Source organism: Leuresthes tenuis, unplaced genomic scaffold (genome assembly GCF_036924035.1).
Source record: "Leuresthes tenuis unplaced genomic scaffold, fLeuTen1.0.hap1 SCAF_18, whole genome shotgun sequence".
Classification (NCBI taxonomy): Eukaryota; Metazoa; Chordata; class Actinopteri; order Atheriniformes; family Atherinopsidae; genus Leuresthes; species Leuresthes tenuis.
In genome coordinates this window covers 24,924,855-24,996,943 of record NW_027325372.1, presented here as the reverse complement: position 1 = coordinate 24,996,943, position 72,089 = coordinate 24,924,855, and the positions used below count along the sequence as shown (strand labels likewise).

The 72,089-nt window shown below is 38.9% G+C and overlaps 1 protein-coding gene across 1 annotated transcript; it reads left to right on the top strand.

The window, feature by feature from the left end:
* Positions 1-34,265: 34,265 nt before the first annotated feature.
* Positions 34,266-54,819, top strand: LOC140275487 (delta-type opioid receptor-like). Its single transcript, XM_072370964.1, has 3 exons — positions 34,266-34,680; positions 46,117-46,472; positions 48,253-54,819. The coding sequence occupies exons 1-3, from the start codon at positions 34,430-34,432 to the stop codon at positions 48,780-48,782; spliced, it is 1,137 nt and encodes a 378-aa protein (XP_072227065.1). The 5' UTR covers positions 34,266-34,429; the 3' UTR covers positions 48,783-54,819.
* Positions 54,820-72,089: the final 17,270 nt, after the last annotated feature.

Below are 72,089 nucleotides of genomic sequence, written 5' to 3'. Positions count from 1 at the left end.
ATAGTCACTAGGAGGGACTGAGTTCTGGATGGGTGGGCCCTGAACAGTAGGGACAGGTGTTTTCTGTGGGTAAAAAGGATGGTGGTGGTGTTTCCTCCTGGGTTCGAAGATTAAACAACAGGTTTTGTGTGTAAATGTATTCTGTCATTAGACAGATTTTTTTGAGTCTTCGTACTGTGTGGTACACAAGAGATGCCGCCGTCCAGCATGTTACTTTCTAGGTCATCGATGTCCTCTGCCTACACATCAGACGTGGCCATGAGTGTGCCTGGGGACTCCTGGAAAATCCACCACATTGCCATCATACGATGAATACAGCAGTGTGATTTTCCACTTTCCTGCCATTTTCAACATTTTCAAACTAACAGCTTCAGATGCAGTATCTATGACCTGGGCACTTTTTTTTTTTTTTTTACTAGAAATGTGTCTTTAAGTTGTAAATATGTGGTAGAGAGAAACTACTAGAGCTTTTTTCCCCCCTTTTGCGTCACCTTGCATTAGTGCCTCATAATGATTAAATGTTATCATGCTTTCTAAAAAGAGGTGCACTAAAGTTAGTTTCAGCAATGAGTAAGGCTAAAAGAGATACAGGAATATCAAATTAGTTAGTGCTGTCAATAAGGAAGGTTCAATCAATTTGTGCCACCATCTAAGACATACAGCCTATGATACATTTAGAAGGTAGCGATATTACTTTGAGTCTTTGATATCTGCCACAACTTTAAAAACTTAAAAAACTTAAAAAACGTTAATCTCTGTTAGGTTTATGATGTGTAAACAATCTAAAAAAAAACAATCTCATATGTCTCACATACTGATTTGCCTTAAACCTTGCTACATGCTTCTGGTGAATAATCAGTCACCAAGACTGTTCATTGTTAACCAAATAACAAGCTATAGGTGACAAAAGACATAGCCCTCCTGAACGATAAGAAGAGGGCTTTCAGAGCTGTCAACGAGGGCGAGGTGAGAACAATCCAGGTGGTCCTCAAGATGAAGATCAGATGCCAAGGAGAGCTACAGGAGGAAGCTGAAGAAAAGACTCCAGCAGAACAACACGAGAGATCTGTAGCGGCATGAGGACCATGACCAGCTTCAGCTCTACTGGCAACAGCACTGGCACTGAATGTGCTGGCAACTGAATGTGCTTTTTAACAGATTTGACAATACAGCCCCGACTCCCCCCCGACAAGCAACACTAATGACTATTCTGTTGCCTGCCCACTCCCCCATCCACCTCACAAACCATCAGCCTCAGTTGTTAAATCCGACTGCACCTCCACCCCCACAAACACCAACACTCATCTGCCCAACAACAACACCACCACTACAATATGCCTCTTTGCTGATCAGGTAAAAAGACAGCTGACAAGACTACAGAGAGGCAAAGCTCCGGATTTTTATGGTGTCAGCCCCAGGGTGCTCAAAGCCTGTGCCCCCCCAGCTCATATATGCACAATTAAAACATTCAGACCTAATTTTTCTTTCTCAGCATTTGTATGATATTTTAATTTAATCCCACTCATTATCTAGTCAAAGCTGAGTACACACACACTGACTTCCTATAAAAGAGCTGCTGTTGAGACACGTGGCAAGATTTCTGGCACCCCCTGTGGCACCCTCCGGTACTTTCTAGCACCCTTCGTGGCACCCTCTGGCAGCCCCTGGAACCCTGTGGCAGGGTGGCCGAGTGCCAGCGTCTTTTTAATTAATTTATTTTTATTTTGGTGGTTACGGCCAACAGTAACCATTCATGGTCTATAATAAAACAGAATGTTTGTTGAATAGCTCTTCATCATTCTTTCAGCACGTCCTGCCGGACGCTACAACATATATTGTACATACATAATGCTATGAAAGCTAGATTTATACTCTTCCAGAACGTCAATGATGTTGACGGGACGTCTTCATTGAGCATTAGAAGTTCTGCGTCGAGGGAACACGGTGCTCTGCAATTCACCATGCCGGTAGAGGGGTGTGGCTGTACGTTTGTGTGTTTTCAGGGGTTATAGCTGAATCCTTGCTTTTTCTTCCGGTCACAGTTAACAACAGTAAACAATGGCAACTGAGGTGCAGCACCTGTATTTGCCTTTGGAGCTCAAACATATCTGCATTCAACTATGACACAGAGAAGGCTTAATGACTTGACGTACAGCCACATACACCGGGATGTTCTGGCATAAATTGACATGACTGCTGTTGCCAAGGAATTTATCCAGCAAAATGAGCAATGCAGACTGGTTTTCAGGAAGTTCAAGGACCAGTAACGAAAGTCAGTATTTATTACATAACCTAAATGTCATTTTCTGTGGTGTGGCTGCAGTAGGCATAGGCCTGTTGTGTTGCTTACTTTTCATATAACTGCGCTGTTGGGTGTGTATGTGCGTGCGACTGTGCACATCAGTCTGATGAGTGTTGACTTGTGATGATAATCACTATGATATTGATTTCGATTCAAGGCAGCAAAATTAGTTTTGGTTGTGGACCGGACTGGATGTACTTTGTTTGCTATAGTTTCATCTGTGTGTTTATTAGGGGTGCAACAGTACAGGTAACCCATGGTACAGTCCGTATCTCGGTTTTTAGGCCACGGTTTTGGTTCAGTTTCGGTAAACATTTTGTGCATAAAGAGAACTTTTTTTGTTTCTCCCAAGATTCTCTTTATTTTTCTTGTCAGCAATAACTGTAAACACATCAGTATCACTGGTGTACTGAATAATATAACAATTTTCTTTCAAGTTAACAGTTGCTAAACAACTTTCAAATGGTAAAAACTAAGTTCTGACTCATGTACAACTTGAGCGCACCATTATCGCAGCACACAAACACTGCCCTCTCAATGCGCAACGCAGTTTTCACAGTCCCAGACTAAAAACTGACAGTCTTTAGGAGTCTAACTGGAGTCTCGGCATGCTCCCGTCATCTTGATCGTTAGGTTTAAGGTTGTAATCTGCAGTCTGCGACCGCGTTTCATACCAGTCTTTCCCTAGTCTTGGACTTGGGTTCATATCAAACGTGTTTAATATTATCGCAGGTCGCAGTGACGTAACACAATCAACAACCAATAGACGAGCACTGACAAAATCGGAAACAGGAAAGCAGACAGTCAATAAAAAACATATCAGCGGACGAAGAAGAACGAGCGACAAGCAGGCGAAAATGGACTGTCCAAAAGGAAGAGCAACTGGTGGAGCTGTGGGCAGAGCAGCCATGCCTCTTCGATATCAACTGCTCATCATACCATGACCAAAAATCTCAGTGTCACTGAGAGTCGATCTCTTGCACTGATGGCCATTCGAAATCTTGTGTTGTGTTTGGTTATCAGCCACTTCACTTTCACTAATAGGAAGTTGAAGTCCTCAGATGTCATCCGTAGTAATTCTTTGAATCCAGTTCTGTCATTTGCCTGGTTAAAAATGCCATAAGTAGAGAAAAAAGGGGTTTCATGCTTTCTGACAACCTTTGCCAGGACAGTATAATTCAGATATTATGTGTGTTATAATATGCATAGTTAAATTGCTATTTTAAGGACAGTCAAACTAAATGACAATAGTGTTGTTAGCAGTATTGTCATAACTCACCTCCAGTTCCCTTTGACGGACAGAGAGACCTTGCTGTCCCTGTCCATATAGCCAAGGCCATGCCCATATTCTGTGGCGTTTTCTCTTCTTTTTGTTGGGTTTTTCACTACAAACCACTGCACAGACAAGAGCAGCTGTAGCTAAAAGCTGCTTCTCCTCCATTTTTGTAAAACTTCTGCTGAGCATGATGGGGAAAAAATTGCATGATGGGAAAAAAATAAAAATAATCTTGTAGTCTTGTAAATAGTGACCCTACAAGATTCACAGTCTTTGTAAAATCTTTAGTCTGAGGCTAGTCTGTGACCAAAAACTCTAAACACTAGTCTTTAGATGTGAACTGATAAGTCTTTCAGAGTCTTTTCAAAGTCTTCTGGTGTGAAGGTAGCATAACAGAACATTACTCCGCTGTTAGACTCTGTTAGGCAAGCCCTCCAGACCAGAGACGAAGACCCCACTAGACAGCCCACTAGACTAGCATTTGGCGGCTAGGCCACCGGGAAATGTCCTGGTGCTCCCAATAGTTAGTCCACCACTGCTCTCAACTCCTTGTTTTTTCTTTTACGCTTCCGTGTGTGAGCTGCACCTTGAACTCGCCTGCAGTTACAACAGTGTGACTGACGTGGGGTGCGTGGGTGGAGGCACAACAGTGATTGGACATTAACTCGCGTCTCACGGGGAGGGCTTTTCACCTGCCTGGACAAGCACACATAGTGACCTGTAAAGCATCATTGCAAAACTGAAAACCCACGGTCCATAAGGGTGTATTATTCCGTGCATAGCGGACCAAACGGTTCAATATTTTACAGAGTACCGTTGCATCCCTAGCGTTTATGTGTAATAGGCTTGGCCTGTTGTGTATGAATGTTAGAGCGGGATCAGAGGGGTTAATCTGAGCAAGCATGTGTGCGTGTTCATCATGTGTGTACTGTTGATGTGACTGTGTGGTGTCGGAATAAAGTACTCTGCAACATTATACATCAGTAATATTGCCTGTTTCAATGCAAAATAACTGTTTGCTCCTGAACACTACCAAGACCAAAGAGCTGATGACGGACTTCAGGAGTTCTAAAACTCCATAACAGTCAGTCTGCATTGATGGAGGAGACTGTTCAGACCTGCAAATACCTGCTGGATAATAAACTGAGGTGGTCTGCCAAAATAGAAGCAGTCTACAGGTGGGGTCAGAGCCATCTCTTCTTCCTGAGACGACTCAAGTCCTTAAATGTGCAGTGACACGATGTGCATGTTTTATCACACTGTCATTGAGATTGCACTATTCTATGCTGTTGTCTGCTGGGGGAGTTGCACTACAGACAAAGACTGTAGGCACCTGGACAAGCGAGTGAAAAAGGCTGATTCTGTAGTAGGCAGAAGACTAGACCCTCTTAGTGTTGTGGTGGAGCAATGGATGAGGAGGAAATTATCTTCTGTTTCGGAGAACAATAAACATCCTCTCCACAGCATCCTGGCAGGACGGAGGCTCATCTCACTGCGCTGCAGGAATGAGAGGTTCAGGAGGTCCTTTGTCCCCACAGCCATAAGGCTTTTTAACAGTGATTGTTGACTTTGATGTTTTTCTCAAATGCATGTATTTATATATACATTTAGAATTCTTATTATTGTTGTTATTGTTCTAATAAACAATTGTGTTTTTTTAATTGTGTTTATTTATTTTATTTTTTTTAATTTTGAGTTTACCCCAATTGGAGATGAATGAGGTATTTTTCTGTTCTATTCTATTCTGTTTGAGAAACGTGAACAATTAACACTGATGAACAATTAACACACCCATGTCTCTGCAATTACACGAGTGGGTATAAAATTGTGCACGAAGTGGTGGAATGCATACCATTAAAAACAATGGCTGCTTTAGAGGTATTAGGAGACACTGAAAATGGTGCAATGAGCTTTTGTTCAGAGACAGAGAGGATTTGCTTGCACATGACGACAACTGGCTCATCAGCCGCTTTAAGTTCCCAAGGGCAGTCCTCCTGGACTGTGTGTAGGGCTGCAGCCGGTGTTGGAGCGCAACACAGCGAGGAGCCATGCTCGGCCTATGCCCATACAGGTGATGACCACACTGGGGTTCCTAGCAACCAGGGCATTCCAGAGGGAGCTGGTCGACCGATTGGGACTTTGCCAGTTGACCCTGAGCAGAGCCATGCCAGCCGTGTGGGACAGAATTATCCGCATCTCAGCCAGGTATATCAAATTCCGCCAACAGGCCAACATTAAAGCGCAATTTGCAGTGAGAGAATGTAATCGGAGCTATCAACTGCACACACATATGTTGCCCCTATCAAAAATCTCCTTTCCTCCATACTCCACAGCTCTTTCCAACTAAGCTTTTTCTTCTCTACACCTTCTCAATTCAGCCACTGTCCCTGCTTAGCCTGAGCCACTGCCTTTGTACCCCTTAACATTTCCTTCTGTCTACGAACCTGCTGAACAACCAGCTTTCTCTTCTCCTTGGGACCTGCTCTACTCCACACTTTTTTGCCTGGGCCAAGTCCCAAGCTTCCCCAGCCTATTTAAACATTAACCACAATCCCTGTATGTTTAAGAGTTGCTTCTGTCTCCTGAGCTGCCACTCTTGGATTCCATTTCCTCCCCTTGGTTGGGTTTGGAACCACCTTACTACCACATCTTCACTCCCAGCTAAAAGGAGCTCTATCCTAACTTCAGTACATTTAAACTCCTCTACTAGACTAGATACTGGGAGCTGGAGTATGCCTTTCCCATACAGTGCCATAGTAAGCATCTAGGAACACCTATCCACTTCCTAATGTAAAAGCTAACCAATCTTTCCATTTTTTCTTTATTTTTTACTTTATTTGGGTAATTGTCCTAATATTATTCCCCATGATGTGCATTAGGCATGTGCACCACAAATTTCTTCACAGCATATTACTAGTCTGTGGTTCAAGTTAGTGGCTTGCTGTTTTTTGCTGGTTAAGCTACAGCTTAAGATCTTTCTAACAAGCCCCCGATTGTCTCTGTGTGCAAAGTACTCATGTTAATAACCCTGTGCGTAAAGTGTGAAATGTCTTAATCAGCCTCACCTTTTCCCCGGCGCACTTCTGCACTAATTTGCAACAACAGTATGTGATCCATGTATAAAATTAACAAATTGAAACTGTAAATCCAGTTAACTTTTTCTAATTGCAATTGACCCCAGGTGACCATGGCTACCCACCTAAGAGCTGGCTGATGACCCCTCTCAACAACCCTCAGACTGACCAAGAGCAGAGACAAATTGACCTCCATTCCTGCACTCGGTCAGTCTTTGAGAGGACAATCGATCTGCTGAAGGGACACCCCTGGCGCTGCCTGGACAGGACTGGGGGTATGCTGCTGTACAGTCCCGAGAAGGTGTGCTGCATTGAGGCAACAAGCAACTCAAGCAGCAAGGATACAGAATTCACTTCTTCATCAATGCATTTATTGATTCACCGATATTTTTGAAGATGCCTATCAGTTGATCTAGGTGATCATTTATGCCGCCTATTGCTCTCATGATTTCTTGTAACTCCAGCACAGCACGGGTGATCACCAGCTGGTGACTGCAGCATACTGGCTCCGGAGACGCAGGAGATGCCGGCGCAATCACTCGAGCCTGTGGCACGTGGCTGCAACGTAGTGTCCTCTCATTTGTTAAAGAAATAAATTGAGTAATCAAACATGAGTAAAAGTCTTTGATATCCTCTTTCATATGCTAGGATATTCAAATTTAAATTGAACAGATTTCAAACCACATACTATACATACAGCCTTTATGCATGAACCTCTATCTCATAGGACTGTCAGCAGATTGCTGTGTGAACACATTGGTTGTGAGTTACACAAAGACATAGGTATTTACTTTGGGGGTAATCAGAGCCACCCACAGGTGCTCCCACCACCCCTGAGAGAGCAGTGTCACCCATAATTGAGCTGACTCTCTGTTCAAACAAACAGGGTGGGCCCTCTTCTGGGCCCCGCCTGTCTTGGCCACACTTGGCCACACGGCCACCTTAGTATTGGACCACTTTTTCACTTCTGCTTTTGTGCGTTTCTCTGATCCCACAGCATTAACAGGCTCACACACACTCACCCATGCACTCCTCAGCGTGCCAAAGAGCACATTTTTGCATGCCTCCACTTCAGAGTAGCACCAATTCGCTTTCCACTGAATAATTTTTTTCCCCCATCTTACTTTTTTTTCTTTTTTTAAATTTTCTGATCGTGCAGAGAGGGGAATCTCAGGTGCAGGGTTCTTCCATGTTGATTGGGATGTGCAAAGGAAATGTGCTTGTATTCATGCGTGTGCACAGACTCATACATCTGGATATTATTGGGGCAGTCATTCTGACATCCCACCATTTCGACACGCAAACGTCCCACCATTCCGACAAGGCTTTCCATATAAGGAAATGTGCGTTACTCAACAGCTGAGTCCCTTCTTTTTGTTCGTGCATTTTACATGTTTTAAGACATCTGTACAGATGTGATACATAAATTTCATATAACTGATGTATTATGCACATATAACGAACTCCAAGGGCAAATTAATGATATTAAAGTAGTTTATTACACAAAAAGGAGCGACAAACAGATGAACACTGTTAATCTGTTCATTATTGATTCAAAACTAATAAAAAAAATAATAATACGTTTTGGGTAGCTTGATATATGAAATTAGTTTTATGTGCAGCACCAGGATGTCCGACACAGGTGAGCTGTCATTAATGTTGCATATGATGCCAGCTTGAAAAAGATGCATGGGCTCTGTGGAGAGCTCCGCTCCAGCTGGCTGCTGTGACAGGTCACTGACACTGTATTTCTGCATAATCTAACATGTTTCAGACATGCCCAATTTACATTAATATCTGTATTTTGATATTTGGATAATAGATTGTTAAAGTTGGTTTCCGAGGTTGTTGAGTTCCTCTAAAAACAAAAAATAGGCTATTAATGGAATTGTTGGAAAGGCATGATGTTTAAAAAAAAAAAACATACCATCATTCTGACCATAGGAGGAAAAAAAGTCCTCTCTCGCCACATGGCAGGCGGCATGTATAGTGTTGTTGTGTATATAATGTGTGAAGTGTGTAAAGAGATAAATGTTAATGTAATAATGTGAATAAATATTTTTGAAAATTATAACATGTTGATTTTGTGTTATACTCTACCATAAAATAATAGAATATAATCATGATAATAATAATAATAATTATAATAAAGACAGTAATGATGATGATAATAATAATAATAATAGGACACAATAAATACACCATGTAACATTTTAAGGAACTTATTGTTACTTTTTTTCTGACTTATTTATGTTACTAATTGTCAAAATCAATGTGAGTTTTACATTCACTTGTCCTCTACCAGCTGTCACGTGACAGGACTTTAACGGAGTTAAAGCTACCGAGTCACTGTCGTGCTTTAAACAACAATGGCAGGGAGGATACAGACACAAGTCACCTTATTGTGTATTTGCTTTCCCAGGTTTTCACATGGTTTGAATTGTTTGTGGCATTTTGTCTGTTGTATTTTGTCAGCTCAGCTGAAACAAACTATGTTGCCTTCAGTGTTAAGTGTTTAGAACCGTGGCCATTTTGTGCAACGCCCACAGTAGGGCTACACCGCCACCTGCTTGAAAAATTAACGAAATGAATCGTTCAATTTACTGTTCGAGAGTAAAAGATCCGATTCCGTCAAAAGAGTTGAACTTCCCAACACTAGTCGCCATTCCAACAATTTGAGGCCCATATCGGATTGGTGGAATGTCGGAATGGCAGCGTATTTTTGTGCGTACAATGTTTTCTGGATTTGAGCGTATGACATGTTTCAGTAAGAGAGTCTTTGTACACGAGGCCCCAGGTTCTCCCTCATACTGCCAGCCTGGGGATCAATAATTGTTTCTTTAATGTTTTTGTTCTCTTCGGAAATTCGGGTCATTCCCTCGGTGAAGGATTTCATCGACTCTCTGAGGGTCATGTTTTCTGCAGCCAGCGTCTGCTGGCTGAACTCTTGCTGGCTGAACTGCAACGACTCCCAAAATGCCTTAAACTCCCAGGACTCAACCAGGGACAAACAAGTTTCAAAACTGGACAATTTCTTATCGATTCATATCAGAATGTCCGTTGAATCATTCCCAGTTGGAGATGTCACCCTGGGCGAAACGCGTCATGTTTGATTCTGCTGATAATCTCACAGAATCACGCGACACTACAACATCTTTGTCGTTCAACTACAGCCAAACTACTGTTTGTCTTCTGACTCTAGCTCTGTTAGCCAGCCTCAAGAACACTTCTGAAAATGACCAATAAAGAACACCCTTTGTCGTTACATCCACAAATGCAAATTAAAAAACACTTATAAAAGAAGCAAAACCGTACTTTCAGCGTTTACTTAAGAAAGGAAGGACCAGCTTGTTATCAGCACATTTAAAAATGGTGACAATTCAAAGACAAAAACAAATCTCTGCTTGTTAAAATTACATTTGGTATGTATGAATCTTTAAATATTGTCAAGGACCGGTGGAGGCGGTAGGACCCAGATGCAGTTCTTTAAAAAAATTATGAGATTTATTCACAAAAACAAAACAGGGAGCAAGGCAAAAACAGAGGGCGCAGCAGAGCCGGATTAAAAAATACTTAACTGGCAAAACAAGACTGTGGATAAACAAGGCTATGAATAAATACTTGGAACAAAGACTGTGAGGCAAAACCAGACTTTACTTCTGTGACTGTGGCATGAAGGGTAGGTGAGGATTCTGCAATGAATGAGAGGAAACCAGGAGACTAAATACTGTGGCGGGAGTGATTACTGAGTGAGTGCAGCTAATGACGATGAAACAGGTGATGGCAGGGGAGAAACATGACAAGAACATAAAGAACCTGAACATAACAATAATCAAAACATAAACTGTGACAAATATTCAATCTTCCTCTTGCATTTTCAGGGTGTTCCTTACACTTGCCAACTGCCCTTTTAAGTCTAGCATGTCAAATGTTTTATTGTGATCATCAAGAGGTGAGTAGGACCGACTAAAAAAACAAACTGTGCCTGTAAGTTTCTTGTGCTGCTGCAGAACAGAACCGCATGAGCCCAGCTGCTCTGTTTTAAGGTGTAGTAATACAAAAGTGTTCATGGAGAGACATGAGGTTGCTTAAAGATTAAACAGTTATCCTCAGGGTGGTGTTAACCAATGAAAAGACATGCAAGTGCAAATTGAAAACGTTTTCCACGTTGTGCAGTAAAATAATTCATTCATATCCCGAAGAATTAATATACTTCAGAGGCATAGAGAGATGAGAGAAAGAAGGAGAGACTGGAGGAAATGAGAAGGAACTAGAGCAGTTTTGTACAAGACCATGAAGAGCTAAAAGATTATTAGTATATCTCTGTGTAGTTAGTCGCTTTTCTCCATGTTAGCCAATTAAATAAAGATGGGTGTGTTCACATATAGTTACTTTTTCTAGTTAAATTTTTTCATGCCTGGAGGGCATCTTGTCACTTAAGGACACGAATACACTTCTAAAAGTTGTGGTCCAAAACCCCTGAGGACAGAAAGCTTCTCTGTGGTTCCAGAGCATATTTTTAGCAAGTTGAGTTTCCAAAATCAGCTTTTCCTTGGTTTGTTTCGGGGGCGGCCATGGATCAGTGGTTAGAGTGGGTCATCAAACGGTTTGGGGTGGTTGTCCACCTCCTTGCCACGGCTGAGGAGCAAGGCACTGTACCCCCATGCTCCCCGGGCGCTGTGAATGGCTGCCCACCGCTCCTGTCATCAATGAGTAGCATCTGTCTCAATTGGTGTGTGCATGTGTGTGTTCAACAGGTGCCAATTTGGATCGGTTAAATGCGGAGGAGAAATTTTGTGTATTTCCCTGTATTTACATGACAATAAATCTGATCTTTTTATAGTTCAGTGGGTTGGTTTTTTTGTAAACCAATACAAAATGTCTGGAAAAACAAATATTGGCTGTAGAAATAAATGAGCTTGATTATAAACACATGGACAAATTTTCCATGAGTACCCCTGACTCTTAATTCCAATTTCAAGAATCAGTTCCCAACCTTACATGATGTTATTCATGAAACATCTGTAGGGGCCTCCCTCACGCTGCAGAATCCAGCTTTAATAAGGTTTGTTACAGCATGCCATGGGAGATTTGCAGCAGTGTAGCCTCTTGTTTTGATAGGGAGCTACTACTTTTACCTAATTGGTCTCTGAGTTGAGGGTGGCAAATGTCATGTGGTGTGCTATCTTTGTACTGAATATTTTTTTTCTGTATATTGCCAGCCCTGCCAAGCTCAGTCTAGTCATCTTAAACATAGGGCAGCGAGAGTTGATTTAACTGAGTCGGTTAGAAGTACATTGGCATGAAAAATTGTGGTTCCTCTGAACTGCTAAACAAGTAATGACTCATTCGTAAAACTGCTTGGCATGCAAACCAGAGATAGCACACAAGAGCTGAAAATTGAATTTACTATTTAGAAAACCATGTGCAAGCAGATTTTAGTGGTAATGTTCCATTATAATAAAATAGAAAACAATTCAATTGAAAAGATGATCATCCCAAAGGGAGATTTTTTTTTCCATTTGAAGCTTTCATTATAAACAGTTATTGCTGCTGGTAGGAATAACCTCCTGTATCTTTCTCTAAAGATAGAAATATAAATTGGTCAACCTGGAAATTTGCACACATGGAACAAATAAAAGAAAGAAAATTCGCAATATTTTTATACAAAGAAAAAAGTCTGAGTCTTTGCACTGAGTTATGTCAACCAGTGAGAGAAAGTCTCAGAAAAAGATTTTACAAGATTTTTATGAACCATTAAAGCAATGTGGTGCCTGAACACTTGTACCCTCCTAATTCTCCCTATTCTTGTTGTTTTCTTGAACTGACAATTAATCCATCATACATGATTAAAGCAGTAATAGGTTTATAGAAATCACACTGATTGCTTCAGACCTTGAAGTTTATTTAGTCAAGAATTTGGAGGTTGATGAATAAAGATTATTATTATAAAGATTTATTTTGTTAGTCTGGCAGGCATTATGATTGGAACTCAAGTATATGAAGTGCAATGGCACTGCAGGATCTGTCTTTGGACTGATTTCCATTTTTTTTTAATTACACAAAAACAACTTTGTGTAACACAAAAACAAAGATGACAAATATGTGCCTGGAGAAGACAGACTGTGTGGCAGCCACCAGTATGTCTTCAGTCTGCTCTCAGTGTGTCTTTTTTCACAGACTGTGCTGTCAATTTTTTACAGCAGTGACAGAGAAGAACTTTTAATCAAATAAATCTGTAGAAACTAATAAGTTACAGGCATGTAAGTTAGAGCTTCTGTAATTTTCTATGTTTAAGCTCAACATTTGAAATTTTTAGGTAATGTCCATTAGCTTTGATACTACAGGTCTGCATTTTTTTCCAACATGCCCAGTCAGGAAGTTTTGACACAAAGTACATTTTTTCCTTTAATTAGGCTTGCAATCCTAGAAAAAGTCAAATAAAGTTGTGCAAATATTTTAACAAGGATTTGTTTTTGGTACTGTCAGTAGGTTTACCCAAAAGCCAGCCTACAGATCAGACCAAGTTGGTGTAGATTTCATTGATAGATGGTCAGCGATGGAAGCAGTTAATAACTGATAGAAACCTTATTTTGTTTCTTTTTTTTTTAAGAAATAAAAAAAAAAACATCTGTGAAGACCCAAAGATATGATTTAAAATATCACATATGTAGGCGTTAAAACACTACAGGGATGTAAGGATTAATGGATCCTGCTGTTGTGTGATCGCTAAAACAAAATTACAGTAAATCAGTAGTCTCCTTTGTTTGATCAGTATCTCTTTTGTATGTCTTTTGAGCAAAACGTTTTAGTTTTTCTGCTACGTAGCAGTGTGCTTGCCACTGTGCTTTTCTAGAAACTCTGACTTATTTTACTGTGCAGCTTCTCGTTGCCATTCAACTTTTCTTTTCCTTCCTGGAGATGCGACTCCTTCTTGCTGATGGGTACATCACTGCTTTAAATACTGGCAGATAGTCATTGTTAAAGTTTAAAAGTGCACTGCTGCACTGGCCTCATTCTTGCTCAATAGGTTTGGAATAACGAGCGAAAAGACTTTGTGCTGTTTCATCAGAATGATTTTACCAACTGGGTATCAGTGAGTGGCCTTAGCTTGTGCTTCCTGTTTCAATAATTGTGCTGCTGATGCTGAGTATGCTAACTAATCTAAAAATGCATGGTATTAGTTGTCATTATTACTGTGATGTTTTCAACAGATCAACCCCTGGGAAAAGAACAAAATCTAGGTAATTGTGCAGCTCCCAAGACTGTTAAGATTAAAATTACTTGAAAAAAACTATTCAAAAGTTCCATGCATGAGTTATGAAAAACATACTTAAGTGTTTTTGTACAGTATGACTTTATCTATTTAGAGGCGAATGTTAATATGAAACCTCCACTCTTGTATTCCTGGCTAAGCAGGGGGGACCCCTCTGGTGGCTGGGGGCTGGGGAGAGAGTGCCGTGGAAAGGCATGCAGCAAAAGTGCACCCCGCAGGGAGTCGCATAATTTTTTATGTGCCCTCATCACTGCTTTACAGGTTGCCTCTCACAAGTGTGATCTCAAAGCATAGAAATAATCCTGTGAATCTATCTTAACTTAGTTTAATTTACACTGTAATGTCATTCAGCAACATCTCGTGGTCACAATCAGTCGTTTATCATAATATTTCCAATGATGACATGTCATGACATGACACAAGTGACTATAGCTGTATATGTCATCTGGTTTCAAAAAACATTCTTAAAAAAATGTTAGATCGCTATTTGATGGGACTCAGATTTTAGTTTGCAGCGGTTCACGGAATAGTGAACATTTAAGCTGTTGTCAGTTTGATAACGTTTGATAACTCTAATTATTGATGAATTTGGTTAGGCGTGTTTGTTTAAAGCCAAGTATACACACTCTGATTGGTGTTTTGTCAAATGTAGCCTCCCGTATGCACTTGAGCCTCTCGTCCATGTGCAAATTTAGTGTTTTACTCATTGAACTTTATGTCACGGTTCATAGAGTGAGAATGAATAAAAGGACCCAAATGCTGGACTACCAGACGAGCCGGCAATACAGGTGGTAGATGAACAATGGTTTTAATGAAATGAAAGAAAGGCAGGATGAGCAAAACTATTTACAGAAAGTGCAAGAACAAATTAAAGAAGAAGCAATGACAGGACTGGCGAAAAGACTAACTCAGGAAACTTCAAGGAAAAGACAATAAAGATTGTGAAGAGAATTTTCTATGTTGTCTTTGGGCAAGTTGCTTCTTCCAAACATTGAATGGAAGACACATTTAGGTTCACCTGTTCGTAATATCAGAAAAAAATTGCACACTGGACTATGTTGCAGACGAAAGGAGATCACGCATCATTGCAAACACATTTGGAATGTCAGTTAAAGTATTGACTACTTGTACCCTGTGTACAGTTAGCTGTCACTATGGAACTTGTGTTGTTGTGGTTGTTGGCCATCTTGTGTGTGAGTACCGTTGATAATTTAGGAATCCTGACTATTATCTGCATTATCTATAAGCTCAGAAATCATTAGAATATCTCATGGCATTCTGCATGCCTCGGCAAGGTGCCTAAAGTGGTAACTTTCTGTTTTCACCCCAAAGTAGCAGTAGGTATTTTAACTTTTTATGTAGGGCTCCACATGGAACTCACTGTTAACACATTTAGAGTGTCCTTTAAAAAAAAAAGAGAAATCGATGTGAAACAGAATGGAAAATGTTCTCTGCACATTCAGTTGTTCTTGCAGCAAAAGTCAGATGAATCACTTGATTACAAAGTAAAATACAAGTTTATACCAACAGTCTATACCAACTGAACACGCACTCTTCACTGTGAACCACTTAAAAAGAAATGGACAACATTCACTTGCTGGTCATTGGTCATTTACTTTCTCTATATCACTCAATAATTTATTCTGACATTATTACATTTATTACATTTACATTTACATTTATTATTACATTTACATTTATTACATTACATTATTGCTTGTAATTGTTTTTAATTATTTAGCAAAACTTAGCGTGTTCAAATGAAAAATAAAAAAAATCAGCAAAAGCAAACCCAACTTTATAGCTGTTGATTCGGTTTTTGGAAGTGTTGCAGCTGTTCGGAGGTTTTCTGCTTTGGTGAGGGAATTTGACACTCTGCAAAAGCCACTTTTGGCTGCAAACCTCTCTGTGCTTTAATTTTGCACCCTTCAAAGTGGTTCTGGATTAATGGGTAAGCCAGCCAATAGGGAAATAATGTTTTCATTGAACCAGCAGAAAGGTTTGCCATGGGTTATCTCTACCACCTGCAGGGCTTTAAGACTCTTCCAAGAAGGTCTCACAATCTTCTGCTGTTCCATCAGCTGGGGATGAAACAGACTGCATTCAGGCATGCCAAGTTGGTGGCCACAGGGCTGGACATGCTGCCAAGTTTTGAGCAACCCTAAATAATTGGAACTGCATTTCCATTTTGTAAAATTTGTAAAAATGGAGGTGCTGCTTAGATTAAAAAAGAAAATTACAGGCAAGCAAATATTTAGGAAGATTCCTTGCCCTGTTCAAAATAAGGTGTTGAGGGACCTGATATATTTTTTTAGGCACAGCAGCATGGCAGATTTGTGACAGAGGTAGTGAGAAGATAGCATTTCATTTGGAATAATTCCCCTGACAATGAATCTGGTGGGCTTCACAGTGGTGTGGTGGTTCGTACAGTTGCCTCACAGCAAGTGGGTTCCTGGTTTGAATGCTGGGGCCTTTGGGTGTTGAGTGTGCATGTTCTCCCTATGCATGCTCCGGCTTCCTCCCACCAAAAGTTTGGTTAAATTTACACAAAGAAGGTTTTTTGTTTGTCTCTGTAATGGACTGGTGACCTGTCCAGGGTGTACCTGGTGTACCTCCCAACCAATGGCAGCGGGGATAGGTTCTATCCCCTCTCCGACCCTACATTGGATTAAGTGGGTATAGAAAATGGATGGACGAATCTGTTTGACTCTCATGTTACCCTTACTGATTTGACTATCAGGAAGTGATGAAAAGAGCTTCACTGAAGTATTGATCCAAAATACTGCAACCTAAAGACTCTCCTTTTTTGTTACTTTATACTTCTAATCCACAAGAGACTGGATTGGTCCATTTCAGAGGGTAATAAAACACTTTTTACTGTCTTACCGACAGATGTATGTGTGTATGCCACAACATTATGTATACTACTGCCAACCCAGCTCTGCTCACTCAGGCCTGGACACTGAAACTCTCTGAAGTCCTGAGGTTTCTGGCAGCAGCAGAAAGTAGCAGATCCCTTGAGTCAATGAAGCTGTTAGTTGGACCCAATACAGATCAAACTTGTTCCAGCACATCCAGATTGTTTTGCCCAAATGCAGGCTTGCAGACCTGCTGTTGGATTATAGCACGGTCGTTTTGACATCAGGGTGTGCCCTTTAAAATCTAGCCACATACAGATTGTAGCAAAGTTGTAGGCTTAGCTCAGTCTCCATGTTGTTGGTTAGAACGGTGTGTTTGGCTTGCCATTTGACACATGTCAGTTCAGCTCTAATTACCCCCTTCCCTGCACAGAGGCATATTGGCAGCACGAGATGCGTGAAAAGGGGTACTGACTCATTAAAAGGCTGTTTTTTATTCTTTCATTCAGTTTTCCTTTAATGGAAATAAAAATAGAAATTCTTGCAGTCCTTGAATGACCCAACTGCCGTACTGTTGGGTAACAAACAAATTTGTACATATTTGTGCAGGAAGCTTTGAAAAATTGGCCAAGGTTAAGAGGTTAAACATAGTACGAAGATACTACACTTAAGTTAAAAATACATAAAGTACTCCGTCTTTGAATTAGAAGGTTCTATCACAACATAATGGAAAAAATTCATTATCAGGTCTAAAATTAGGTATATACAAATCTGATATGAGCAATAACACATGAAATATTATATAATGTAATTATTAATCTACTTACAACTAAGCCAAAATTCAGAAGCAGAGTGTGGGGAAAAAGTGCATTATTTCTGCTTTCCAAGGAATTAACAGGGTAAGTAGCAGTCAGGTGGTGCCAATCAAATACACTTAATTAACACGATTAATTGATCACAAGTGCCTGTAAGCTTGGTCTGTTTGCTGATCTGGAACATTTATTTGTGTGTTAACACAATGACAAGGAGGAAAGACATCAACAGTGGTCTTAGGGAAGCAAGTGTTGTTGCCCATCACACTGGGAAGGGTTAGAAGGCCTTTTCTGAATCATTTGGAGTCCATCATTCTAGAGAGAAAGATTATGTGGAATTAAGTGGAAACCTACAAGATTTCTGGAAAAATATGCTTAGACAGATGAGACCAAAAGTGGTGTTGATCGTGTTTGGTCATAATGCCAAGCAGCAGGTTTGGTGATAACCAAACACAGCATATCAACACAAACACATACCAACTATTGCAGTGGTGGAGGGCTGGTGATTTGGGTTCGTTTACAGCCACAGGACCTGGGCATCTTAAAGTAATTTAGTCAGTCTTGAATTCCTTTGTATACCAAAGTATTCTTGAGTCAAATGTTCGGCAATCTATCTGACAAAGTTTGCGGGAAACTGAGTCATGCAACAGGACAACGATCCCAAATACAGCAGCAAATCTACAACAGAATGTCTGTAAAAGAAAAGATAATAATATTAACAAGGTTAATGTCTTCTTGTTCATCCTAATTCTGTGACCTGGTTTTTCACATCACTGTAGAAAGGGATGCTGCTAAACTTGAATATATTGTAAGTCTGGTGAAGAGTTATGAGTGCTTGTCTCTCTCATCAGTACTCTTACTTTACAATAATTTAAAGTAAATTCAGACTGCAGTCCACTTACAACACACTGGTGTTTGTGAACACAAGTGGGTTTACTTGTTACAATGTGGAGTAGGAAGTGTTGTGGAGAAAAGAGTAGTCAGACTCACCGTGGTCAGCCTCTTATGGGGAATTTATTGAACAGACCGTCACAGAGACATGTATATTTCAGTATGCACGGAAGTTCCCAATGACCTCAGTTTGGGACATCCTCTTATACCTTTCTATATCATTCAGTGTGTAGTGGCCCAAACCCAATCTCTATTTGGCATCTGCTGTCTGAGGATGCTACTGCATCTTCATCATTATCTAGACAGGGTTCATTCTGACCTCAACAACATGTTTTTCGAGCAGTGTCAAGGCTCTGCTCTCCCACAGAAGTCTTTGTTAGCACAGGTAACAGCTGTCCTCCAGAGGAGGTTGCTTTTAATTGGACAATAATCTAAGAGGATAAATTTAGGATTTTTAAGGGATTTTCCAGTTGGTGTTTGTTCAAGAACTATGCTTGAGTGCTGTCTCCATTCTTTTTTCTCAAGTCATTACTCAATAAGAAAAAACTAAACTAAGAAAGGACTTTTTTTCTTTTTTTAAGAAAAGCTATTATGATTGATAATGTTCTTTCTCGCAAACCAAAGCACCATACCTAATTAGTTCCACTGCTAATTAGAGAGCAAGCTACTCATCCCTCAGTTCTCATTCTACGCAGACTTTCTCTCTGGGCTTTTAGTCTTCCTCCATTTTTTTTCTACCAATTGAGTAATTTATTTTAACAGAAATAAATCCGAGCTTTACGCTGCCTTCAGGTGAATCAACAACTGAAATATATTCTTGTATTTGATTTGGAGAGCACACCTCAAAGGAGTTCACGTTACCTACAATTATATCAATCTCATGAAGACAAACATTTTAGTTCATTCTCTGACTGATTCTTTTATTAAAGCTGTAAGGCATAAAGCCGAATCAAATATATTTTCTATGCTCTCAACTCAGAAATTTGTCAATAAGACCAGAGTAAAGTGAGAGGTTTGGTTTTAAAGACTATTTTGCTCTAAACCTTCTGATACAGGAAAAATTCTTCTGTTTTCAAGAATGTTTTCATGGTAATAAGACTAGCCATGAACTATTGACCATAACACCTGTCTGAAAGTGCAAATAAAGTAAGCAATGGTTGAGGCATGTCAGAGCAGCAGAGTTGCCCCTACAAACCATTATAGACTCTGTGGACCAACCACACCATCAATCACACCCACCTTGTAGCGTGAGCGCATGTTTATGGAAGTGAAAATATTAGTTGTGTACTTTTAGATTCCATTTTCACCACCTGCTTACCTCTTCCACAGACAGTTAAGTAGCTGCATAAGACTGAAAAATAACTATAGTGTTGTTTAACTTTTCTTTTGTTGTCAACCAGTGCCAGCTATTCACTTGTTCATTTTACTCACAGCTTTTACCACACAGAAAAGGGTGGTACAAAAGACTACAACAACTGGTAAAACCTGTATAAAGGTTATTATTGTTACATTAATTTCAACTGCATAATGCACTAGTACATACACTATATATACAGTATAGAACAAAGGCGGATATGAGCTGGTCTACAGATAATATTGGAAACAGACTTTTATACTACATAAAGAATCTTATAGTCATTGAGTCAGCCATGAATTCCTTTGTATACCAAAATATTATTGAGTCAAATGTTTGGCCATCTATGCTGTCATATGTCATTTAGTTATAATGACATGTGAAAGAAGAAGTTTTTTTTCAGTTAATGTAAACCTTTTATTAAAATCCTTTTCATCAGAACTAAGTAGTCAATACATTGTTATCTTCAACTACTTAACAAATAGTAAGCAGGATCACTGTCTTGCTTATGATCTTTCATTAAATTACCTGCTGCCCAGTTATCAACAGCTCCACTTGCCGCTGTTGACAACCAACAATATTAAATCATCCGCAGAAGAGGGTTGTCCCAGTGGTGCTAAACCAGGCCCATATTACCAGTGAAGCACCTATCAACAAATCCAGCATATTTGAGTTTTACCAGTTATACAAGCTTGGATTGGCTTGGAAGCATATGCTGGTTAAAATGCTATATTTAGGCTGCATATGCATCAGAATTTTATCCATTTTCCTTTTTTAAATAACAGAACCAAAATTATATGTGAATGGAATGATTATAGTAAATGGGAGCACAATAAAAAGCACAAAAGGAAATAAATGAATGAAATGAGAGAGAATGAAAATGTGAAGTTTCTAATGTCACAAATACACTTTTTTTTTTCTAAGACCTATCCCTTAGTCACTATGCTTTCAATCTAATGTTTATTGATGTTCGACCAGTGTTAAGAAGGTCAGTCACAGCCTTTTTGATTAAAAATACAAAGAGTGAACTAGTGTACTCCATTGTCAGAGGATACCAAGAACAATTTGCTTGAAGGTGTTATACTATAAAGCTCTTTGTTTATATAAAAAACACTGATTATCTAATCTTTAAATGGTCTATATTATTTTTAGGCATTCCTGAGCTACAGCTCTTTGAGTTCATTGCCTTTAACTTGTCAAACTGCCAAGGGTCTAAAATTGTGTTATGAGGTAGAAAGAACATCATTGGTTATACAGTATTGTAAAGACTTGCATTATGCATACTACCTCGATCACTAAAAATTCCTGACACTTGCTGAGTATTACTTTAAAGATAAGAATTCATATTCTTTTCCCATTCATTTCTGATAGTCATGTAAAAGATATGTACTTTATTTTATGTAAAGCACTTTGAATTGTTTTGTGCATGAAATGTGCTATACAAATAAATTTGACTTGACTTGACTTTACCACTGTGACTATTAAATGTTTATAGCCTGTTGAGCTGGATTGGAAAACTAATGATGGGCCAAATTTAATGGTTGTTGGTTTTAAGGCATAATTTTAAATGCCAAAATCATTTTGAGAGCAGATGTGTGTTTGGCACAGCACTCATCAGTTAGAGAGCACTGCCAAAAGACAGCTAGTTCATCTAACTGAGAGAACATAAATAGAGTGAGGCTTGACATAAAAACTGGGAACACTTGGGTGAAATCTCAAGGATCTTAGAAAGAGGTGACTATGATTTGTATGCACCTCATAACACCACCACTTTTACCCTAATGGCCACCAATCTCCTAAACTGTCTACAACACAAAGTAAGACATATAATGTCTAACAGAAATACCATTGTGTAACAATATGTGAAGGCAAAAGAAGGGATGAAGTGCTGCAAAAAGGCCTCAGAGTTTGCTCAGATTGCTGTCACAGTTCATGGTATTCGTTGCCTGTTTTTCTCTCCTTTTGCTTTCTATGGGGTGTCCTGCTTCCCTGTGCGCATGGCAGCTGGCGGTGTTCCTGATTACTCATTCTACTCATCTGTGGCAGATCCTGGTGTGGCTGTTAAAAGTTCCACTCTCCTCTCATCTTGTCACCAATGTGGTACAGATGTTTTGTCAAGAAAAATTCATGTTGGTAAAGTTTGGAAACTTACCTCCTGTCTGCCTTTCAGAGAAAAAGCTGCCCAGAGCTCACAGTACAGCCATCCACTCCTGCCAAAGAAATTGTCACTCTGCACCACCATAGTTACAACCATCTGGATCTCGTCTCATAATTGTCTACTCTTGCAAAGTAATTTGCATCACCACAGTCACTGCTAAAGGGAAGTCCTATCAAAGCTCTGTTGAATTACTTACCAGTCAGTACTCGCCTCCTAAGAAATGGTCTCTTCTGGAATACCGACTATCACATTAATTGTGATCTCTACTCCCAGAGACCCACGCTACCACCCTGGAAAATACCTCTCGCTCACTTCTTGTAACCGTTCGGTAAAATAAACTTGTTTTACGTTTCTCTTCTGCTCCTCTCTTTTTTTCCTGGGTCCACCCTGTAAATTAACCTGAACAATTGCTGAGTAATAATGATGTTTAAACTCCATTATTGCTTTTTCCTTAAATCATAACTGCTTCAATGGAAAGTCTTGGCATTAAATGGAGGACCAGCAGCACTGACCATATGCTATGGCAAAAACCCAGCTGCATAACGGATTCATCTCCACTAACCTCTATTTTCAGAGAGTGTGAAGGGAAACAAGGCTGCAGCTAATGTGTCTCGACATTTCCCTCCTGACCCTTCCATCTGCTGCATCGCTGTGAGGAGGCTTTCAGAAAAGCTTTCAGTCAGCTTTCAGCTTTCAGTCAGTCAGACGGCACTGGTGCAAAGAAACATATCAACGTTTTAACGTGGGCATGAGTCCAGCTGGAGTAATTGGATCAAAGCTCATGATTCATAACAAAGAATGCTCTGTGGACTTCAAGCAGACACAAGAAAACAGGCAGGACAAATCCATCCAAAGGAGATATACTTCCAAACATTTACAGAAAATTCCCATCCAATAAACACCTCTTGGTATAGTCTGATCAGCTAGTATTTTGACAGTTTAATGTTATTTTGATCAATGCTCTTTGCTTCCAAAAAATGGATACTATATTTGTATGCCGAGTCTCGACTTTCATTTAAGAAGTAGCCTTATATTAGAAAAAATAGCTTTAAAAGTCAGAGGACTGTTCCCAGCTCAAGACCATGACAACAATTCCATTATAACATACTGAAACCTTTTCATGAAACAACTCCAACAGGTCACATATCTTTATGTATAAATCTTGCGTCTATAAAGCTCTGACAGAGGGCCTGCTGTAGCTGACTGTGCTGAAGAGCAGGCAGATAGATGTAGCATACTCATGATTTAATTAAAGAAATATCAATAACAAGGGCACCATCCTACAGTAGAAGGATACTGATTTATCTTAATTAGTCTCACAGTCCTACTCTAGAGTTCTCATTTGAATTGACCGAAGTTACACAAAGAAACATTCAACAACAACTTGATAACTATATATTAACGATTTCTTGAAAGATTTAATCAAAACATGAACCTTAAAGTAAAGGAGAAGTGTGCAATGGGTGTCTGTGGGCTTTCAGTGTGCCTGGCAAGTTACATGGTTAATGGAATATACTTGTATAGCGATTTTCTAGTTTAACTGACCACTCAAAGCGCTTCTAACACTATATGCCACAATCACCCAATCACACACACTCATACACATCTTAGTTTATACATAACTACGTGCTTCCTACTCATTCACACACATTCATACACCGATGGATGCATCGGTAGGCAATGCATCGTGGGGTTCAGGGTCTTGCCCAAAAGGTGCTTCGACATGTAGCCCGGGGAAGCCGGAGTCAAACCACCTTCTATTACTCTAACAGCCGCCCCTAAAGTTGACAAGTTGTGGGTCCATGTTTCACTAGACATCTTGTCCCAGGCTGGTGTCGCAAGACTTCACATCAAAATGAAAAAAATGTAGGTATGTTCACCTGAGTGTTGGACTTGGAGTCAAATAAACCAACTCTAGTGAGGCTAACTTTAATTCACAAAAATGATTTAAAGTTAACACAAAGTTGACCAGATTACGCTGGCTCTCTACAGGCAGGAATATCATTCTATGTAGTAACTTATTCAGCAGCAGAGGTTAGAATGTGTGACAAAAACAAAGGACATGGAAGACCAATAATTAAACGATGGATGGACAAATGAAAAACAAAAAACATATTTTTTTATTATTTCATTCTTCTTCCTGCAACTTCTCTTTTTTACTTTCTCCTCTTTTCGTGGAGGTTTTTTTTTTATTTGATTCACGGAGGTGGGGCATGACGTGGGCTCAGGCTCAGGTTCAACTTTCAGCCAATAATATGCCAGAAAACTTTATGGCTTTTGCCTGGGAAAGTAGAAGTTTTAATTCGAATGTTGAGAGTTTGATAAAACAAAGAAAACTCCATTCTTTCTCCATTCTTTTGTTTTAACACATATTTGTTCACATTGGTTCTGAAAACACCACACCTTATTAATACAATATGAAATAAAGACATAGAACAAACATATGAAATGGTTTTATACAATGCCTCTGCTGTCTGACTTGGGTGGCAAGCTAGCAGGTGAGTCTGTACATTAGTTGTTCTACAGTAAGTCGGCATATTTGTTTGATGTTCACAGATGGCCTTATCTTTGTTTGTTATTGAACCATTTATGGTGTTAAATTGCTATACTCCTAAACACTGCTTTTATTAATTAGTATTGTGATTGTGCTCTTAAAACAGCTTTGGTCACTAATTTATCCATTCCATAGCAACTTAGCAGAAAAACATATAATCTTATTTAACTCAGAGGTTATCAGAGCATGCGTTGGGTCAAACTGATACTAGAGTGCTTACCGCTGGATTACAACGCAAACTACTTCTAACATCTAACCCATCTGTTTGCACAGTTATAGTCTGAAGTGCTTACAGACGATGATCTTTTAATTCGGAGTACTAATGTTCGATGCTTTAAACAGCAGATGTTCAAACTTCAAAGAAAAATTGACAGTCATACTCATCAGGTGGACTGCAGCACAGGTCAACTCAAGCATATTCCACCTCATCTTCTTTGGTTGCCTTGACAACAGGATCACCGTCAGCCAAATGACAAAAAATAAGTAAGTTAGATTTGATACATTTATTAGAATGTGAGTGCTATTCGTGCCCCCTGTATAGTTCTGCTTACATCACTGCTGCTTCCCTCAGCTGACAAATCATCGTAAATGCCAATTCCACTGGCAGCCCCGAGCAGAGACATAGCAATGTTTAACAGATGAGGTGGTGCTTTTGCTCATGAGCTTTTCCTTTTTTTCACTGTCATGCGGAAGTTTGCTTATTTGACTTTGGATGTTTTTATGAACTGTAGCCATGTCTTTCTGTTTCTGAAGTGTAGTAGGGTTTCATACCTTGTACTGCATATTTGGAGTTTTTTGTTGAAGTCTTTTCCTGATCATTGATAAGGAAACTTATTTTTTTTACTTTTTTTACTTCCCGAAGAGCATTCCTCTAAATTAGTTTCTCTTTACTGTGTTGGATGTTCTGCTCATCCACAAGAATTTTAGTTCCTTTCTTTACCAGATCAAATATTGAGCACCTGCTGCAAATGAGCTAACTTTGATACTTTTAATATCTTTTTGCGGTTTATAGCTATGTTAGTATCTTATTCACCTTGATGATCATGTTTTTACACGCTATACTGACAAATTCTACTGTTTAAAGGTGAATTGCTCCCATTCAAAGGCTTTCATGCCATGCTGCCTTCTTTGTATCTGTCAAACACTAGATCAGTGAGATCCCTCGTCACCAGTGACACAACCACACCTTAGCCTTATATTGGCAAACATCCAGGAGCACGGCCTGATTAGGTAAAACAACTGCATTAAAACATCAACAATAAAGTCACCTTGTCATTGAAAGTAATACTTGTTTTAAAATGTTTATTTTCATTAATGCAAGTAGACAAAATTTCAAAGGATATGACTCATGTAACATCGTAGGTCTCCAAACATATACACTGAATAGAAATAATCCTCCTTATTCACATTTGTATTCTCTGTGATAGCCTGGCACCATTATTACCCAAAGTGATACTGTTCAGATTTGGGGTGTTTTCTGCTACTTTTAGCTGCTCACATATAATCACATGCTAACAAAACTTATAATGCATAATAAATAAAAGGATTTAAGAAATAAGGTATTAGCACATTTATAAGCCATAGCCACAGATTTTGGGGACTTGATATGAGTTGTCTTTTTATGACATCACTTTAGTCAATTTAAAAGACATCAGAAAGCTCCCCTACAGCACCTAAACTATTTAGAGAAGATTTTCATATGGAGTAACAGTCTCCTCACAGCCAGTGGATCCCCCTCAACTACAGAGGGTGTTTGAAACCTTTAGTTTTTTTCTTTCCTTTTGGACTTCCTCATGAAGCGGCCATGGTTCACAATTTCTGAAAGAAATACCGAGTTCTGAGACCCAGGAGATATTTGTTTATTTCTGGTGGCTTTTTTTTTTTGTTGACACATTGCCTTTCAAGAGTAAATTGCAATATCTTGCAATGCTATGTTTGCAGTTCAGTATTACCACTACAGATTTGACAAAATAAATCATTTAACAAAATTTGTTGCTGCAAAACATGTTGTCACAGATGATGAAAAAGGTGTCGGTCTGCATTTCATGGCACAAAGCACAACTTTCAAAGTGATGTACACCATGAGGAGGGTTGGTTTCTGCCTCTAAGGGGGGACGAGGATTTGTCATCTGTTAAGCCATGAATGACGATGTCAAAAAATAAGTTAAACCTTAAGCTTTTAAGGTATCATTTAAGATACCATGTATCATTGACTTTTGTTTTTATGTTTATCAATAATTTTAGAATGAAACCATTGTTCATATGTTTAAAAAAATATGTCACATATGCTTTAAAAGTTAGAGGAAGTGAGTGTCACTTCAGGTCTTAGATTGTTAAAGGAAAGGCCACAAGATGAAATCAAACAAATGTGTAGACCATCTCATTAAATGTTATGACAGTCTGCCAACAAATCCTCAGATCTAACCAGCAAAATTGCATTTTTAACAGTAACTTGCAGTATAGTTGGAAATGACTGCAAGGTGCCCAGAGCCTCTGCCTACAAAACAAGCCCAAATCATCAACCCTTACACTATGCCTGGCCTAAACCTAAGCTATGGGGCCATGCTCTTTTTAGAAAGAAGAGGCTTTCTCCTGCAACCCTTCCAAACAAGACATACTTGTTCAGTCTTTTTCTAATTGTACTGTCATGAACTTTAAGCAAAAATGGCTTCTCTAAGATCACTGCTAATGTCCTTCCTCCTTGGCATCGTGTTAATACATACATGAATGCACCACAGCAGCAAACTGACAAAACCTCTGCTTTTATAGAGGATTTTATGTATGATTATTTGCTGTTAATTACCCTCTTAATTCATACGCAAGTCTTAAATGTATACTTGGCTTTTCATAAATGTCCTGGCATGTCCTGATACACAAAACCAAAATAATTACACTGGGGGACTTGGGGTTCTTTCTCACATGGCAGTAAATTACAGTTTCCTTTCAGCCACAGTAATCTTCTTTCTGCACCCTTAACTGTTCCTGGCGGTGGAAGGGCACTGCGGGGAACTGACTCTCATATAGCCTGCTCATTTTTTCATTTGTTCACACACATTAAGTGACATTCACTTCCTTCCGTGCTGTGACTGACTGACTGAGTGTGAGCAATTCTCATAATGTATGGTTGTGATCTAAATTAATGTCTTGCTAAGTTAAAACTTTAAAAAAATGGTCAAAGTCCACATTCAGAAGATGGAAAGATGAGACTGTTATCCAGAACCCTTCACTTTGTGACTCATCTGGAACCACAAATACTACACTTTCCTTTTCTTTTTACCTTTTAATTTTAATTTGTTGTTTGGCTAGGTTTTCTAATTAAAATTATCAGACATCCTGGTTTATTCATTAATCCTGACAAAATATTGGAGGTGTGTCTCAAAGAATTTGACATCAAATCTTAATTTCTCAAAACAACAAATCTGGTGAAGATAAACACACAACCCTCTTTGTCTCAGGAATACACTCTCATAATATATATATATATATATATATATATATATATATATATATATATATTAGACTGAACAGTGGTGTGGTGGTTAGCACTGTCCCCTCACAGCAAGAGGGTTCCAGGTTAAATTCCAGGCTGGGGTCTTTCTATAGAGAGTTTGCATGTTCTCCCCCATGCATGCATGGGTTCTCTCTGGATACTCCAGTTTCCTCCCACCATCCAAAAACATGCATGTTAGGTTGAGTGGTGACTCTGAATTGTCCCTGGTAGTGTGTCTCGTTGGTCCCTTTGTGGTTTGGTGACCCTAAATTGGATTAAGCAGGTATAGAAAATGGATGGAAAATCATACTGTGCATAAAAAAATTAAATAGAACCTAAATAATCAAATGAATAAACAAAATAACCTTTTCAATCAAAATCAGATAATGCACATCCAGTTGACTGTCAATCAGGGGGTAGAGAGGTCATCCATGCATTGGAAGATTAGGACTTTGATCCCCAGTTTTAGTCCCTGCCTGTCCTAGCCCACATGTTGATGAAGTAGTTAGGTGATACATCCAACATTGCCCCTAATTGTGTAGCAAATATTTGTATGGTAGTGTCGAGAATTTCTAAAAAGTATGAATGTGTGTATAAATGGGCAACTATGGCTTTGAGTGATTGTCAACACTAAAATATTCCTTAAAAATGTGCAAGATTTTTGAATCCACACAACACTCACAATATTTCAACCTCACCCACCGAGCACACCACAAATCTGTGGTCATACTATTTGTTCAGGGGATCTTTGGACAAACTTAAAGTGATAGCTCTTTGAAAATGAAACCAACAAATCTCAATTGCCTGATGATGGCTGTTTGCTTTGATGGATCATGTTAGCAGATGGAACGTCAGCAAAACTAAACGATGTCTATCGTGTTCATGAACTTCTTATCACTTCAATGTTTGCTGAAGAGTTTGTGTCTTTTACCATTGAGTTATTTAGTCAATTGATGCCTGAATAAAAACGCCTATCATCTTGACTGACAGCTGCTCTGAATAACATATCTGAGGAGACCCTTCAGACCTCTTTTCAGAAATTGTTCCTGAGAACATTGAAGAGCTGTTTTTTTTCTTTATCAAGCGATTTTCCTCTCTTTTAAAGCACACAAGTTGTTCAGACATAAAAGGCACTAATTGATATTCTGAGAGATCTGTATGATTTGTATCTCCAATACAGTGAAGCTTATTGAAGTTGGTCTATGCAAGTGTTTTTTCTGGTCATATTCATTCGGGGCAGGCTGTGGATCTCTTCCCGTGGTCAAATACAATTTTATTTGTAATTCGGCTTGCAATGGTTTAAAAAGCTCTTCAGACCTACACTTTCATGTGTTTCTGACTGAACAAGAAAGACCAGTCATAAAACCAGACGAATGAGAAACCCTAACACCCATTACACAGTGTAACCCCTTACACTGTGTAATTGTAAATTTTGTCTCCAGCACAAGATGGCAACGTCACTTATTTGCACCAGTTTGGTTTCACTGTGAACAGGGAGAAAAGGCAGAAGTGGCAAAGTGCTGTCACTGATATATATTAGCTGCAACATTCAAATGATCAGTGGGGATCTTAAATGTTTTGCTAATGGAGTTGACATCTCCCTCCACTTTCCAGTCTTTACCAACCACTTCTTAAACATCCAGTATGGATTTTGGCACAAGTGGTGGTTACTATTCATAGATTGCATGTCATTAATGAGTAGGACTGGAAATGAGAATTTTTAATTATTTTTCATTCAGTGTCTAAATATGTCCACACTGAAGAAACTGTACAGAAACTGAAATCCACAACAACATAATCAGTCAGTATTTGAAAGAAGCTTTCTCATAAATATAATCAAGAATTGAGGCGCACTCTGGGAAAGATATCGAGCATAAACCTAATGGTAAGTGTACAGATATTGTTTGAGCTCAGCACTGCTTTAATGACAGCAAAGTAACTAGACTGACAGCTAGCTCAATTACAGAGTGATGACCGTAATAAATTCTGGAGTGCAAGAATAAGTGACGCAGCTCAGACAAAGTCACATCACACATATCTAATAAGACATTGAGAAACATCAGTCGGGAAAAAGGATGTATGGGACAATGATGAAAGGGTATTGGCAGCCACAGGATTGTGCCTCGGGCACCTATAATTCAATCTGTATTTCAGCACAAGTAATAGAGATTACAGAGTAGAGATTAGCATCTTATTTCTCAGACAGAGCTTCAGAGCCATCTTTTTTGAGAAAATAGAAACTATCCCCAATCAACGAGCCTTTGTCCTTGCTCGTGAGCTTCCACAACTGCTGTTAGGCTGAACTTCTGATTCAGTTTGAGGTGATGATGTTATACCTTGTGTCAATGTGCTGAAGCATATAATGATGCATGTAAATCAGGATTTACAAAAGAAAATACAAAAATGATTGTACAGATTGTGAGATTACAAATTAACTATCAGCGTGAACCTTGTGAGGAGGTCCATAAGAACACAGACTTTTATCTAAATGGGCAGTCGTAGAGAGTGACATACATGTTTAATCCTAATTGCTGTTGAAATTGAAAAATAATGGGTAACTTCAAGAGCGAGGGAATTTAATCAAGGATTGGATCAATAATTTTCATATCATTGAAGAACATTTAAACCAAGCTACCATATTGACACTCAATTTTGTGGACAAAATTCTCTTTTTTTTCACAGTATCTGAAAGCTTTTCAAGGTTACCTGAAGGTTCCTTTAGGCCCTGAGAATAGTGTTTTGCTTGCAGAGTGGCTTATCATTAATCTATAAATCAGAAAAGGCACCTAACTAATAGGATGAACCAGTCTTGTGGCTCCACATAATGGATAACTTGGCAAAGGATACATATTAAATTATATCTTTAGGCACTTTGTCATTAGCAGCCTGTTGAAACACATGCTGCATTTCCTCAAATAAAAAAAGAGGAATCAATTACAAATTGGGGCTCCTATAATGGGTAGAGGTGGGGTTAGAAGAAAAACTGCCACCATTATTGCCATTCCACAATTACTATGTGCATGGAAAGTTTAGTTTAAACCACTATTATTATCTCATTTCAATGTAATTACCATGCTCTTTTAAACTTGTTGTTATCAGTCCAGAAATAATTGTATGTAGTATGTTTGCACATCTTTTCTAATAAAAGTCATGCTAAGAGTAGGAGTTTCTATCCAACTAATCAAGGACATTCAATTTGAATGGGCATTTTTGGGTATATCTGACAAGGAGTATTAGTGACAAGTCATACCAGTGACAATGAGAAAAAGAAATAAAGGCCTGCCTCTAATGCACGTCTGGCATCTAAGCTGTTTAAGTAAATAAAGCTCAACATGTGCTTTAGGAAATATAGGAGTTAGTTTCCATTTCTTTTGTTCCATCTGAAAAACACGCTAAAGATAAAACAGTTTGACTACAAATCAGTATCTGACAACAGCATCTGAAAGTGATGCCCCTAAAAAAAATTAGAAGAAACAAAGCAATCTGGACCTTCAGATGATCCAGCTACACTTCTCCAAAGCCTTTTTAGAAATGGTCTGGACAAAAGTTTGGACAGGTAAAGTAGCGCCATGCCATTGGAACTCTTAAAAACATCCATCCATCCATCTTCTTCACTGCTTAGTCCACATGACGTCGCGGTGGCAATATGTAGAGTAGAGAAGCCCAGACATCCCTGACCCCCACTACTTCCTCCACCTCGAGCCCGAGCTATTCCCAGGCCAATCGAGAGACATAGTCTCTCCAGTGGGTCCTGGGCTGACCTTGGGGCCTTGTTCCAGTTGGTCGTGCCTGGTACACCTCCAAAGGAACGATGAGGAGGCATCCTGATCAGGTGCCCGGACCACTCCAACTGGCTCATCTCAATGCAGAGGAGTAGCAGCTCTACTTTGAGTCTCTCCCAGATGGCTCAACTCCTCACCCTATTAAGAAGCGTGAGACCCACCACCCTGCGAAGAAAACTCAATTCAGCTGCTTGTACCCGTGATCTCATTATTTCGGTCATGATCCAGAGTTCATGACCATAGGTGAGGGTAGCGATGTAAACTTCTCAGAAAATCGAGAGCTTTGCTTTGTGACTCACCTCACTCACTCTTCACCACAACAGTCCAGTACAGCGACTGGATCACTGCTGCCGCTTGTCCCCATCTTTGCGACTGATCTCACCAAGTCCTCCACCTGGAGTAGGTTCCCCCCTTCTACCCAATTCACACTTAGTGAACCGTTCTCATCCAACCACAGGGTCTTGCCACAAAGGAGTTCTTTGACTACTACAGTGACCTCCATCAGGGAAATGGTCATGAACACCCCAGACGCCTCCGGCTCTGACTCCTCTACAGGGGGCATGTCCCTCGGGTTCATAAGCTCCTCAAAGTGTTCCCTCCACCTTCCAAAGATATCCTCATTCAAGGTAAGAGGAACACCACTTCTGCTGAGCACAACTTGAGTGAGACCACTCTGACACTTTGACAGCTTCCCAAACCGCTGAGTCCACCAGCGAGTTCTTTCCACCGTGATAGGCACCACCAAGCCTCTGGCCACAGCAGCACATGACCGCTTCCACAATGTAGGTTTTGAACAGGGTCCACTCAGACTCCATGTCCCCCACCTCCTCTAGCACATGAGAGAACTTCTTACAGAGGTGGGAGTTGAAATCATTCTGGACAGGTTCCTCTGCCAGCCTCTCCCAGCATACCCTCACAACATGCTTGAGTTTACCAGGTCTGGCCCACAGTTTTCCTTGCAATCTGATCCAACTCATCACCAGATGGTGATCAGTTGACAGCTCAGCACCTCTCTTCACCCAGTGTCCTGAACAAATGGTCTCAGGTCAGGTGAAACGACAAAGTCGAGCATCAACCATCGACCCAAGGAGCCCTGGTACTAGGTACACTTATGAACATCCTTGTGTTCAAACATGATGTTTTTTATGGACAATCCATGACCAGCACAGAAGTCTAACTACAACTCACCGCTTGGGTTTAGATCAGGCAGGCCATTCCTCTCAATCACCCCATTCCAGATTACCCAGACATCGCCAACGTGAGTGTTAAAGTCGTCCAGTAGGACTATGGATTCCATCAGTGGGGCCCTTTCCATAACCTCACCCACTCACTCCAAGACACCTGAATGCTCGGAACTGCTCTTCCTCCCTGTTTTGTGTTTGTTTCAAATAATGAAAATGTAACTCCATCCATGCTTTTACATCTCTGGGACAGTTTAGCAGAGCCTGGATGGACGTATGGGAATTTGTTCAAATCAGAAGATAGATATTTAAATTGTTTGCAAAACAAAGAAAAGAGATAAATGCTTTTAAAATGGACTCAAAAGAAGTGCACTCTCTACAGTGAGAGGAGAACAGAGCCCAAAATGGAGCCTCAAGGTACCTCACAACCAATTGGGGACACTTTTGAGGAATATTGACCCAAACTGACAGAGAACCTCCTAGAATCCAGATTGGATTTTTTGATGATGGGCTGAACAACACCTGCTCATCTAAAAGCATGGCAGCAGTTTTTACAGTAATTAATCCTCCACATAGTCTGGACCAGATATCATTGAGGCAGTGTGAAATCATGTTGATAAAGCAAATGTCCAAAGATCAGCTTTGGAATGTCCTACAAAAAGCCTGGAAGACTAAATAAATGAGAATAAAACTAGTCAAAGAGGGTTCAGGTTTTGTTGTAGAATAAAGGTGCTCATACCACATATTGACTTTTACTTACACATATTGTTTTTGCCTCGTGTTTTTCCTTCGTTTTTGCATGTTTCAATAAATCACTGCACCTATTTTAATTTTCCTGGAGAAATATAAAGAAATGAGAGAAGGTTTGTTGACAGGAGGTTTGATTAGTTCTGCGGTTTGAAAACTTTCAATTGGTTAATAGTGTTCACATCTTCCTCAATCATTTTACAGGTAAACTTGAGGACAACATGGTGCTAATAATATTACAGTATCGTAGGCTTGCCTTTTACTACTGGTCGACAGATGTTTGCATTCTTTTTTTTTGGTTGTTTTACTTGCCTCTTTTCTAAGTTCACATATCGCCTTGCCGTTTTATTGACTTCCATGACCATGTTGAAGAGCAACCTTGACGTTGCGCACGGCTGCGACAGCAGTCGAGCTGTGAGGAGGGGATAAAGGGGATAGTGGGGAGTATAAGAGGTGCACACACGGCTCGAGCAGACACACACACACACACACACACACACACAACTGAACGCTGCCAAGGGGCCACATTCTCCTCCAATTTTAATCAAATACTTTCTGCTTGAGCACACTTCCGCTCCTCCTTTTTGCCTCAGATTTCTTCGCCAGCCTCGAGTCAAACAGTTACTTAACTGTGCGAACAAGTTTTCAGCACCGCGGGCAAAGTGGACAGTAGAATGGAGCCCTACACGGTCGCCGGAGCTCCGCTCTCCTTGTCAGACCTTTACTCAGTCATCCCCTTCAATGTTACCTTCCCGGACCAGGAGAGTGACCTGACGGGCGACAGACTGCAGAACTACACCGACCGGCAGAGTCCGGTGAGGAGCGCCCAGGGGATGATCATAGCCGTATCCATCACCGCGCTCTACTCTGTCATTTGCTTGGTGGGACTACTGGGCAACGTCCTCGTCATGTACGGGGTGGTCAGGTAAACTTTTTGTCCGTTTTTATCAATTGTACATAAACGTAACTAAGTGATGGGAGCAAAAATGGTCAAATTTATTGTGAAATGTAACCACTTGCTCTCCGTATGGTGCAATTATGAGTCAGTGCAAAGGTTTAAAGGTTTACTCTCAGAGGAAATAAGCTGGAAGGTCTGTTGTTGTTAAAATGATTTAGTTTGTACAATTATTTGCTCAAAAACTGGTAATTGTTTTGATTATTTTGTGTGGAAAGATTGCATAAAAAGCTTTCAGGTCACATTGACTGTGCTTCTTTCATAGTAACCTGCATTATGTTGTCGGGATTTTCCATCAATTGGTTTTAATCCATATGTTTGCGTGCCAGGGCTTAATTTTGCCGGCAGTAGTGTTAAGTCTTTGCATCCCAATATTTCGGGATGAAGCAATACCTGAGTTTTATACACCAAAAATTATTGTGGTCTTTGCTCATGGGCAAGTGTGTGTGTGTGTGTGTGTGGAAGGGCAGTGGAGAGTCAGTCTCTGATCCTCAGTCTGACTCACATGCAACTCACCTTAAACTCATAGAGATGTCAGCTGTCCACTCTTACTGGATTAGATATTACCAAGAACATGAGGAAGAAACCCCACTATCAAAAAACATGAAAGAGTGAAAGAGTTTTTCATTTGGTTGAGATATGTACTCCTTACTGTCCTCTCTAAACAGTGACAGAAAAGAACAATGCACCTAATATTTTCATAGCCCTGAAAATTGTTTTAGAATTTTAAAGTGGACATAAAAAATGTGTTCTGATGTGATAATGCAGTATATTTACCATTGGATAAAAATGACCTACTCTGTTGGTAAACAGCAACAGTAGCCCTTTTGTTACACATACAAAGAGCATAAAAAACATGACTCCTCTGGAAATGAATAGCATCCTGTGAAGAGAGATAGTTTAATGTGTTGCTGATGAAATGATAATTTTACCAAATTAGAACTGGAGCTGTTGTCCCCTCTCTCTGTCAAACAGACACGCTTTGGACTGCTTCTTCCACTCTGCCATGACTCAATTTTTTACAGCGCATATAGTATGCACATTTATGACGTTGTTGATTTGATTTTCAATGTTAATTACCACAGCACCTGGCAGCATTGATAAAGGAATTGATAAGCTCAGAGGCTTACAAATTAATTTCTTTGGAAAATTTGGAACCAGTGCTCGAATGGAAATGGTTCTCAATTCTGATCCCTACTCCCACTATCCCCACCTTCCTCTGTATAAGCGATTATGGCCAACTAAACACTAATGAGTCATGAAAAGTGGACGTCATCATGTAGGAACAGGTATGAAGATGCAGTGATTGTACAATATGAGCAGTGATTGTGGAAAAAGCAACTATGCACAGAGGACCAGTGTACATATTCATTGTTATGTGATGAAATTGAGTTGAACTATCTCTGGTCGGATTGCAGATGAGGAATGTAATGAGAATAAAATTGCTTATCATTTCCCTAACAATTTGGTATATTTTAGTCTGAACTCTCAGACTGTTTACTCGATTCTCTGTCAAAAAGCTATAAGGATGATTGAGTGCAATTTCTGTCCAAATATATGTCTGCATTGTAGCTCGAAGCTGTAGGATGGTTATCAAATAAGATGCACCCTGAGGACAGGAGTGGGCTCGAACTGGTGACTCCACCACCTAAGAGATGCTGCTGTGAACACCGGTGGTTGAAAAAAAGAAAGATTTTGTTATGTATATCTGGGCTATTTTGACTGAAGCATGTCACAGATATTTACTGAACACCTCAGGAAATTTTGTCAACTTGTGAAAAAAGGGCATGATATTTTTTCTTTAAAAGGTGAGAATATTCAGTGGTAGATGGATGTTTCTTCCATTAGTGAATGCATGCAGCACAATTGTAAGGTCTAAATCAGAGTGCAAGATTAGTACAAAAATGCAATACACCAACACTTGTTTCCTAACATTTCCAACCTGTATGTCTGTCTGGTATTAACCAGCATTTTTTTTTTTGCAGTGGATCTACTGATCCTTACTCATCATATTAATTAGCCACTAATTTTTAACTGTGTTCCTACAGTCTCACCCAATGTATTAATTACTCCTGCTTGCTGGCAAGTCAAAGCACTGTGTGGAATACATTTACAATACTCCAAAACCAGCAGATAGTGAGACAGGTGGTAAGACAGCAGTCTTTCAGCCCACAAACATGACAAGGAAGGTAAAATGTGTGCAGGGAGATGAAACCACAAAGGCTTAACAGCTTTTTGGATAATTTTGATGTAAAGAAGCCAAAAAAACACACAACAGAGAAATTCAGAAAACAGTACTCAGTATTTCCATCCAACAGTAAAGGTGGAAAAACAAAACATGAGACACAAAAGATGAGGGTAGCGAGGGAGGAAACAAGAGAGATGGATTATATCTTGTTGAAAGCAGCGAGTCAAGCTGTGTAGAGGCATTAGTCTTTCTGTGACACAGAGAGAAGGAGAGAGGAGCTGATAAGAACAACATCTTGGACAGAGTATCAGTCTCACTGGAACATCTGTAAACTCAGAGAGAAACAAGCTTATGAAAGATACTTCAACATGGAAAAAAAGTTAGACAGACACCAACATTTATCATCATTCATTACTTCTGGTTGTTTCCAAAACTTTCTGTGCTGTATGGTTGATTTATTATCCTATTAATCCCAAAAGTGAAAAATGCCTTAGGCTGATTTATTGTGGTTAATAAATGACGGTATCTGAGACAAAGAAATAGGCTTAAAACCAAATGCTTTTTTGCTAATTTGAATCCTTTAGATTTTCAACTCTAGCCCATCATCTTGTCATATTCCTGTAACGAATCTGTAATCCAACATTTGTCATTTAATAATAAAGTTCCACATTCCGTTAACTCAGCTCCAAAATGTGAACAAATTACAACCACTATATGTTTGTGTATTTTGTTCCCACAGGACATGTGTAGAGCTGACGGCACAAGCTGTTGAGTTACAGTTGAGTTAATCACAGTCAAGTCATGATAAAATTACTGACATGTGATTTTGCTCACTGAAAAAACTGACATCAAAATATATAGTTTGGTTACATGAAATGATTGGCAAATAGATAGTATTGAAATGACAGTAAATAAAGGGTGCAAGTGTTGATTGCTAGTCCAGATACAAACTGGCACTCAGTTCTTGGAAAGTTTGTAAGCTGAAGCTAGTTCTAAACATTCCTTGCATCTGCTTATATTTCCTCTTACATGACATGAGTTATTAAATTTGGAATCAAATGTTCATCAAACAAGGAAAACCAGAGGGGGGAAATTAATCACTTGAAACATTTGTGCATTTGGCTTTTTTCCCGTCTAGAGGGACAATATAGTTGCACCTTGCAGGTTAACATCCACGGTGACTCAGTACATGTAGGAATATGTACTGAGAACTATTTTTTTTTATTAAAAACAACAAAAAACATTTATATTTGCACTATGAAAACTGTGTTTTCTATGTATCAGAGTTGTGTACACTTACAATAAAAAAGACAAGATGGGGGAGAGCAGCAGAACGAGGATGAGTTTAACACTAAGAAATATGAGAATTAAAAAAATATGATACAATCCCAGGCTTGTGATCACGAGTCTGGTGGGTGTCAAAGAACAAGGAAAGAAAAAGGATGAGAAACATCCATCAGAGAATTACTTGTATGGTGAGAAATGGTGCAGACTGAGCCGGTGTGCTGTCGAGTTGATGATGTTGGCTAACAATTGCTAATACTTTTACGGTACAGTAAACTTTACCATCACATATCACAGTATAAAGAAATTAGAAGTGGTCGTTTACTATGGGAATCTTATTGAAGACAAAATAATTGACTAATTTACCAAAAACAGAAATTATATATAGCATCATTAAAAGTATTTGGTCATCTTTAATTGTGGTGAATGACTGAACTTGATTTAAACATTTACCAAAGAATTGAATAAACTGCTTCATATTATTGATTTAGTCAAGTCAAGAATAATATTGAAATGTTTTATTATTAGTGTTCATTAGAAATGTTGGGAATCATTTTCTCAAAAGGGTAACTGAGTGTCAGTTTTATATATATATATATATATATATATATATATATGCATGTGTGTGTGTGTGTGTGTTTTTCCAAGATAACAGAGCTGCTGTAGCAACTTTTTAATAAAAAATCTTTTTAAAAGTCCGTTTAGAAACATTTATGTTTAATTTGTTTTCCTCAGGCTGTGTATGAATAAATCAAAACCTCACAGATTTTGGATTTTGGCTTTCACCCCGATGACTCATAAGCAGGGTCAGTGTGCATTTTAGTGCCTTTATTCAGAGTGTGGATGAATGCTCATGTCAATGTGGATTGGGCACTTGGCTGCTGCCGTATTGTGAGTTCTCTGTGTAATTGTCAAAGGAGAGGCTGACACAATCTCCAGTGATGATCTACTCTTTTATGATGATAAGTCAGCTGTACAAACCCCTCTTATCTTCCAGCACTGTGCTCCTCCACCTTTCTGCTGCTACACATGTTAAATAAGAACTTACTCATTACTCATTTAGTACTTATTTAGCCACACTGGGGATTATTATCGTTTATGTTTGTAAAGATACAAGCTCATAGACAACATCTTAGTCTTCCAGAAATGGAAATATTTTGACAATGAAAAAAAAAGTATCCAAGATGTATTTTCCACACTGAGAACTCTGGCTGAAAATATTGTAGCTGTTGCCAGTAGAAACATGACTGTGTGCATTATATTTTAGTCCTGTAGTTGGTTTATTCCCTGGGCTGAGTAAACATGGTCACACTTCCATCTCACTCAGCAACACTTTCACCTTTGAATTGTGTGGCCTTCAGCGCAGCAAACACCAGCGAGTCCTCGCTGACTTCGGTATCAACAGGACGAATAACCCGTAAAACATAATGCAGAGTTGCAGAGTAGAAATTGTTATTTTTATGGAACTGAATCTGAATCGTTGAGGAGCCCAGAAGCTGGTATAAAATGATGGAAATGTTTATTAGTGAAAAAAAACTTTCTCAGTTCATATTTCTGAATCGCATGCAATTTCTTAAATATTGATATGAGCTTGCTGTGCTCATACAGGAGCAAATAAACGGACCTATTGGCTGCATATTTTCCTAGAAAGAACTCATGTCGATGTCCATCTTCCACCTACTGAGTAGCATATTACTTGTCAGGCATTGACAGTGAAATAGTTAGTACTAATTGGAAGTAATTTGTTTGTATGTAGCATTATGAAAAAGCATGACATTAAACTGATCTTTCAAATATTGGGCTATGAGCAGCTTGGCATCTGTATTTGGGATAAATATAGCCATATTTGAAAGTCATATCAGTTTAGAATATTAATAAGAACAAAGAAAACAAGGAGAAGGAGATGGCATTACTTAGACTTTTATGATTTGCACTTAAGAAAAACAGCTAGTTGAGCATTTGGTTCGTTTAATTTGTAAGGAAAGGAATTAAAAACTGAGAATAATTATGAATGTGACATTGAGGCAGCAGTGTAAAGGTAACATGGTCAGCATTCATCTGAGTTTCCTCTCCTTCCAATGTTGCCCATCTGCTTCATGGCTCCACAGTGGTTCTCTTGCACTGGATCTTAGAAGGTTTGAAACCTGACACGAACAAAATTGTATAACTAGTACTATTTTCACCCTGGTCCAAAAGGGTTAACACTGGACAGAGACCTCTGTTTCAGCTCTTAAATGATTAATTCCCCCAATAAATAAAAAAAATACCTCCTATTAATCTGCAACTGTGGCTGAACCTAAAGTTCCAGAGCTGCTTTAATGAAACCCCTTCAATATAATACATTATACTATTTTGTTCTTAACTGTATAAGCTTGCACAGTCTCCTTCAAAGGTTGATGTGCAGAAGTTGATGGACTGTAATGCAAGCTTACGACCAAGAGGCAGGCAGGAGAGAAAAATGTGGTAGGGAACAAAAGAAACCTGGTTTGTAATGTAACCCTTCTCCACTGAGAGAAGAGATGACTAACACAGGTGAGTGGCAAACAGTAAGTGAATCCAGTTATGAAACAAGGAGAGAAATATAAATTAAACAGAATGTACATAAAAGCATGGAAGAAAAAACAGTTTTTAGGAAAACATTGAAATTTGCCAAACAAGAATACTGAACATAGAAATCCAAATGACAAAGACAACACTAAAACAAACAAACAAACAAAAAATCAATAGATTGTCTTAAAAAGCATTGTTAAGAGAAAATCACTGACCATTACATAAAGTACACTGTATCGGTTCCAAACTATTAAAACAGCACAGATATTTTCACTAACATTAGCTAGCTATACAGTTCTTTACAGGAAAATGACACATGCACACTTATACACACACACACACACACACACACACACACACACTGAACCGTTACATAGTGTAGCACAGTTTATAGCTCAGGCAACAACTCCTATTTGATACTGACAAACTGTATATAAGAAGTAAACTCAAGCACTGTAACATCATCCACTGTTTTCTAAACTGCTGTTTTGAAGCCTAAGTTCAGTATTTGGCTGATGTCATCTTGGTCTTTTCAGACGCAGAAGTGACCATGTTTGGTCAAGAGAGTTCAGTCAGAGGGTGATACTTGAAACCTGATTGAAACTTGGAATTCCTTTCAGTGGGGCCACTGGCACTCTCATTAGGAGTAAATCTAGCTAATGACACCATAATGACTTAAGCGTATTCATGAGGAAACTTTTTTTTTTTTTTTAAGGACTCTAATATGACCAGAGAGCCAGTTCCCTTCATGGTACTTCTGCATCAACTATACTTCTACAGTGAGTTTCAATGTCCAGATTTTATTTACTGGTTTTTGTAATGGAGAAAAAAAAAACAAGTTCAAATAAAAGTATAAAACTTTGTTTCTTCAAGCTCTCCATTGATTTAGTTTTTTTTTTAAATAAATAAACAACTATAGAAATGGATTTAGAATTAATTTTCTATACCTGCTTAATCTTGTCACGTTGTGTGCTGTGGAGGTGAGGAGGCAGGAGCTGAATGCTGATTTATTGTAAAAACAAACAAACAAAAAAAACTTGATTTATTCCACAGAATACAAAACACCTAAACTGACAAAACACAAGTTTAGGAACAAACAAAAACCTGACTAAAACTAAGAAAAACTAACATGACTTAAACATGCCAAAAAAAACTGACAAAACCTGCCATGAACATTGACGGTCAAAGACAAACCTGATTCAAACATGAATGACGACGAGGATCTGATAATGAACATGAACAAACTGAGAGACTAAATACGACGGAGGGTGATTGGTGAGTGAGTGCGACTGAAGATAATGAAACACAGGTGACCAGAGGGAACTGAGGGAAAAGGTGAAGACATGGCAAAACTAAAGACTAGACATAAATTTAAAACATAAAACATGACAAAAAATACAACACATGAGAAAGAATGACGAATCTAAATCAGGGTTGCAGGGTCTGGAGCCCATCCTAGCTGCCACTGGGGGGACAGGTGGAGTTTGTAGTTGGAAATCAAACTGGGTTCAAAGACTGCTGCGGTCCAAACCATCAATACGAAGTATCCTGACAATCATGAAAATAATCTATCAATTCTAGAATTGTAAAATGACTCAGCACTGGTGGCAGCCTGCTGGAGCAGCTCTGCTCATCTTGAGATTGAGATCTTGAGCTTTTTTCTGTAAAAACACTGATGTTTTTTTAACATTTTTGGATGCTGGTTTGGATGATCTGCTGCTAAAATAATATCTGCTTATAACTCTATTACTTTCCAACGCCCAAGTAACGCCTGGTATAATCCCCCAAATCTAGATGAGTGATGAGGAGACGTCTGGGATGCAAAGCATAAACAAAACTGAGAAAACGGAGGAGGCATTACCATTTCTTCCCTTGATTGTCATGGGAAGTGTCAGATCACTGGTGGATGAAATAGATGAGCTTGGAGCTCTGACGAGGACACAGGAGAAATATCAGGAGGGCAATATCATTATTTTTTTCTTTTAAATGGCACGATTGTTTTTCCAAGTGACAAGTTTTTCATACATAACCAAGCATCAGTGCTTGGTGTGAAATTAAATCATAATGTGTCATATGCTTGTCACCTGTAAAAAGGATTCTGCCCAGAGTCCTGAAAAAAATTGCAGAAAAAACATAAATGACAGTGATAACAGTCTCAATTTTGCCCAACTTCATGCTAATTTTCTTTTATTCCTTATAAAACAAATACCTGCATGGTAGCATGAATGTAGGACTGAGAAAGCAACACCAGCCTTTCCCTCAATTCTTTATTACCTCTGAAGCCAGTGTACAAACAGAGCCTACAGCAAAAAGGCTGCAGACAGAAAGACATTATTTTCACTTCCACTTCCCATTGTTTCAGTTCCTCCATTTGCACATGGTCAGTGATATTGGGTGTTATAAAGCTGTGATCCAAAAACAGATGCATTTGTTTACCGAATGCAGAAAGAAACAGTTTTACCGGAAAGGTGTATATGGGACTTTTTAGCAAGTTCTTCTAAACTAAGCTTACTTGATGACTTGATGATTGACTTGGTGAATGTAAACCTCTCCCCACAGTCAGCATTTTATTTTTTTGTTTTAGTTACTGAATCTACAGTTTCAAACAGTCTGAGATCCAAATATAAACAACATTTTTTTGTTCATTTTATCTGAGAACAAACAGTTCTTTTTGCTATCAACTGTGTGACACATGGCATCGTAAGTCAGTGAATATCTCATAACAGACAAGACGTGTTAGTATCCATCACTGTATTTACATTGTTCTGTGCAGCCATCATGTAACTATCAAAAGCTCACAGTTCTCCTTTGATGTGAGCGGCGACTAATACAGACACTGGAACAAACATAAAATGCAATGTTTATAACTACTCATCTACTGTTGGACAAGGTGACATTGTTGACACTGGAAAGAAAATAACAGTGGAACACACTGCTTTCAACTTCCTGCTAAGACCATCTATGGCTGCATATGTGGGCAAAACTCACTGATGCAGAAGGAGTCAGTAGTCTATGATAATCAACAACAGAACCAGAGGAATATATCAATTAGAAATTAACAGAACAGAGCACTTTTATTATCACACTATTATCGTTTGCTCAGCATAGAAATTTAGTTCCAGGGTATGACTAGTCAGTACTTTGCTGTGGGAGTGGTGTTGATAATGGTTTTTTTGTCATGGAGGAAGAAAGAGGCAGAGAAGACAAATAAGAAAAAACTGCACAAAGTGGGTGAAAAAAAAAGAAGAACTTATATGAAGTCTTTCTTTTTGGATAGAAACAGCCATTCATTGTGACTCTAGACATTCCTGATGGCTGGTTGTTGATTAAGTGTAAGATGTACAATATCAAATATGAATTGAAAGCCCCTTTTACTAATTCAGTATGAATTGAAGATGAAGCTCTTTTGTGAGGTAAAGCAATTTGACTCAAATAAAAAGGACGAATGCTAATAAGAGCTGCTAACAGTTAGTTTGGCATACAGAGTCTATTAACTAGAATGCAAATAAAAGTCAATTTTGGAAAACAAAAAAAAACAGTTTTAATAGCAATGCCTACACCAGTGCCAGAGAGGGCCACGGAGTCCTTGTGGTATTTGCAACTCGTACAGAAACAACTATTACAAGAGTGAGGATGTTGTATTGCTTAGGCTGTTCATACTGGACGTAAAACATAGCATTGGTGGTAGGATCAGCAACACATATTGCTTTTGTACATGTTTATGAACAGTTGGAGGTTAAGAAGAACTGTAATAAAATTCTGTAAAATTTGTATTTGTAAGTATATTTACAGAGACGAGTGGGGTTATTGCCTTAGGAAAAACATTAGCTGTAATTTCACGTGGGGACACCTGTGTCTATTACCATCGCTCTGCTGTCTTTGTGTGTGAAGATAAGCTGCTGTCAGCTGGAAATTGTGTTTATTCATTCATTAGCAAATCTGATTACTTTCTTTGCAACAGTTCAAACTTAAACTGTGTTGACAGAGATATTTCTGCAAATGTTGCTGGGTCTGATTTAGTAAGATTATTGGTGTAAATTGTTACAAAAAGCATCAGGGAGCTCATTCAAAAATGACACCAACTTGTTCAGTTCCTGTCAGACTAGTATAAAACAGTGCATGTCTGAAAGGGACTTAACAGTAAACTTATCCCTCATAGCAACTTTTTTAAACTGACTGGTAGACTCCAGTGAACTGTGTTCCTCTAACAATTAAAGACCATGAAGCATTTAACAAAAAGTGTGCTGCCATTCAAGCAAAATTGGTTCCTCAAAATTAAATTAATTATTATTTACAAATAGTAAATTTGTCTGTTCTCACTTGTAACTCGTTACATATTAACTCTTGCTAATGGGTTGTTGTTCTTAATATTTTCATTTTTAAATGCTTTGGCTGTTATGCAATCTAGTATGTATCCTCATCCAACAGTTATTTGTTGTACATCAGAGTTGATTTGTATGAAGCTGTAAACTGTGCTACATTATGTAATGGTTAGGAGTGTGTGTGTGTGTGTGTGTGTGTGTGTGTGTGTGTGTGTATGCTTAAAAACTCTGACACCCCTCAAGAGAAATAACTATAATGATTTAATTTGTCTCAAGATTGTGAGAATCTAGCATTAGAAGTCCAAACCTCAACGCCCCAGATTTATGAATAAAAAATATATCTCATCAGTCATAAGAAGGTGCTGTGTAGCAATTAATAAGGTATCTAACCCTAAGTCCAGGAATATACTTTCTTTGTCATCTTACCTTCACATAAGTAACTTGCTCCAGTGTGAGTGTAATTGCTCACATACTTGCATGTGTACTCTGCCTGTTACCAGAGGATTCCACCAGGGGGTACACCTGATGACTTGGTCTGGGAAAAATATGCCATCAACACCATTCCCACTGAGTAATCTCTATACACAGTTGTTTTCAAAATGGTATTGAACTCTTGGTAGCAATGTTCACGACCATATTTGTCACTGTGCAGTGGCAAAGATTCATTGTGAAGATGCAGGTAATACCAGACTTCCTCTACAAGCTTGTCTTCGAAACTTCCTGCCATTTTTACCACTGCCGACCCTATGACCTTACATCTGGTCAAATTTGACTCTTCACTGTCCCAGTCATTTGCCAACCAAAGCGTGAATTTTTGAGGACATGCACAAATGCTCCAAACAAATGCAGAATACAAGTCAACCATGATAAACACACTTATCTGTAATTAAAAGCAAGTATATTTCTGGTCTAACCCACCACTTCCAAATATCTAGACTCTGTTACCAATTCCATACCTTATTCCTCTTATTGCTACTTTTATCATTATTAGTGTTGTTGCCATTATCATCAATCATTTTTAACCTAAACTACATCTTTTCTATACCCTCTTATCACAACTAGATACACCAAAATGAAGACAGCTACAAACATCTACATCTTCAACTTGGCTCTTGCCGATGCCCTGGCCACCAGCACGCTGCCTTTCCAGAGCGCAAAATACCTCATGAACAACTGGCCTTTTGGGGACGTCCTGTGCAAGCTCATTCTTGCCATTGACTACTACAATATGTTTACAAGTATCTTCACCCTCACTATGATGAGTGTGGATCGCTACATTGCCGTATGCCATCCAGTCAAGGCGCTGGGGTTTCGGACGCCGGTCAAGGCTAAGATAATCAACATCCTTATCTGGGTCTTGTCCTCTGCAATTGGCGTGCCCATTATGGTTATGGCTGTGACCAAAGTGACAGATAGCGGTGAGATTGTTTTCCTCCACAATTTTTTTCATCTGGTGTCAAGTAAAATCTAATTGTTGTTGTTGTTGTACAAATGTTTCCTGTCTTCCACAAGTGCTTGATAATTCATCTGCATGGTCAAACTGAATCTAAGGCACTGAAGCACAGGAAAACAAATATCTCTTAGAGTATTTATATCAGCAATGGTTGCATGTATTAGGCGATGATGAGGCATACCCTCACAGGGCTCTATCTCCAAGCACCATTATTTATCTATTGTCAAAGTGGTGTTCATTGCAGTTTTGCAGTTCAGTACTCAAAAGTCATCTGTAGCTCACGACTAAAATCTGTTCCTCCTTGAACCAAAGGAGCAGGTCTCATCATGGCAGGTTGGTCTCAACTCCAACATCAGGCACATGTTGCACAGCTGTGAGCAATTTCAGGCTAATCTCATCCACCCTGTGTTGCTGAATTTATTTATTTATATTTTAATCTTGACAACCTCATTAACCCCTCTTCAGTTTCCAGCTCTAGCGCCAGTATGGCTGGCAAGTTCCTCAGGTTTTGGAGTACCTCAAAGCACTCTTTTTCCTGTAATCCTGTAAATACTATGGAAAGAAGTTTCAGTGCTGAGCATAGGAAACACTGGATAATCTTTTATGAAAGAAAGAAATGTCCCATTATTCCTTGCAACTACAGCTTCACATTTCCCAACAAATTCAAGTAAAAGAGCTTAGGAAAAGATGACAGACGGTCATATTTTTAGACTATCCAGCCTTACCCTTTGCTTCTGCAACCACTGCCAACCTAGCCAGGCTTGGACAGCCTTCTTCTTCAGCCTGAGAGTCTCCGTTATCGCTTGTATCCACTCACAGGAGATTGGCTTGCCACCATGACAGGAAGAACAAGCTTAAGACTACAGCAACATCCAGCTGCTTCCACAATTCAGACCACATACACCCTAAAACCTTTGGGATATCAATCAAACTTTGAGGTTGGAATTCATGCAGGCAGTTTCCCCCACATTGATCCAACTTATCACCATATGGTGAATACTTGACAGCTCTTCTCAATAAATGTTAAGAACATATGGCCTGAGATCAGATCAAATGAAATCCCCAAAAAGTTTATCATTGTCCATTTGCCCAAGATAGTCTGGTATTAAGTACCCTCATGAACTCTTATGTTTGTTATGGACAAATCACACAACAATTTAACAATAGCTCAACAATAGCTCAGTAGGCCTAGCTGTTCCCCCTAGACATTATTTTCCAGCTTTTCCAGTCATTGCCAATATGAATATCAAAGTTTTCCAGCAAACAATAGTCTGTGACCTCTTCCATTTTTTCCAAGAAGGCCAAATAATCTACACTACTGTGGGATGTATACACGCACACTATAGGTGAACCTCTCTGCAACTCTGAGTTCCCCAAAGGTGAACTTTTCATCTACCAAGACAAATTCCAGCTGTGAAGTACAGTAGCTAGCCAGCTAGAGTCGTTAATATCCCAACACCTTCCAAGTGCTGCTCACCCTCAGGAAATTCCATGTAGGAGAGGGACCATCGTTTATCAAGGAGTTTGAGAAAATTCTATCTAAATTATACCCAGCAGGTATTTCTTCACTTCTTTCAACAGCATTTCATGAACTAAGATTCAGTTTCCACTGGTGAATCTGAGACACAGACACAGCTATCTCACATCTGCCTGCCAAATAACAGGCATGAACTGTCTTCCTCTCAATTTAATTATACTGCTGATATACGTTATTGAAAGACATTTTTACTTTTCCTCTTCTCCAGGTAAAACAACATGCATGCTGAAGTTTCCTGATCCTGACTGGTATTGGGACACTGTAACGAAGATCTGCGTTTTTATCTTTGCTTTTGTGGTCCCTGTAATGGTCATCACCATATGTTATGGTCTTATGATCCTGCGTCTGAGAAGTGTTCGTCTGCTCTCAGGCTCAAAGGAGAAAGACCGCAACATGCGTCGAATCACCCGCATGGTCCTTGTGGTGGTGGCAGCCTTCATAATTTGCTGGACCCCCATCCACATGTTTATCATTGTAAGGACCATGGTGGAGATTGACACCAGGAATCCCTTTGTAATCGCTAGTTGGCACCTGTGCATCGCCTTGGGCTACACCAACAGCAGCCTAAACCCTGTCCTCTATGCTTTTTTGGATGAAAATTTTAAGCGATGCTTCAAGGACTTCTGCCTCCCCTGTCAGACACGTGTGAAGCAGAACAGTCTGACCAGTGGCCGCAACACCACAAGGGAGCCGGTGTCGATCTGCGCGCCAACAGAAGCAGGGAAGAAGCCCACATGACTAGGCATGGTTACGGTCCGTGGCAGCTCTCACTTGAGAAGGATCCATCAAGATCTGCAGTCGGAGGCTACTCTAATTACTACCACAGAGTTTTAAGAAATCTTTGCAAGAAAAGATTCAACAGAGTCAAGATGCTAATTTTCCTGACATATTGCTAAAAAAATTACTGATCTTACTCTTTCATCATAGTGATGCCATACAAAGTGATCATTCTAAGGAACGATTATGAAGCACAGAGAGAGTTTACAGCTCCTTAAGAGAGAAGAGGAGTTCTTCATGTAAAAAGTACACATCAACCAATGTGCATGCAGATTAGATTTTTATGAGAGAGAAAAATCGCCTTCAGAGAGACATCTTTTCATCTGTATCTTTGATATTAACACAAAACATATAGACCTTACAGATCAAAACCACACAAGCGATACCCAATGATGGCTAGAGGATGATCATAGTCTGTGCACAACAGTTTGTATTAAGATTTAGTCAATCTTCCTTAGGGGAAGTAGGTAAAATCAACTCTTCTGAAAGGGAAATTAGGGACTAAGTGCTTGTCATAGCACTGATGCTTGGATTTCTATAGACTGCTAAACTACTTGACTTTCACGGATTGTGTCAAGCCTAGGAAGAACCTATGAGCAAAATCCTTTGAGAATGTTAACCTGTCAGTGAATACTACTGTTGGCAGGCACATTCTTGGTTTACTGCTAAAAAAGAGGACTGAGACCAGCTTTATAACAGTGTAGACAAAGAGACCAGTCATGATGTCAACAAAAAAACTGTGTTATGTTGGACAGTTTTTGTTGGACAAATGTTGTGTTATGTTGGACAAAAGGCATGTTTTTAGCCAAAGTGACAGATGTTGTAATAATTCAAGTAGAATTCCGAGTATACCAGAATTGACTCTCTTGGGGAAATATTTCTAAAGCCAAATAGATGTTGCTATGTAGGTATGTAAGACTAAATCATAACTTTGATTATTTAGTTGACTTCATGACGCATTATTGTTAATATTGTGGAAGAGATGAAGCACATCAAAGTCATCAAAAGTAAATATAAATGAATTTGGTAAAGGAAAGAGAAAAAAATTTCAAAATATGTAAATCTGTAGATATTATAAAGCTTTTGTATTCTAACAAATTTTGCTGAAGTCGTAGTCAGAATAATCATGATGTGTGTTTGTAATTCTGTATGCTTTCTTTTCACTTTGGATATTGATATTTTGCCTTCATGCTTTTATTAAATGTGGTTTAAAAAAAGGAAAGCAAAAACAACACTTCAATACTTGGACATTGATTTCCTCTCTGTATTCATCTTGAGAAAATTGCCTATGGACTGACTGTCGACTTACCCACAGAGACTGGAATGGAGACAATGAATATTGCCTCATCTGTGTGCAGCAGGATTTCAGAATATTTTCTTATAATTGAATTGCTAATGTAAAATTCACTGTAGCTTATACCCTCTGTGCTTCTGCCTGTATTTTTGTGATCTCAAGTTTTTTCAGGACAGAATGTACATAAATATTTTCACAAATGAGAATATCAAGGATATGCATTGCCAAAGTTAGATCACAGACAGGTAAGACAAATGCACAGCAGGTAAAAAAATTAGCAGATTTTCAGTCTAGTTCTTAAAAAGTTTTAGTTCCAGAAAAAAAAGTACTTTTTTTCATTTGAAAATATTTCACCACCTTCAATCACTGATCAATGCTGATCATCAAACAATGCCCTCATTTCTGGTATGATTTCAAGCTTTACCAGACAGCTCTGTGCTCTCAAGAGACGTTGTTCCTAAACTTCAGTCCCCGTAGCTCCCGGTTACCCTCTGACCTTTACTATCAGCAAATATAGAAGAATAAAAAGTAATTTCCCAAGCAGTAAAAAAAAGTTTCCCAAATTATCCAAGCACGTTCACCATGCCAAATCTTCACCAAAACTTTCAACCCAATCTCATGGCAAGAACTTATTATACATATTGATCCACAGCATTGCAGATTTGTAAATTTTTTTTTACCATAACTATGTTTTTCACACTCATTTCCCACCCTCTATATAGAGAAACACTACTTGAATACATATAGGTTCACTGTCCACCCAGGTTCTCACTACATGATGACATTCAACTGCATTGGAGGACTCTGCCTGCAGAATTTTGAATCAGCCAGAGGCCTTTTCAGAGACTTTTTGGAGAGACTTTCAGAGTACACATGTTGCACTCCCTTGATTTGGTTAGTTCATTGAGTCATGCAATGGGAATCTATTCTGATGCAACACAAAATAAGTTGAGTAAAAAAAATACATAGAAAATACGAATGTGTTCTCTCAACTCAGGCTGCAAAACAGTCACAGAATTTCAAAATATTATCTTGTAATTTGTGTCCTTGGAAACACATATTCTCTTTTCCATGCACACTCTTTGTGTATCTGAAAATTAAAAGTGTATACAGTATAAGAGTATTGTTTCACAGTAGCTATTTTGTAAAAGTATCAAAAAAGAAACCATTTCTAAAAGGTAAAAAGTCCACACTTGACGGCTGCTTACTTAGAATAGTTTTGAATGTCTAAACCTAATCAAAGACTGTTTTGTTTTGAAAAACTTCATGGGTTGTTTTAAAGGGATATTGAATTATTTTTGTTAAGTGAGGTTGTGGGAAGTACTTATTCAGTTCAATTCAGTTTTATTTATAAAGCGCCAAATCAAAACAATGTCATCTCATAGCGCTTCAAAGATACAATCCAACTGAAGCAATTCGGGGATATATAAATTGCAAGTAAAGCTAACCCCTGCTTAGAACAGGGTCATGAGAAAAGGATATTTTTTGCCACCTAAAACATCCCAAACCTTATTGTGGTTTCAGCTAATACTATATTGTGGATTATTACACCATGTCATCACCACATCAGTCTTGTGGACTGGGTCTAGTGTAACACTGTCCATGCTGCCACATAATGTGGCAACCTGTAAAAATAGAATGTGTGGCAACAAGAATGTATCGTGGTTGAGAAAATGTCACGAAGTAAAGAATGTCTGACACAAAACAGCTTGGATTAAAATTAACTGTATCGCTGAACCATTTAGAATTTTTTGAGGTTGAATTATTTTAGATTGCAAAGAATTGGCTCATTTCTTGTCTCTATTCTTGATTAACAATAGCTTAGATTCCCAATCAGCCCCCCCCCCTCCCTGCTTCTCCAAACTGAGAGCATTCTGATCACTGTCTGCTGCAGGTGTTATGGAAGTTTTCAATCGCTTCCTTCCTAATACCTCTGATGAGCAATGAAATAAAGAAACTTACTTTTTCTGCCGGCCGGCTAAGTTTTTATCCTTCGTTGCAAGGAAAAAGATCAGTCCACACCATTCAGCGGCAATGGTATGAAAAGATACAAACAAAAGAAATACAGAGCATTTATACCTTTAGATGTGTAACAACATCTCCAGAGGGGGGCAGGATGCAGTCTTGATGATAATTAAGAAACAGGAGGTTAAAACAATTATCTTGTCTGAGTGTTAATTAAGAGGTAAATAGTTTAAAACAATTAGCGTGTCTGGGTGATACAAATGGTTAATGTGGATTGGAGAGTCTGTCAGTCCTGAGACATAAAATTTACCATCACACAGGTAAGATACCACTCATACGTAGTTCACACAACCACACAAATATTGCCCTTTTATTAGACCACCTGACAATCTGTACGGCATGTTGCAAATCTCCTTTTTCCCAAATACACAACCGTGTTATAGACAGGAAGGAAGCCTCCTACTGAAAGCCATTGTTTCACCTCTGAGGTTCGTGCAGGGTGTCATAAAAATCATGCCTGTTGCCTCAAATACAATGATTTTTGTTTTGAGCCTGTATACCCTTTAACCTTGAGGAGTTTTGTGCTTGGATGCTAACATAAAAAGGAATAGAAGCAGTAGTCTGAGTAGGGAACAAAAAAACCTATTTCAAATTAGCTAAGACTGTGATTCTCTTTGTCTCAGACGGTTGGAAGTTGTTGAATGCATCAAACCCACTGCCTGAATACATCAAGCTGAGATCGACCAAGCATACTGCATTTGTTTGAAGTATACTGAGAATTTTTCTCATGTAGTTTTGACAAGGTAGACAATAGATGAAAGCCTGAGTTTTTGAGTTACTGGACATATTAACCAGCTTTTAAAACTATGACTGGGTATATTTTATGAAATTATTTTAGAAAAAAAAGACATAATCTCTTCTCTCCTTTTTTGTATTTTTTTTACACGATCAGCACAAGTAGTGTAATTCCGTTACAGAAAACAAAAACATAACCTAAATCCTCTTGATGCACTGATGTTTAGTATTAGCACTGTACATAAATAGTGTGAAATGTCTCTAATGGATAATTCTGTGTGAAAATTGTTTTTGCTTCCATGAGATATTTCAAGAATGTTTGCTGTGATCATCTGTCAGTATTTTTCATGGTTGAGCTCAAGTATTGTTTAGTAATTTGTCACCGAATACTGATTTGTCATGCTGTATTAAATAAAGTAGTTTAATTGTTTAAATTTTGCTGTTTGAAATAGTTTCTAAGGAGAGTGGCAATGTGGAGAGAACGATAGGGAAAGCTGTGAGGCTGAGAATTCCTACAGACTGTCATAAAATCAAAGTTGCTGAATTGTTCATATAGCTGATTGTTCCTGTTATCATTGTCCTTTAGTCAGCTCTCTCATTCCTCTCATTTGTAAAGTAGCAGTTTACTTTGCTTTAGTATTGTTATCTATTCTTTTTATCTTCTATCAAATACACATCTGATTTAAGCAGTTATCAGAAACAAATGTGTGAAATTGAAACAATAACTGTACATTTGTGCACAACCCAGTAACTAGCACAGAACTTTGCAATTTTACAGTGGAGCAACCACAGATTCAAATAATCTCAATGTTTCTGAATCAAAAGCATAATCTATTCTTAAACTACTTAGAATCCTTCAGTCCCTCTGTCCTCATATAGTATGGGGAGTGTTGGCCTAATTTGATTTCATAAAACATACTTTGCCAGGCGTGTCATTGCAACCCTAACAGCATTCCTGAACTGGCTATCATCATTTCTATACTGGTCAGTGCAGGAACAGCACATTGAGCGCATTTCTCTTAAACTACCTCCTTGACAGCTAATTTCCCATGTTGATATAGCCGGAAACACAGCACACATATGTTCCAAAGTTCCATCTTTTTGTAAAATCAATAAAAAATTAGTGTATATTAAATTCACATTCCAAATACGTCTGATCTCATTCACATATTTTTCTTTCTTTTGTCAGACAGTTAAACACGTCAGACATAGTGACTAAAAATCAGCTCACTACTGCACCATGTCAACTCACGGTCACCTAAAGCATTTCCAGACTGTCGCTCTGCTCTAATAAGATTTTTCAACCGTAGTGTCCGCTGTTCAAGTAACTTAAAAAACGTCTGTGCAGTGATGTTTTTTGTCTCGTATTTTTGACTAAACACTGACACTAAATGGGAAGCTAAGACATTAAGGTCAATAATTCTTCCGCTTCCTTACATGTTTACTGGAACTGTAGCTCGACTCGACTACACATGTGACCGTAGCTAGTTTCAACGTGGCAGAAATGTGCACTGCTGTAGTCACATTAACAGACAGACATGCATAGCAGAGGTGCATAAATTTGTTATTAGATGAATAACGGCACCATCAAAATTCTCCCTCTCTGTGATTTTAGCTGCTCGCATAATCATTTACTTTGCATCTATAATCGATATTTTCAACTGCTCCCTTCCTTTGCTCATGAATATGTATCTGATGCGAAAATTCATTTTTATTCAGAAACAATTAGATTAAATGTATCTGTGGTATGCAGAAAAATCTGACGACTGGGCTGTTCAGATGCTAGTTTGTTGTCCAATTGACTTCAGTACAGTGTTTAAGGCAGTTGTGCTGATACTTGACTTCACTTCCATGCTTCTTTTGCACTGCTAATATCTTATTTCTTAGCTTCTTCTGGTGCAAATATTGTACAAGTTGCTTCTAATACACAGTGTTTCAAACATATCTTAAAATGTCAGAAAAAATAAATCAAAGCAGAGATGAAACTATGTGTACTTGTTTTCTGAAAAACAACTCTGGTTAGGTTAACTGGAAACAAGAAAAGATCGAATGGCAAAATATTCTCTTGAATATGATTGGGTTCATTGTAGAATAATTCATTTTGCATGACCATAATTTAGTATGAAAGCTGAGAGTGCTTCAGATGAGTGCTTCATTGCATTTCCACCAGTGTTCATATAAACACACATGGGGGGGACCCAAGGCCTTTCTGAATCCCAGAGAGTGCTATACAGAGCCATCAGCAAATTGAACGCCCAACCCTCCATTTCCTCCGCAAATTCAAACCAACATCTTGCAGTCACCATGGAGATCAGAAGCATCTCAGTCACTGTATACTTCAGTGAAAGAGCTGAAGAGTCTAAATTTAATTATGGAGATTTCCCGCCGTAGCTGGCACTTATCAGTTACACTGATTTCTCTATCCCCAACAAAGATTTCTTATCCCTGCTGATTAGCTCAGGGCAGACCACTTTAAAAACCAAAGGTAAGCCTCATATCCCTAATGTGGTATTATCAGTTACACTGATTTCTCTATCCCCAACAAAGATTTCTTATCCCTGCTGATTAGCTCAGGGCAGACCACTTTAAAAACCAAAGGTAAGCCTCATATCCCTAATGTGGTATTCAAAAGTGGTTCAGTGTGTGTATTCCTATATGCAAAAATGTGTGCTGCTGTGGCTCCTCATAAAATATCACCTCAGACTTCAGTGAACAACCCAGCCTCTTGGAAACTACCCTTAGAACAAATTTGCAACTGAAAATATCTATTGACAGCTGAAATAATTGCACATTTTACAAAAGGTAGTAAATGGTGGAAACCCTTTAATGCATCCATCTGCCAGGTCTGTTTTACATGACAACATAGACATAACAACAAAAGCATGCAGCTATGTTTCAGCTAATTTATTTTTTACCAGGACACATTCAGCACAGTTTCCATTTTTGTTACTTCTGGGCTGGACTGTTTGAATTCATCATTATCAGGATGACTCAGCAACTCTCTGAAAAGCTTTAGCTAAAACACATCTAAAAGAGTTCTAACAGGAACTGAGAGTAGAGATCATACTTCTTTCATTTCAGTTTGCCTCTCGTGCAGGAGCTTAATGACCAAGCTCCCAATAAAGCACCATACTGTCAAAGTACAGATTTACTTGTATTTCCCAGAGCTTCTATAGGTTGAATAGGAGATGGAACCTTCAGCTATGAGGTTCCACTCTACTGGAAGTGAGGGCCTTGTGTGGTGGTTAGCACTGTCACTTTACATCAAGAAGGTTCCTGGAACGAATTTCAGCTGGGGCCTTTTTGTGTGGAGTTTGCATGCTGTCCATGTGCATGCATAGTTTCTCTCTAGGCACTCTGTTTTCCTCCCACACACCAAGAACATGCATGTTAGATTGATAATAATTAATGGCTAAATTGACCCCAGGAGCGGGTTGATTGTATTATTTGTCTCAGTGGGGGCCCTGTTATAGACCAGCGACCTGTCTGGGTGTAGCCTGCCTCTTGCCCGATGGCAGCTTTGATAGGCTCCAGCCCCACTGCAACCCAGAACAGAATCAAGGTCATATGGGAAATTACAAATGGATAGAAAATAAAAGGGCAGAATGATGTCCTGTAACTCCCAAAGGGAGAGAAGTGAAAACCTTGATCCCATGTCACAAGATTTTACCTCTTGTAACAATACAAAGACGAGTTAATCATATGTGTCTAAGGATTCATACAGTATGCAAGTAGATTTTCCTTTGTATAAACCCTGAGTCTTGGGCAACACGAATACTCAGTTGGAGATCTTAATAACCAAATTACCATTCGTTGTCAAGAATAGTGTTGTAATCTGGTCATTTCTCAGCCAGTTTGATAATGAACTTATGTATATAATCAATGTTGTCCACAGTAACGATCTAATCGGTACCAGCCAGTAAGCTACCTGTCTCTCAATCTAAAGCTGATGGTGCTACTGGATAGACCTTACCCCAGCCCCTCTGCAGTATGTTCTTGTGGTTGTTGAATGTTGGCCAGAGTCACAAATTCTGCAAATATAAATTTGCACATTTGCTAAAAGTGCTTTTCTTTCTGTAAAGTAGTTTGAGCTGGGCCAAATATACATAGATGTTTGTTGAATCTTGCCAGTCAGTTTGAAAATGGGTCAAATAAAAGATAACAAACAAACACAACAAAAAGCACGGTAATGGAAGGAAATGACACAAGGTCTTTGAGTCTCTTTGAGATGTTGGTTAGTTAATGCATCTCTGCTCTTCAGTGAAAACACTGTAGATAAGAGCTCGTAAAAAGCGATTAATCACATGCCGTATGAATAGCATTATTCTCTTTCCTCTGTGCAGGGATTAAAAAGAATAGAGGAAGAGTGCAGCATTAGCAAAAACAAGTAGTGCAAGAGGATTAGAGATGAATCAAGGCTTTCTAATAAATATGAGTATAGATAAGTATAGATGTGGTTTGAATCATACAAAGGGATTCGGGCAGTACTTTTTATCTCTCAGCTACTGCTTCGTGGTATAGCTTTCTGGGTATACATTTTTACACATAATAAACAAGAACAGTGAATAAATAAAGCAATGACCAGAGTCAAGTGAATTGTCAGCATTTGAATCATTGGCATTTGCTGATTTTTGCAGTCAGTTGAAAGCACATATGTCACAATAATTTTGTAAGCTGACTCAAATACAGGACTGAGAAGTAGGAGGTGAAGCCATGCGACGGCATCTGAGAATTTCAATTTATCAAACTGAGGCATGACTAAAGGGAACAACAGTGAATCCAGTGCAAACAGCACAACATAAACATAAAAGGAAAAAAAAAGAAAACTATGAGTAGATATACTAAGATAAATAATTACAAATGCTCAGCAGGTGAGACAATCACCAAAGGAAACCAAGTGTGAAAGGGAAGCTTTAAACAGAGGTGAACAAAAGATCAGTATTTACCAAAATAAAACAGGAAGTAACTAGAACATGGTAAACAAAACACAAAAATCCAAGGATCGTGACAGCATAGGAATAATTTCAAAATTTTATACAGATCAAACTTTGCCCCCAGGGGATAGAAACCCTGTACCTTTGCGACCCCAGAGAAAATGACTACATGAGCTTTACCTCCAAAGCAGGTCCAGTGCTGGTTCAGAGCCAGTGCCCCGGTTGAAAACAGTTTTTTCCACATCGACCACCAAGTGCTGCTACAGTGGCACAAACTGTGCTGAACCAGAGGAAGTAACCCCTTCCCTCGCAGGCTGGTGGTAGGGTTAAGAATGACAACGGGAGCAACTCCAACATTGAGAGCAAGATGGCAAGAGTAGTGTACAATCAATTACAATGCAAGGGAAAACGGAAATTAGATATGGATGTTAAAGCTAAGCTGCTGTGACCCACTGAGAAAACAAACTGTCTTCTCTTCTACCAAAGTACAGAATAAACTAACAGAATAAACTACAATGAGCAAAGAGAACAGAACCAGTTTGTTACAAGATTCGGGTCAAATTACTACGGCCATCTTGCAACAAAACTAATTAGTGACAATCTAAAGAAACTTAAGAAAGAGTACAGGGTTAAGAAAAAGAAACAAACATAAAGAAAATCTTTATGTCACTAAGTTTATTTGTATAGCCCAATTCAAGAACAAGGTTTGAGATAGCGGGGGTTCGGATTAGGCTGGGGACTGTACCAATTTATCAAAAGTTTTCCACAGATTTCTCAGAGTGGAGTACTGATGACATCCAGCCAGCACAGCTGTACAAAGCTCAAAGCATGGAATGGTTTTGGGAAGGCCTTGTCACCGGCTTGGACTTGCCCATAATATATTGTATTTGCCTTTAGTGTCAACTGCTCTGAAAATAGGTCACTGCTCCTGGGCACAACTCTCTATTTTGCGCCGAAGATGGGAAGATGTTTTATCTCTTATGTCAACAAGGTGTGGCGGTGATGAAGGAGGACCCAAATGCAGATATTAACTGAAACTGGATTTATTCCAAAGAAACTAACAAAAAGCAAGAATACAAAAAAACTAAACTGACAAAACAAAACCTGAAATGAGCAAAGATGACACGACTTGACTTGACTTTACTTGAGTGACGGTGTGGATCTGATAAAGAACATGAACAAAATGGGAGACTAAATACTAGATTATAGAGAGTGATTGGTAGTGCAGCTGATGACAGTGAACACTTGAAGGGAGTGGAGCTGATGACTGGGAAGAAGAGAGACTGAGGAAAGTTAAATGATGAGGCTAAACTGTTAAGTAGAGACTAAACAGAAACACAGATCATGACAGAAACATAAAATGCAGATCGTGACATCTTACATGTAGATTTTCAAGCGGCTTCAGAGAGTCTTTCCAAATGTTCAACTTTGTTTCCTTTTATGGATAAAGTGGAATGTCCCACTCATTCTGGCCTGATGAAAGACTCCCTGATACTGGGATTCCTTGCATTGATATAGGAGCTATGAATCCCAGAGGATCATAGAGACAATTCACAGAGGACAGGACTATTGGAGATTGTATGGCTTCTCCTCATCTGATATCGGAAATGTGAAGCTATCCATTTACAGGAAGAGGGAGATCATCAATGCCAAACTCCAAACCCAAAATGTGGCAAAAACATGTTGGTCAGGCAAGTAAACAACTTACACATGACAGTGGACTAATCGATCCAGTCTAAGCAAGATGGATAAAATGCATGCAAACACCTTAGTCTAACCAAAATTGTAAGAAATTGAGCATTTCCAAACTGGAATAAAACACCCAGATAATGCCTTTGTACCTTGATTTTTCCCTGAATGTATACACTCAACTAGACTTAAATGGGCCTGGGCACTCTGTACATGCTCAAAAGTTCTATTTTTGTTAAGCGTAAATCATGAGTGCATATTGATAGTCAAATTTGTAATAAAGCTGCTTTTGTTTACAATTTTTCTTTTTCTTTTGTCAGATGGCTAAACACCTCATAGTTAAACACCTCATAGTTTATGAGGTGTTTAGCATCAACCTAACTGAAAATCATTTATTACATGTCAACTCACGGTCACTTAAGGCATTATGAATTCACTATACAGAATTCAGCTTTGATCATAAGATTCAAGCTGTGAATGTGAATGACACCTCCTCCAAGAGGTCACCTCATCTGTTTAAAGTTGGCTTTCCCATCTAACATAGATTGTTTCTTACACCCCTCTCCAAAATGTTGACAATACTGTTCTCAAAAGTGTGCCCCTTATTTTGGCCTAAAGCGCTGACTCTTCTGTCTTGTACCAGTGCTTTAATTTGTCCTACTTAAAGGTATGTACACTCCTGGCTGCACTGGTTTGCATAAACAACATTGCTCAGTTTGTGCGTGGGTGTTTTTATCTTTCGGATGAGCCAATTTCTGTCTGAGGGTGTTGCTGGACTCAGATACTTAGACACTCCAGCCACAGATAGAATGACAACATTTTTGTGCCCGAAAGAAAATTAAATGAAAATAAAGAAAAGGCCAAAATGTCATAATAATTATTTCTGAGTAAGAGATAAAGGTATGCCGTCTCAAATCTCTCTTGTTTGGCCCTCCACTTACAAGAAACAAAATCACTGCATTTTGATTAGTTCATACTCAGGCCATCACCAAACCATTGGTGTACGCTTTCTTTCCTTGGAAAGGATACAAAAACACCCTAAACAATATCCATATATATGTAGTTAATATCCATGACGGATAACATGCTGTGTAGGTCCAGGTGCTTCACGAAAAAAGCTTTCAAATGTTTTTACACACTATCTCTCAGCCCTGTTACCAATTGGGCTTAAGTTGTCATGACTACAGATAGCCTCAAGTCCCCAACCAGCACAATCTGACTGCTGGACAGAAGACTGCTCAAATCCACAGAATTTTCATCGTTGGCCTCATCACTGCCAACAGACTGAATGAGAACATGATGCAAGGACTTAGACTGCAGCTTACATTTTGCTTACCATCTTATCAGACTCATACAGGGTTTAACTCATGTCTGTGTGCAGCTGTCGGTGCAGTCAGAGGCAACATTCACAGGTCACAGGGGTGAGCTGGTGAGTGCTGAAACAAAATAAAAGCTCACCTCTCTGTCAACCTGTCAGCTATGTACTGTCTGCCTTTACAATATGAGACACAAAACATGACTGCAGCATTGTTTATATGTCAGGCAGCCTAATCAAGTGGTCATCTGGTGTAGTTCACCTGCATGAGAAATTATTTTCTGCTTACTGCACCCATATTAATGGTTATTATTTCATTCTCTAAATACTCAGTTCTTTAGTGCGATAAAGCACCTCAAGCCAGCCTAAACTAAAACTGAGCAGGGACCAAAACTCTTAGAGTGAAGAGTCTTCCTCCTGCAATCCTTCCAAACAAGTCATACTTCTTCAGTTTTTTTCTAATTGTACTGTCATGAACTTTAAAATTTAACATGCTAACTCAGGCCTGCAGACTCTGAGATGTAGCGTGTGGATTTTTTACAGTTTCTCTGACCCTTGGTGGGGACGTCTGCCCCTGGGAACATTATCAGCTATGTTGAATGTTTTCCACTTGTGAATATTTTTTCTCTCTGTAGAAAGATGGCCTCCAAATAGTTTGGAAATGGCCTTATAACCCTTCCCAGATTGATGGGCAGCAACAATTGCTTCTCTGAGATCACCATTGATGCATTTCCACCTTGGCATTGTGTTAGCACACACCCTGGATGCTTCAGATCAGCAAACTGGCAAAACATCTGCTTTTATAGAGGTGCTCACACTTGATGATGATCAATTATTCAAGTCTGTTTGATAAGCAGCATCCAGCTCCTACGTATATACATTTATGTAGTTGTCTACTTAGTTTGTCAAACATTACTTCTGCATTTTGGATTTGTTTTAGCTGAAAATATTGATGGTGTCATTTGTCATGAGCTGTTATTTGTCTGAGGTTATATTTACATAATTCTAAGACCTATTATGTTTATGTATTTAGCAGACGCTTTTATCCAAAGCGACTTACAAATGAAGATATAACAAGCTATATAAAAAGCAAACAATAAACTACATAGAAGGAACCCACTAGTCCGACTCTATCAGAGGTGACAGAGTAGAGATAGGGTGCAGACATAGAAGGAAGTGCAGAAAAATAAAGTGCAAAGATAGAGGGGGTAGGTAAGTACAAGGTAAGTGCTACGATAGGAGATGCTCTCTGAAGAGCTGGGTTTTCAAGAGTGTCTTGAAGATAGACAGGGACGCCCCTGTTCTGGTAGTGCTCAGTAGGTCATTCCACCATCGTGGGATGACACATGAAAAGAGTTTGGATTGTCTTAGGCGTGGTGTAGGCACTGCTAGACGACAATCCTGGGACGAACAGGGACCGAGTTGTGACATAAGCCTTTGCAAGAGTGTTCAAGTAGATGGGAGCCGTTCCATTAAGCACTTTGTAGGCTAACATCAGTGACTTGAATTTGATGCGGGCGGCTAAGGGTAGCCAGTGGAGTACAATGAACAGAGGGGTGACGCGTGTTCTTTTAGGCTGATCGAAGACCAGACGTGCCGCCGCGGACCATCTGCAGAGGTTTCATAGTACAGGCTGGGAGACCAGTTAGGAGAGCATTGCAGTAGTCAAGGCGGGAGATGACCATGGCCTGCACCAGGAGTTGGGTGGCATGTTGGGTTAGGTATGGTCTTATCTTTCTCGTGTTTAGTAATGCAAAGCGGCATGAACGAGCAACTGAGGTAACATGATCTTTGAAGGTTAATTGGTCATCAATCATGACACCCAAGTTTCTAGCAACCTTTGATGGAGCAAGCGATAGGGATTCAGTTTGGATGCGGATGCTGTGGTGTATGATTGGTTTGGCTGGGAAGACAAGCAGTTCAGTTTTGGGAGGTTAAGTTGGAGGTGATGGGCTTTCATCCATGTTGATATGTCAGAGAGACAGTCTGAGATTCGTGCTGAGACTGTCAGGTGGGAATGACAGATAGAGCTGGGTATCATCAGCATAACATTGGTATGAGAAGCCATGTGATCGGATGATCTGTCCCAGTGAGTTGGTGTATATGGCAAAGAGAAGAGGTCCCAGTATTGAGCCTTGGGGGACCCCTGTGGCGAGGTGGTGCGCTGCAGAAGTGTGATCAAGCCAGGATACTTTGAAAGACTGACCAGTGAGGTATGATTCAAACCAGGAGTGTGCTCTCCCTGTGATGCCCATGCTAGAGAGTATGGACAAAAGGATACTGTGGCTGACAGTGTCAAATGCAGCTGATAAGTTGAGCAGGCTAAGTACAGAGGACTTAGCTGTCGCTCTGGCTTCTTTTAAGGCTTCTGTCACAATCCAACAGAGCCGTTTCGGTGGAGTGTCCACTTTTAAACCCAGATTGGTTTGGGTCAAGGAGGTTGTTCTGTGAGAGATAATCGGTGACCTGCTTAAAGACCGCCCTTTCAATGATTTTAGTCAGAAACAGGAGGAGAGAGACCGGCCGATAATTCTTCACATGAGTTGGAGGTAGGGAAGGTTTCTTGAGCAGCGGTGTAACCTGAGCTTGCTTGAATGTGGTAGGAAATGTGCCCGATGTCAGTGAAGCATTAATCACATGCGTGACTGCTGCAGTTACAGTAGGAGCAATGGATTGGAGAAGATTAGTAGGGACGGGGTCCAGCCGGCATGTAGTAGGACGGCTACAAGTGAGAAGTTTAGACACACTGCTCTGAGCGAGAGGGATAAATGAGGAAAATGAGGCAGTAGGATTTCTGCATGCAGATTTTGTGGTACAAGGTTCGGTAAACTGTTTGCTTATAGCTGCCACTTTAAGGTTCTAAAACTAGATGCAACTTTTAAGACCCATTAAAGTTTTAAATGAGGTAAAAATCATGAAAACATTTCCACTCGTTTCCACCAATAGAGGCGTCAACACACTGCGGTATGTATTCTACTATTCTACTTTTCTTCCAGGGTTAGGAAAGTACATTGTCAGTTTTAGATGTTCAAAAAGACATGGTTGCAGTGATAAAACAACAAAGTTTGATTCTCACAGTTCCCATCACGTGATGCTATGCTACTAGACACTAAACAATTGCCTACCAAAATGTTGTCATCTCGCAATTTGATCCTGCATTTCGTATTTCATCTGAAGAGGAGTATGTGCTATTATTGTCAGTCTCAGTGTTGTAGTACAGTTAACAGTTTGCTAGTGTGAGGGTATAGTGTAAATTTATGATGACTACATCAACCTAAACTGACACATTATTTTCCGAATCCTCATTGGTTTCTGTGTACGGTAAATATTGAAACCTGTTAAATGGGAACAATCATTTGTTTCAGACCAAAGTAGAGGGAAGGGTAAACTTTCTTTTGCAATGTTTTCTACAGATTCCACTTAAACCACTGAACCTGTAATGCTCATCAGGACTCTTATTAGTTGCATTGCCTACTAACGGTGAACTACAAATAAATACATATTTTGATTAATGGTTTTGTGGATATTGAAATGTAGAGCTATAGAAAATATGAAAAGAATATACCATCTTTTGTCATTGAAAGATAAAATGCCTTTGACCTGAGATCAATGATCCTGTGCCTTTGTGTACAGTTAACACATTGCCACACCATTAAAAACCACAAGCTCTTGTTTATTCCTTTGAATGGACAACCATCAGATAAAAGATGAGTCAGAAATACATCTATTTATTCCGACCTCAGAGTCAGAAAATGAAAGAATCTCTCTGAAGCACGTAAACTCACCCACAACTGGACCTGACACCACATTACAGATGTCTAAAGTTTCTACCCAGTGATTAAGACACACTTCCGTGTGCCTGGAAACAACTCAACGCTCACATCACAAGTTAAATTATTTCCCACAAAATGAAAAAGGAATGTCAAGAGAAGAGCAGCATTATGTGCCAGTCCAGCTGAGCAAGGGAGGTGCTTCTAAGGAAAGTCTGAAAACAACACACTGAGTAGAAGGAAATGGTTTCTAAATGAGTGATATTTAGATATTGATTTCTAATGGAATTGCTTCCTGGTCCATTGAAGAAGCCTCCACTAACCAGAGGCTTTGTATTGAATATTGAAATAATCAGTGTTGTTCCACATTAGAAAGTGCAATGAACTGATTTGTATGTATTTGTTGAAGACCGGTGCTCAAACAGTCTTGAGTCTTCTTCAATAATTCCCCCTACAAACCTGGAGACTAGTTCTTACCAAACAGTTAGAGATCTTTGCACTCTATCTCTCTCTTTGCACTTTATCTTTCTGCACTTCCTTCTATGCCTGCACCCTATCTCTACTCTGTCACCTCTGACAGAGTCAGACAAGTGGGTTCCTTCTATATAGTTTATTGTTAGCTTTTTATATAGCTTGTTATATCTAAATTTGTAAGTCACTTTGGATAAAAGTGTCTGCTAAATACATAAACACAAAACAGATCACTATGTACAACTCATGAAACATGGACAAAAGAAACAAAATTGTAAAAAAAAAAAAAAAAACTGACTTAAGATATTTATTGGAAAGCAGTGTGAAGGTCAATCTTCAAGACCACCTCAAAGCAGCTTCCTGCAACCACAGAGTCAAGTCAAGTCAAATTTATTTGTACAGCACATTTCATGTACAAAACAATTCAAAGTGCTTTACATAAAATAAAATCATTGCAGCAGGGAGTGGAAGAAATTAAAATTAAAATAACAAACTTGGCCCAGAGTCCTTATAAAGAAATAAACACTTAATTCATCACCTTTTCGAAATATTTACAGACATCACCAGTTAGTTATAATTGCACAGTATCGCTGTTTGCGGTATAATTACAAAACATTGCCGGTTGTGGTATAATTGCAAACATCGGCATTTGTGGTATAATTACAAAACATTGCCATTTGTGGTATAATTACAAAACATCGCCATTTGCGGTATAATTACAAACATCACCATTTGCGGTATGATTACAAAACGTTGCCGGTTGCGATATAATAACAAAACATCGTCGGTTGTGGTATAATTACAAAACATGTCCTACGTCCTATCCAATTTAGAAGACAACCCTCAGGATTTATTCATTTATTTTATGAATTTTGCATCTTTTATTTATTCAAATTTGTAAAAGAAAGAAATAAAATAATTTAAATGAAATTAAAATTATTATTAAAAACAAGCAACAGTCTAGATAAATTAAAATGATACCGTGTAGATTTCATGCATAGACATATGAGAAAAGAAATGTGTCACATGAGAAAAGAAAATAGATGCTGATTTTCTTAGGAAGCTCATGGGACATAAACTTACTCCTTCGTAAGGTGGCTGCAAAAAGGAAAAGAATCCCAAATTCTCAGGAAATGTTATCCGAATGGTGGAAAAAGAATAAAGGAAATAGTGACAACAGATGAAAGCACATGTTGAAGACTACAGAAAAAGTGTGACTTCACCGTGCATGGCTTTCTGAATTAAAGCAGGCTCCATGAAAGAAACCGTTCTTCAGACGAAACAAAGACGAGAGCCATATCTTACTGAAACTGTTTTTTTGTTTGCCATTCATTATGCCAAGATCATTACTCCCATATTCGATTTCCTGCATATCTTGGTGCTTATCTTGTGCAATGCTATTAGAGGACTTTGATTTGCTTGCATCCCCTTGCTGTCCCTTGACATGACACTGACACCATTGTAGAGCTGGCTCCACCCATTCTAAGAAGAAATGTAGAAACACTATATCTTCATTAATGTTGGTCAGTGTTGCTGCATCTGTCTGCTCTGTGCTGCATATTCCAACAAAATATTCTCAAAAGGACAACTGTAGCTTGCTTTTTTTTCTCTGCATGGTATATTCATTCATTAACAGTGAGTAGAATTTTTCTCTTGACCTTTTCACACAGATAGCAAACTAGTACTACTTTCTTAGTAACATGTACTTATGCTGGGACCAATCACCAAGATCTGGAGAGTCTTGGTCCTATTGACTTTTGTTACTTTTTTACCTTTGTCTCGCCATGAATGTGAACAGTACTACAACCTTCAATCAAGCCAATCTGCACTTTTCAGTTTCTGAAAGGCTATTTACTCCAGTGTACGGAGAACGGACTCCATGTGAGGCAAAAACTGCCTGAGCATTTTACAAGGTTTTCCAAAGAAAGGTTTATCATGAGGGTAGTTTCAGAGCAACCCTAAGTAATTAATTACATCATAACGGGTTGATCAGTGACAAAATGATAGACAAAGGTGCATAAAAAACAAATACACTAAATTCAGGTCCTTGATAGACATTTGTGAAGCTTATCAGGGGGTTGTAACAGAGTGCTTAAATACAACTGATGCCTTCTTGGATATCTACTATATGATAGGTCAGCAACAGACATGATCTTATTCCAGCTTTTTAATGATGTAGCCTACTCCCTGGCATACTTATTTAACCTACAATGGCTGAAGTTTCAGCTATTTTAGTTATCTTGTACTGTTTTAGGTATTATGTCATAGCTTGCCGCACACCTGAGACTCATTGCCCTCCTGTGGTATATCAGTATATTTATAGCTGAGGCTGTGGTAGGATCCAAGGCAGGAGAGAAGTGGGCAGTTTATGATACTGAACAGTATAGTAAGGTTTAGAAGGATGTGAATGCTCATGTGATCAAATTCAGATTGGTGCGCAAATGCAATTTAACAAGGTAACATTTAAGCTGACTTGTGAACCTGCATTAAGCTAGTTGGTAAGTCAGGTTAGAAAGATGGGGAGATTTGGTGACATCTAGCTATAAAGTTGCAGATTGCAACCTGCTGAATACTGCTTACCTCACCCTCCTATTCCAGATTTATAGAAGAAATTGCAGGGCCCAGTCTGTGTGTCTTTCTCTTCTGGACAACTACTTGAACATGACATTTCACCATGATACATTTTAGGGAAGAAGACCATCTCTATTCAGAAATGGTTTATTCTAAAGTTTAAAAAAACACACTTCAAACTATGGTTTCAGCAGAACATTGATTCAATTCAATTCAGTTTTATTTATATAGCACCAAATTACAACATATGTCATCTCAAGGCACTTCGACATTAGACACCATGCAACCATGACCTGGTAATGACAGATCCTTTTCTTAATTCCAACAGTAGATATAACGTCAGAAATGGCTGATAGGATGTAAAATATATAAGGTCATTTTCTTTTAAGTCAATAAACAAGAAACAAGACTGTTCCTGGCATACTAATTCATTTATACAATGTTCTTTTCTCCTTTAGTGGTCACAAAACACCTCTCTTCCTTTGTTTTGTTCTGATAGAGAGTGCACAAGTTGTGTTGTCATCAGTCATCATTTGACAAACTGCCATATTTCAACTACAGAGTTTTCAGAACATATCGAATCTTGTTATAGATCATGTACACTCAGTCAGATATTCATAATCATTGGTCTTTCCTCTGTCTATGTCTTGTTTTTCTTTTAACAGGCCACTCATGTATGTAGCAGTATGGATACATGTACATGCAACTGTTAAACCACAGAGCCCCTGTCAACATTTTTAAACCTTACACAAGACAACAAAATTATTTAATCTTCTGACAGCATGGCAGTTCAATTAAGCTATTCATCAACAGACATCTGTCTGTTAAATAATAAATATCAGTAAATACAAATGACTAAAAGGGCCTTAGAGTTCAGATTTGCAGTAACTAGCATAGCATTATTGGTAAACCTAATCGATCTAACTAACCTAAATTAAAATGTGGCTGATAAGCCTAGTATTTTTCAGACCCCGTTCTTGGGCAGTCCTGCTCTGCAAGTGCATGTTTTCCTGCTCCAACACACCTGATTTAGAAAAATCAGCTCTCAGTGGAGCTCTGCAGAGCTCCTGATAATGACCCATTCATTTGATTGTAATTGACAGCTAAAACCTGCTCTGGTGATAGGTTCAAGTTGACTAAAAATAAAGTAAAATAAAAATGAATCTTATTAGTTATGTCAGTTCATGAACATTCGTTTTAATCATAAACAGCTTAAACATTATCGCCTTTTCATATGGACATCAACCCCAATCAGATAATGAGGGTGCATTTGCTCTACTTGGTTTTTCTCAATAATCCGCATCTGGTATTTTAATGCTCAATTTGCTTCGGTTCCTTTTATTCTTTTCTTATTCCTCTTCCAACACAGAACAGTTTTACAGGAATTGACATAAAAGCACAATATCTTAATGACAAATCAGAACTGTAAACTATCTTGCTGTGAGACCACAGCCATTGTAGCCATGTTTTAACTCTTCCCTTAATCTTAATGCTGACACACTGCCGTGATATGAAAATACGGGAATATATTCAAGTATTCAAGTACCAGCTTTAGATCTTTGTTGCAAGTGCCATATTTGAATTCCATTCATTACTGATAAATTGAAATGTCATCATGAATCAAAATGAATGCACATGTGCTTGCTTAATGCAGTCGTCTCTGCATCTCCATCACACGCAACATAAGGCGAACAATATTTACATTTTAGCTGACACTGAAAACTTTTGTCTTTTGTCATGCAAAGTTTGTCTTGGTAAAAAGACTACTGACTTAGTCATTCTGAAGTGCTGTTTTGAAACTAAAGGAACGATTCTATGTCATTCACAAAAGACAGACGCTCTTTGGAAATAAGGAAAGTCTTCAGAGCCTTCAGTTATCAGGCCCCTCTCTTGTGGAATAAGCTGCCAGTAAATGTCCGGGAAGCAGACACCACTTTTAAGATTAGGCTTAAAACTTTCCTTTTTGATAAAGCTTATAGTTAGGGTGTGCTCAGGTAATCCTGAAACATCCCATAGTTAAGCTGCTATAGGCTTAGACTGCTGGGGGACCTCATCTATCACACCTTTTCTCATTTTGCTCTTTTTCCCCGTTTAATTTCTCAAATGATTTTATGTACATGTGACATTATTGTGGTTATTAACTTGTGTTTCCCTGTTCCAACAGGTATCCTTTGAATGGCGTTATGGTGTTTTTTCCCCCCTCTTTTCTGTCTTCTCAAATCCCAGCTGGTCGAGGCGGATGGCCACCCTTCCTGAGTCTGGTTTTGCCAGAGGGAGTCGTTCCTTTCCACAGTCGCCACAGGCATGCTCAGGACAGGAGATTGGACTGAAGTTTCGGTGCAATCTGTTAGTTTCCTTAGCTAGGATATTTTTTTTTAATTGGCTCCATATGAATTAATTGGATTATGATTACAATGAATTGAATTCCAATTGGCTTGAATTGGACTATATTACTTAAGTGCCTTGAGATGACAATTGTTGTAATCTGGCGCTATATAAATAAAATTTAATTGAATTGAATTGAATTGAATTGAATTCAGAGCCAACTCCAGATGGATTAATGAATCTGTTACCAAATTATCTCATAACTATCTACTGACTGTGAAATATGAAAAAGGACAGCTCAAGCATAATTTTAAGACTTTCCACGACGCTGTACGTAAAACACCAGGAAACTAATTATTCTGCATGTGTGTTATGTGTGTGTGTTACAATGAACCAGAGGTCCAACCAACGGAATAACAATCAGTCAATGAACCGTGTGTATAATACATCTTCATTTTAATTGGTCACTCACCATAATCCATCTCTATTTGAACATGTCAACTTTACATTGTTTATATTTAATGCCTGTGTGATAAGTATGGTATTAATGTATTCTTTGAATGTGCTTTGGGACGCCGGGATAAGAGAGATTAACTTTTCTTTTATAAAAAGTAAATTTCAGAATGAAGCCCCTCTGTGACGCCCAAAGGCAAACCTGCCATCTCATTGGTTGGAAACAAGTGACGAAACTCCGCCCTCGCCAGTGAAAGCGAAGTGCGCTGCTATTCAATTTTAGTTTCACATTTCCACTTAGAGTTTCTTTTACACTTTCAGACTCTAGACTCTTTTTACTCGTTTAGTCAGTTTTATTTACCCTCTACTTCGACTATTTCACTTACTTTTACTTTTCAGTTGCCTTTATACTATTATACTCTTTTTGGCTCTCTGCTTTATATGATGCATCCATCCTTAGATGAGTTTTTGTAACATTAAATCTATGCTCCTCAGCATCTGCTGACCCCGCTCTGTCATTTTACGTGGCCTACCACTTAATGGCTGAGTTGCTGTTGTTCCCAATCACTTCCACTTTGTTATAATACCACTGACAGTTGACTGTGGAATATTTAGTAACAAGGAAATTTCATGACTGGACTTGCACAGGTGGCATCCAATCACGGTACCACACTGGAAGTCACTCATTCTTTCACAAATGTTTGTAGAAGCAGTCTGAATGCCTAGGTGCTTGAATTTGTGATTGGAACACCTGAATTCAATTTTTTGGATGGGTGAGTGAATACTTTTGGCAATATAGTGTTTGTCACTCTGTGTGTAAAGAGTCTCTGATATATTAGTTTCACATTTTGAATTGCATTACTGAAATAAATTAACTTTTCAATGATATTTCTAATTTATTGAGATGCACCAGTACTGTTGAGCACAAACACAGAAATGTAACATTTTTAAAAACTATTGTGATAATTGTTTAATCAAATTCTTGAAGGGAAAAATAATCACTGGAGCCAGATTATAGAGCTCCACCAACCAGAAGGTCAATGGTTTCATTCTCAGCCCAAAGTGGGAACGTTACTGAATCCCTCACTCCTGCAATGTGCTCATTGCTGTATAAATATTGTGTATAATGGGGGAAAATTGCTGCAAATACTGAAAAGGGAGCACTCTAAATAAGTCTGTCAAAGCACAAATATGCCTCCTGAGTTTTGGCTGGTTTATAGTGGCACGCAGGTATAATCACATTCAATGTTTGTTTGTTAGGAACAGATGTCTTTGACATAGAGAATGAATAACAATTATCCAATGCATCATATCACAGCATTTATAGCTCATTCTAATTTCCAACACCTGTCCCCAGAGGGCTTATTAAAGAAGATAAAAAGAGTATAAAACATTAAAAAGAGTTTAAAACATCTGTGTGGAGTACAACAAGCATTTTTCTTTCGAGGAAGAACCTATTTTCGCTTTCTTTGCGTAAAGTAATATAAAAGACCAAGTTTACCACATATATGAAAAAAGTTTACTTAACTAAACTTTAAAACAGATCTACAATTGCTGTGTTTGAACAAACACACAGTAGTTTATCCCTCATTTCACCATATTTGTTTATCCCCCTTTTACCATGGTCTTCTTCTGCTCCACCAGCAATTACCTACCTTTAAAAGCAACTATTCTGTTATTGTCTGA

Excerpts from the sequence above, each read along its gene's own strand:
- LOC140275487 (XM_072370964.1), top strand. The coding sequence starts at position 34,430 with ATGGAGCCCTACACGGTCGCCGGAGCTCCGCTCTCCTTGTCAGACCTT. Across the intron at positions 34,681-46,116 it reads GTCATGTACGGGGTGGTCAG|ATACACCAAAATGAAGACAG; the intron begins GTAAACTTTTTG and ends TATCACAACTAG. Across the intron at positions 46,473-48,252 it reads GACCAAAGTGACAGATAGCG|GTAAAACAACATGCATGCTG; the intron begins GTGAGATTGTTT and ends CCTCTTCTCCAG.